A 72089-nucleotide genomic window follows, 5' to 3' on the forward strand; every position below is an offset into this window, starting at 1 on the left:
CTATTTTTCAGACCGTTTAATGCTCCTCATATTTTTGACACATTTTGAAGGTCTTCATATTTTTCACAACTTTTCAGGCTCTTCATGTTTTTCAACACCACATCATGCTCCACCTTTTTTTCAGACCTTTTCATGCTCATCTCATTTTTGACACCATTTTAAGCTCTTCATATTTTTCACACCTTTTGAAGCTCTTCATATTTTTCACACGTTTTCACGCTCTTCATGTTTTTCAACACCGCTTCTTGATCCACCTATTTTTCAGACCGTTTCATTCTCCTCATATTTTTGACACGTTTTGAAGCTCTTCATATTTTTCACACATTTTCAGGCTCTTCATGTTTTTGAACACGGTTTCCTGCTCCTCCTATTTTTCAGACCGTTTCATGCTCCTAATATTTTTGACACTTTTTGAATCTCTTCATATATTTCACACCTTTTCAGGCTCTTCATATATTTGAACAACGCTTCATGCTCCTCCTATTTTTCAGACGGTTTCATCCTCCTCATGTATTTCACTCCTTTTGAAGCTCTTCCTATTTTTCACACGTTTTCAGGCTCTTCATGTTTTTAAACACTGCTTCATGCTCCACCTATTTTTCAGACCGTTTCATTCTCCTCATATTTTTTATAACTTTTGAAGCTCTTCATATTTTTCACATCTTTTCAGGCTGTTCATGTTTTTCAACACAGCTTCATGTTTCTTCTATTTTTCAGACCGTTTCTTACCCCTATGTATTTCACACCTTTTGAAGCTCTTCATATTTTTCACACCTTTTCAGGCCCTTCGTGTTTTTCAAAACCGTTTCATGCTCCTCCTATTTTTCAGACCGTTTCATGCTCCTCATATTTTGACCTCTTTTGAAGCTCCTAATATTTTTCACAACTTTTGAAGCTCTTCATATATTTTACACATTTTCAGGCTCTTCATGTTTTTCAACACCACTTCATGCTCCTCCTATTTTTCAGACCGTTTCATGCTAATCTAATTTTTGACACCTTTTGAAGCTCTTCATGTTTTTCACACCTTTTCAGGCTCTTCATGTTTTTAAACACCGCTTCATGCTCCTCCTATTTTTCAGACCGTTTCATGCTTCTCATGTATTTCACACCTTTTGAAGCTCTTCATATTTTTCACATCTTTTCAGGCTCTTCATATTTTTAAACACCGCTTCATGCTCCTCCTATTTTTCAGACCGTTTCATGCTCATCTCATTTTTTACACCTTTTGAAGCTCTTCATATTTTTCACACCTTTTGATGCTCTTCATATTTTTCACACGTTTTCAGGCTCTTCAAGTTTTTCAACACCGCTTCATGCTCCTCCTATTTTTCAGACCGTTTCATGCTCCTCGTATTTTTGACACCTTTTGAAGCTCTTCATATTTTTCACACCTTCAGGCTCTTCATGTTTTTCAACACCGCTTCATGCTCCTCCTATTTTTCAGACCGTTTCATGCTCCTCATGTATTTCACACCTTTTGAAGCTCTTCATATTTTTCACACCTTTTGAGCCTCTTCATGTTTTTGAACACCGTTTCATGTTCCTCCTATTTTTCAGACCGTTTCATGCTCCTCATATTTGTGACACCATTTTAAGATTTTCATGTTTTTCACACCTTTTGAAGCTCTTCATATTTTTCACACGTTTTCACGCTCTTCATGTTTTTCAAGACCAATTCTTGATCCACCTATTTTTCAGACCGTTTCATGCTCCTCATATTTTTGACACGTTTTGAAGCTCTTCATATTTTACACACATTTTCAGGCTCTTCATGTTTTTGAACACCGCTTCATGATCCTCCAATTTTTCAGACCGTTTCATGCTCCTCATATTTGAGACATCTTTTGAAGCTTTTCATATTTTTCACACCTTTGAGGCTCTTCATGTTTTTCACACCATTTCAGGCTCTTCATGTTTTTGAACACGGCTTCATGCTCTTCCTATTTTTCAGACCGTTTCATGCTCCTCATATTTTTGACACCTTTTGAAGCTCTTCATATTTTTCACACCTTTTCTGGCTCGTCATGTTTGTGAACACCGCTTCATGCTCCTCCTATTTTTCAGATCGTTTCATGCTCCTCATATTTTTGACAACTTTTGAAGCTCTTCATATTTTTAACAACTTTTCAGGCTCTTCATGTTTTTGAACACCGTTTCATGCTGCTCGTATTTTTCAGACCGTTTCATACTCCTCGTAGTTTTGACACCTTTTGAAGCTCTACATATTTTTCACACCTTTTCAGGCTCTACATGTTTTTCAACACCGCTTCATGCTCCTCCTATTTTTCAACGGTTTCATGCTCCTCAAGTATTTCACACATTGAGTCTCTTCACATTTTTCACAGCTTTTCATTCTCTTCATGTTTTTGAACACCGTTTCATGCTCCTCCTATTTTTCAGACCGTTTAATGCTACTCATATTTTTGACACATTTTGAAGGTCTTCATATTTTTCACAACTTTTCAGGCTCTTCATGTTTTTCAACACCACATCATGCTCCACCTTTTTTTCAGACCTTTTCATGCTCATCTCATTTTTGACACCATTTTAAGCTCTTCATATTTTTCACACCTTTTGAAGCTCTTCATATTTTTCACACGTTTTCACGCTCTTCATGTTTTTCAACACCGCTTCTTGATCCACCTATTTTTCAGACCGTTTCATTCTCCTCATATTTTTGACACGTTTTGAAGCTCTTCATATTTTTCACACATTTTCAGGCTCTTCATGTTTTTGAACACGGTTTCCTGCTCCTCCTATTTTTCAGACCGTTTCATGCTCCTAATATTTTTGACACTTTTTGAATCTCTTCATATATTTCACACCTTTTCAGGCTCTTCATATATTTGAACAACGCTTCATGCTCCTCCTATTTTTCAGACGGTTTCATCCTCCTCATGTATTTCACTCCTTTTGAAGCTCTTCCTATTTTTCACACCTTTTCAGGCTCTTCATGTTTTTAAACACTGCTTCATGCTCCACCTATTTTTCAGACCGTTTCATTCTCCTCATATTTTTTATAACTTTTGAAGCTCTTCATATTTTTCACATCTTTTCAGGCTGTTCATGTTTTTCAACACAGCTTCATGTTTCTTCTATTTTTCAGACCGTTTCTTACCCCTATGTATTTCACACCTTTTGAAGCTCTTCATATTTTTCACACCTTTTCAGGCCCTTCGTGTTTTTCAAAACCGTTTCATGCTCCTCCTATTTTTCAGACCGTTTCATGCTCCTCATATTTTTGACCTCTTTTGAAGCTCCTAATATTTTTCACAACTTTTGAAGCTCTTCATATATTTTACACATTTTCAGGCTCTTCATGTTTTTCAACACCACTTCATGCTCCTCCTATTTTTCAGACCGTTTCATGCTAATCTAATTTTTGACACCTTTTGAAGCTCTTCATGTTTTTCACACCTTTTCAGGCTCTTCATGTTTTTAAACACCGCTTCATGCTCCTCCTATTTTTCAGACCGTTTCATGCTTCTCATGTATTTCACACCTTTTGAAGCTCTTCATATTTTTCACATCTTTTCAGGCTCTTCATATTTTTAAACACCGCTTCATGCTCCTCCTATTTTTCAGACCGTTTCATGCTCATCTCATTTTTTACACCTTTTGAAGCTCTTCATATTTTTCACACCTTTTGATGCTCTTCATATTTTTCACACGTTTTCAGGCTCTTCAAGTTTTTCAACACCGCTTCATGCTCCTCCTATTTTTCAGACCGTTTCATGCTCCTCGTATTTTTGACACCTTTTGAAGCTCTTCATATTTTTCACACCTTCAGGCTCTTCATGTTTTTCAACACCGCTTCATGCTCCTCCTATTTTTCAGACCGTTTCATGCTCCTCATGTATTTCACACCTTTTGAAGCTCTTCATATTTTTCACACCTTTTGAGCCTCTTCATGTTTTTGAACACCGTTTCATGTTCCTCCTATTTTTCAGACCGTTTCATGCTCCTCATATTTGTGACACCATTTTAAGATTTTCATGTTTTTCACACCTTTTGAAGCTCTTCATATTTTTCACACGTTTTCACGCTCTTCATGTTTTTCAAGACCAATTCTTGATCCACCTATTTTTCAGACCGTTTCATGCTCCTCATATTTTTGACACGTTTTGAAGCTCTTCATATTTTACACACATTTTCAGGCTCTTCATGTTTTTGAACACCGCTACATGCTCCTGCTATTTTTAACACCTTTTGAAGCTCTTCATATTTTTCACACCTTTTCAGGCTCTTCATGTTTTTGAACACGGTTTCCTGCTCCTCCTTTTTTTCAGACCGTTTCATGCTCCTAATATTTTTGACACCTTTTGAATCTCTTCATATATTTCACACCTTTTCAGGCTCTTCATATATTTGAACAACGCTTCATGCTCCACCTATTTTTCAGACGGTTTCATCCTCCTCATGTATTTCACACCTTTTGAAGCTCTTCATATTTTTCACACCTTCTCAGGCTCTTCATCTTTTTCAACACCACTTCATGCTCCTCCTATTTTTCAGACCGTTTCAGGCTCCTCATATATTTGACAGCTTTAGAATCTCTTCATAATTTTCACACCATTTCAGGCTCTTCATGTTTTTCAACACCGCTTCATGCTCCTCCTTTATTTCAGACAGTTTCATTCTCCTCCCATTTTTCACACCTTTTGAAGCTCTTATTATATTTCACACCTTTCAAGCTCGTCATGTTTTTGAACACTGCTTCATTCTCCTCCTCTTTTTCTGACCGTTTCATGGTCCTCGTATTTTTGACACCTTTTGAAGCTCTTCATATTTTTCACACCTTTTCAGGCTCTTCATGTTTTTGAACATCGTTTCCTACTCCTCTTATTTTTCAGACCGTTTCATGCTCCTCATATTTCTGTCACATTTTGAAGCTCTTTATATTTTTCACACCTTTTCAGGCTCTTCATGTTTTTGAACATCGTTTCCTACTCCTCTTATTTTTCAGACATTTTCATGCTCCTCATATTTTTGACTCCTTTTGAAGCTCTTCATATTTTTCACAGCTTTTCAGGCTCTTCATGTTTTTCAACACCGCTTCATCCTCCACCTATTTTTCAGACCTATTCATGCTCCTCATATTTTTGACTCCTTTGAAGCTCATCATATTATTCACACCTTTTCATGCTCTTCATGTTTTTCAACACTGCTTCAAGATCCTCCTATTTTTCTTACCGTTTCATGCTCCTCATATTTTTGACACCTTTTGAAGATCTTCATATTTTTCACACCTTTTCAGGGTCTTCATGTTTTTCAACACCACTTCATGCTCCTCCTATTTTTCAGACTGTTTCATTCTCATCTCATTTTTGACAGCTTTTGAAGCTCTTCATATTTCTCACAACTTTTGAAGCTCTTCATATTTTTCACACTTTTTCAGGCTCTTCATGTTTTTGAACATCGCTTCATGCTCCTCCTATTTTTCAGACCGTTTCATGGTCCTCATATATTTGACACGTTTTGAAGCTCTTCATATTTTTCACCACTTTTTAGTCTCTTCATGTTTTTGAACACCGTTTCATGCTCTTTCAATTTGTCAAACCGTTTCATGCTCCTCATATTTTTGACACCTTTTGAAGCTCTTCATATTTTTGACATCTTTTCAGGCTCTTCATGTTTTTGAACACCACTTCTTGCTCCTTATTTTTTGCACATCGTTTCATACTCCTCATATTTTTGACACCTTTTGAAGCTCTTCATATTTCTCACACCTTTTCAGGCTCTTCATGTTTTTGAACACCGCTTCATGCTCCTCCTATTTTTCAAACCGTTTCATGCTCATCTCATTTTTGACACCTTTTGAAGCTCTTCATATTTTTCACACCTTTTGAAGCTCTTCATATTTTTCACACCTTTTCAGGCTCTTCATGTTTTTCAACACCGCTTCATGCTCCTGCTATTTTTCAGACCATTTCATACTCCTCATATTTTTGACATTTTTTAAGGCTCTTCATATTTTTCACACCTTTTCAGGCTCTTCATGTTTTTGAACACGGTTTCATGATCCTCCTATTTTTCAGAAAGTTTCATGCTCCTCATATTTTTGACACCTTTTAAACGTCTTCATATTTTTCACACATTTTCAGGCTCTTCATGTTTTTCAAAACCATTTCATGCTCCTCTTATTTTTAAGACCATTTCATGTTGCTCCTGTTTTTCAGACCGTTTCATGATCCTCATATTTTTGAAACCTTTTGAAGCTCTTCATATTTTTCATAACTTTTCAAGCTCTTCCAGATTTTCAACAACGCTTCATGCTCCTGCTTTTTTTCAGACCGTTTCATGCTCATCTCATTTTTGACAGCTTTTGAAGCTCTTCATATTTTTCACACCTTTTCAGGCTCTTCATGTTTTTGAACACCACTTCATGCTCCTCCTTTTTTTCAGACCGTTTCTTTCTCCTCATATATTTGACACTTTTTGAAGCTCTTCATATTTTTCACACCTTTTCAGGCTCTTCATGATTTTCAGCACCAGTTCATGCTCCTCCTATTTTTCAGACCGTTTCATGCTCCTCATATTTTTCACACCTGTTGAAGCTCTTCATATTTTTCACACCTTTTCAGGCTCTTCATGTTTTTCAGCACCAGTTCATGCTCCTCCTATTTTTCAGACCGTTTCATGCTCATCTCGTTTTTGACACCTTTTGAAGCTCTTCATATTTTTCACACCTTTTCAGGCTCTTCATGTTTTTCAGCACCAGTTCATGCTCCTCCTATTTTTCAGACCGTTTCATGCTCATCTCATTTTTGACAGCTTTTGAAGCTCTTCATATATTTCACACCTTTTCAGGCTCTTTATGTTTTTGAACGCCACTTCATGCTCCTCGTATGTTTCAGACCGTTTCATGCTCCTCATATTTTTGACACGTTTTGGGGCTCTCATATTTTTCACACAATTTCCAGGCTCTTCATATTTTTGAACACCGTTTCATGCTCCTCCTATTTTTCAGAACGTTTCATGCTCCTCATATTTTTCACACTTTTTGAAGCTCTTCATATTTTTCGCACCTTCTCAGGCGCTTCATGTATTTGAGCACAGATTCATGCTCCTTCTATATTTCAGACCGTTTCATGCTCCTCCTATTTTTCAGACTGTTTCATGCACTTCTTATTATTGACACCTTTTGAAGCTCTTCATATTTTTTCACACCTTTTCAGGCTCTTCATGTTTTCAGCACCAGTTCATGCTCCTCCTATTTTTCAGACCGTTTCATGCTCATCTCATTTTTTACACCTTTTGAAGCTCTTCATATTTTACACACCTTTTCAGGCTCTTCATGTTTTTCAACACAGCTTCATGCTCCTCCTATTTTTCAGACCGTTTCATTCTCCTCAAGTTTTTGACACCTGTTGAAGCTCTTCACATTTTTCTCACCATTTCAGGCTCTTCACGATTTTCAACACCGCTTCATGATCCTCCTATTTTTCAGACCGTTTCATGCTCTACTTATTTTTCAGACCGTTTCATGCTCCTCCTATTTTTCAGACCGTTTCATTCTCCTCATATATTTGACACATTTTGAAGCTCCTCCTATTTTTCCACATCTTTTCCGGCTCTTCATGTTTCTCCACGCCGTTTAATGCTCCTCCTATTTTTCAGACCGTTTCATGCTCATCTAATTTTTGACACCTTTTGAAGCTCTTCATATTTTTCACACCTTTTCAGGCTCTTCATATTTTTCGCACCTTTTCAGTCTCTTCATGTTGTTGAACACAGCTTCATGCTCTTCCTATTTTTCAGACCGTTTAATGCTCCTCATAATTCTGACACCTTTTGAAGCTCTTCATATTTTTCACACCTTTTCAGGCTCTTCATATTTTTCACACATTTTCAGGCTCTTCATGTTTTTCAACACCGCTTCTTGCTCCTCCTATTTTTCAGACCGTTTCATGCTCCTCATATTTTGACACGTTTTGACGCTCTTCATATTTTTCACACCTTTTTAGGCTCTTCATGTTTTTGAACACCGTTTCATGCTCCGCCTATTTTTCAGACCGTTTCATTCTCCTCATATTTTTGACACCTTTTGAAGCTCTTCATATTTTTCACACCTTTTGACGTTCTTCATATTTTTCACACCTTTTCAGGCTCTTCATGTTTTTCAACACCGCTTCATGCTCCTGCTATTTTTCAGACCGTTTCATACTCCTCATATTTTTGACATTTTTTAAGGCTCTTCATATTTTTCACACCTTTTCAGGCTCTTCATGTTTTTGAACATCGTTTCCTACTCCTCTTATTTTTCAGACATTTTCATGCTCCTCATATTTTTGACTCCTTTTGAAGCTCTTCATATTTTTCACAGCTTTTCAGGCTCTTCATGTTTTTCAACACCGCTTCATCCTCCACCTATTTTTCAGACCTATTCATGCTCCTCATATTTTTGACTCCTTTGAAGCTCATCATATTATTCACACCTTTTCATGCTCTTCATGTTTTTCAACACTGCTTCAAGATCCTCCTATTTTTCTTACCGTTTCATGCTCCTCATATTTTTGACACCTTTTGAAGATCTTCATATTTTTCACACCTTTTCAGGGTCTTCATGTTTTTCAACACCACTTCATGCTCCTCCTATTTTTCAGACTGTTTCATTCTCATCTCATTTTTGACAGCTTTTGAAGCTCTTCATATTTTTCACAACTTTTGAAGCTCTTCATATTTTTCACACTTTTTCAGGCTCTTCATGTTTTTGAACATCGCTTCATGCTCCTCCTATTTTTCAGACCGTTTCATGCTCCTCATATATTTGACACGTTTTGAAGCTCTTCATATTTTTCACCACTTTTCAGTCTCTTCATGTTTTTGAACACCGTTTCATGCTCTTTCAATTTGTCAAACCGTTTCATGCTCCTCATATTTTTGACACCTTTTGAAGCTCTTCATATTTTTGACATCTTTTCAGGCTCTTCATGTTTTTGAACACCACTTCTTGCTCCTTATTTTTTGCACATCGTTTCATACTCCTCATATTTTTGACACCTTTTGAAGCTCTTCATATTTCTCACACCTTTTCAGGCTCTTCATGTTTTTGAACACCGCTTCATGCTCCTCCTATTTTTCAAACCGTTTCATGCTCATCTCATTTTTGACACCTTTTGAAGCTCTTCATATTTTTCACACCTTTTGAAGCTCTTCATATTTTTCACACCTTTTCAGGCTCTTCATGTTTTTCAACACCGCTTCATGCTCCTGCTATTTTTCAGACCATTTCATACTCCTCATATTTTTGACATTTTTTAAGGCTCTTCATATTTTTCACACCTTTTCAGGCTCTTCATGTTTTTGAACACGGTTTCATGATCCTCCTATTTTTCAGAAAGTTTCATGCTCCTCATATTTTTGACACCTTTTAAACGTCTTCATATTTTTCACACATTTTCAGGCTCTTCATGTTTTTCAAAACCATTTCATGCTCCTCTTATTTTTAAGACCATTTCATGTTGCTCCTGTTTTTCAGACCGTTTCATGATCCTCATATTTTTGAAACCTTTTGAAGCTCTTCATATTTTTCATAACTTTTCAAGCTCTTCCAGATTTTCAACAACGCTTCATGCTCCTGCTTTTTTTCAGACCGTTTCATGCTCATCTCATTTTTGACAGCTTTTGAAGCTCTTCATATTTTTCACACCTTTTCAGGCTCTTCATGTTTTTGAACACCACTTCATGCTCCTCCTTTTTTTCAGACCGTTTCTTTCTCCTCATATATTTGACACTTTTTGAAGCTCTTCATATTTTTCACACCTTTTCAGGCTCTTCATGATTTTCAGCACCAGTTCATGCTCCTCCTATTTTTCAGACCGTTTCATGCTCATCTCATTTTTCACACCTGTTGAAGCTCTTCATATTTTTCACACCTTTTCAGGCTCTTCATGTTTTTCAGCACCAGTTCATGCTCCTCCTATTTTTCAGACCGTTTCATGCTCATCTCGTTTTTGACACCTTTTGAAGCTCTTCATATTTTTCACACCTTTTCAGGCTCTTCATGTTTTTCAGCACCAGTTCATGCTCCTCCTATTTTTCAGACCGTTTCATGCTCATCTCATTTTTGACAGCTTTTGAAGCTCTTCATATATTTCACACCTTTTCAGGCTCTTTATGTTTTTGAACGCCACTTCATGCTCCTCGTATGTTTCAGACCGTTTCATGCTCCTCATATTTTTGACACGTTTTGGGGCTCTCATATTTTTCACACAATTTCCAGGCTCTTCATATTTTTGAACACCGTTTCATGCTCCTCCTATTTTTCAGAACGTTTCATGCTCCTCATATTTTTCACACTTTTTGAAGCTCTTCATATTTTTCGCACCTTCTCAGGCGCTTCATGTATTTGAGCACAGATTCATGCTCCTTCTATATTTCAGACCGTTTCATGCTCCTCCTATTTTTCAGACTGTTTCATGCACTTCTTATTATTGACACCTTTTGAAGCTCTTCATATTTTTTCACACCTTTTCAGGCTCTTCATGTTTTCAGCACCAGTTCATGCTCCTCCTATTTTTCAGACCGTTTCATGCTCATCTCATTTTTTACACCTTTTGAAGCTCTTCATATTTTACACACCTTTTCAGGCTCTTCATGTTTTTCAACACAGCTTCATGCTCCTCCTATTTTTCAGACCGTTTCATTCTCCTCAAGTTTTTGACACCTGTTGAAGCTCTTCACATTTTTCTCAGCATTTCAGGCTCTTCACGATTTTCAACACCGCTTCATGATCCTCCTATTTTTCAGACCGTTTCATGCTCTACTTATTTTTCAGACCGTTTCATGCTCCTCCTATTTTTCAGACCGTTTCATTCTCCTCATATATTTGACACATTTTGAAGCTCCTCCTATTTTTCCACATCTTTTCCGGCTCTTCATGTTTCTCCACGCCGTTTAATGCTCCTCCTATTTTTCAGACCGTTTCATGCTCATCTAATTTTTGACACCTTTTGAAGCTCTTCATATTTTTCACACCTTTTCAGGCTCTTCATATTTTTCGCACCTTTTCAGTCTCTTCATGTTGTTGAACACAGCTTCATGCTCTTCCTATTTTTCAGACCGTTTAATGCTCCTCATAATTCTGACACCTTTTGAAGCTCTTCATATTTTTCACACCTTTTCAGGCTCTTCATATTTTTCACACATTTTCAGGCTCTTCATGTTTTTCAACACCGCTTCTTGCTCCTCCTATTTTTCAGACCGTTTCATGCTCCTCATATTTTGACACGTTTTGACGCTCTTCATATTTTTCACACCTTTTTAGGCTCTTCATGTTTTTGAACACCGTTTCATGCTCCGCCTATTTTTCAGACCGTTTCATTCTCCTCATATTTTTGACACCTTTTGAAGCTCTTCATATTTTTCACACCTTTTGACGTTCTTCATATTTTTCACACCTTTTCAGGCTCTTCATGTTTTTCAACACCGCTTCATGCTCCTGCTATTTTTCAGACCGTTTCATACTCCTCATATTTTTGACATTTTTTAAGGCTCTTCATATTTTTCACACCTTTTCAGGCTCTTCATGTTTTTGAACACGGTTTCATGATCCTCCTATTTTTCAGAATGTTTCATGCTCCTCATATTTTTGACACCTTTTAAACCTCTTCATATTTTTCACAACTTTTCAGGCTCTTCATGTTTTTCAACACCGGTTCATGCTCCTCCTCTTTTTTAGAAAGTTTCATGCTCCTCATATTTTTGAAACCTTTTGAAGCTCTTCATATTTTTCTCGCATTTTCAGGCTCTTCCTGTTTTTCAACACCATTTCATGCTCCTCTTATTTTTCAGACCGTTTCATGTTGCTCCTATTTTTCACACATCTTGAAGCTCTTTATATTTGTCACACCTTTTCAGGCTCTTCATGTTTTTTAACACCGCTTCATGCTCCTCCTATTTTTGAGATCATTTCATGGTCCTCATATATTTCACACGTTTTGAAGCTCTTCATATTTTTCGCACCTTCTCAGGCGCTTCATGTATTTGAGCACAGATTCATGTTCCTCCTATTTTTCAGACCGTTTCATGCTCCTCATATTTTTCACACATCTTGAAGCTCTTTATATTTGTCACACCTTTTCAGGCTCTTCATGTTTTTTAACACCGCTTCATGCTCCTCCTATTTTTGAGATCGTTTCATGGTCCTCATATTTTTCACACCTTTTGAAGCTCTGCATATTTTTCGCTCCTTCTCAGGCGCTTCATGTATTTGAGCACAGATTCATGTTCCTCCTATTTTTCAGACCGTTTCATGCTCCTCATATTTTTCACACATCTTGAAGCTCTTTATATTTGTCACACCTTTTCAGGCTCTTCATGTATTTTAACACCGCTTCATGCTCCTCCTATTTTTGAGATCGTTTCATGGTCCTCATATTTTTCTCACCTTTTGAAGCTCTTCATATTTTTCGCACCTTCTCAGGCGCTTCATGTATTTGAGCACAGATTCATGTTCCTCCTATTTTTCAGACCGTTTCATGCTCCTCATATTTTTGACACGTTTTGAAGCTCTTCATATTTTTCTCACCTTTTCAGGCTCTTCATGGTTTTCAACACCGCTTCATTTTCCTCCTATTTTTCAGACCGTTTCATGCTCCTCATATTTTTGACACCTTTTGAAGCTCTTCATATTTTTCACAGCTTTTCATGCTCTTCATGTTTTTCAACACCGCTTCATGATCCTCCAATTTTTCAGACCGTTTCATGCTCCTCATATTTGAGACATCTTTTGAAGCTTTTCATATTTTTCACACCTTTGAGGCTCTTCATGTTTTTCACACCATTTCAGGCTCTTCATGTTTTTGAACACGGCTTCATGCTCTTCCTATTTTTCAGACCGTTTCATGCTCCTCATATTTTTGACACCTTTTGAAGCTCTTCATATTTTTCACACCTTTTCTGGCTCGTCATGTTTGTGAACACCGCTTCATGCTCCTCCTATTTTTCAGATCGTTTCATGCTCCTCATATTTTTGACAACTTTTGAAGCTCTTCATATTTTTAACAACTTTTCAGGCTCTTCATGTTTTTGAACACCGTTTCATGCTGCTCGTATTTTTCAGACCGTTTCATACTCCTCGTAGTTTTGACACCTTTTGAAGCTCTACATATTTTTCACACCTTTTCAGGCTCTACATGTTTTTCAACACCGCTTCATGCTCCTCCTATTTTTCAACGGTTTCATGCTCCTCAAGTATTTCACACATTGAGTCTCTTCACATTTTTCACAGCTTTTCATTCTCTTCATGTTTTTGAACACCGTTTCATGCTCCTCCTATTTTTCAGACCGTTTAATGCTCCTCATATTTTTGACACATTTTGAAGGTCTTCATATTTTTCACAACTTTTCAGGCTCTTCATGTTTTTCAACACCACATCATGCTCCACCTTTTTTTCAGACCTTTTCATGCTCATCTCATTTTTGACACCATTTTAAGCTCTTCATATTTTTCACACCTTTTGAAGCTCTTCATATTTTTCACACGTTTTCACGCTCTTCATGTTTTTCAACACCGCTTCTTGATCCACCTATTTTTCAGACCGTTTCATTCTCCTCATATTTTTGACACGTTTTGAAGCTCTTCATATTTTTCACACATTTTCAGGCTCTTCATGTTTTTGAACACGGTTTCCTGCTCCTCCTATTTTTCAGACCGTTTCATGCTCCTAATATTTTTGACACTTTTTGAATCTCTTCATATATTTCACACCTTTTCAGGCTCTTCATATATTTGAACAACGCTTCATGCTCCTCCTATTTTTCAGACGGTTTCATCCTCCTCATGTATTTCACTCCTTTTGAAGCTCTTCCTATTTTTCACACCTTTTCAGGCTCTTCATGTTTTTAAACACTGCTTCATGCTCCACCTATTTTTCAGACCGTTTCATTCTCCTCATATTTTTTATAACTTTTGAAGCTCTTCATATTTTTCACATCTTTTCAGGCTGTTCATGTTTTTCAACACAGCTTCATGTTTCTTCTATTTTTCAGACCGTTTCTTACCCCTATGTATTTCACACCTTTTGAAGCTCTTCATATTTTTCACACCTTTTCAGGCCCTTCGTGTTTTTCAAAACCGTTTCATGCTCCTCCTATTTTTCAGACCGTTTCATGCTCCTCATATTTTTGACCTCTTTTGAAGCTCCTAATATTTTTCACAACTTTTGAAGCTCTTCATATATTTTACACATTTTCAGGCTCTTCATGTTTTTCAACACCACTTCATGCTCCTCCTATTTTTCAGACCGTTTCATGCTAATCTAATTTTTGAGACCTTTTGAAGCTCTTCATGTTTTTCACACCTTTTCAGGCTCTTCATGTTTTTAAACACCGCTTCATGCTCCTCCTATTTTTCAGACCGTTTCATGCTTCTCATGTATTTCACACCTTTTGAAGCTCTTCATATTTTTCACATCTTTTCAGGCTCTTCATATTTTTAAACACCGCTTCATGCTCCTCCTATTTTTCAGACCGTTTCATGCTCATCTCATTTTTTACACCTTTTGAAGCTCTTCATATTTTTCACACCTTTTGATGCTCTTCATATTTTTCACACGTTTTCAGGCTCTTCAAGTTTTTCAACACCGCTTCATGCTCCTCCTATTTTTCAGACCGTTTCATGCTCCTCGTATTTTTGACACCTTTTGAAGCTCTTCATATTTTTCACACCTTCAGGCTCTTCATGTTTTTCAACACCGCTTCATGCTCCTCCTATTTTTCAGACCGTTTCATGCTCCTCATGTATTTCACACCTTTTGAAGCTCTTCATATTTTTCACACCTTTTGAGCCTCTTCATGTTTTTGAACACCGTTTCATGTTCCTCCTATTTTTCAGACCGTTTCATGCTCCTCATATTTGTGACACCATTTTAAGATTTTCATGTTTTTCACACCTTTTGAAGCTCTTCATATTTTTCACACGTTTTCACGCTCTTCATGTTTTTCAAGACCAATTCTTGATCCACCTATTTTTCAGACCGTTTCATGCTCCTCATATTTTTGACACGTTTTGAAGCTCTTCATATTTTACACACATTTTCAGGCTCTTCATGTTTTTGAACACCGCTACATGCTCCTGCTATTTTTAACACCTTTTGAAGCTCTTCATATTTTTCACACCTTTTCAGGCTCTTCATGTTTTTGAACACGGTTTCCTGCTCCTCCTTTTTTTCAGACCGTTTCATGCTCTTAATATTTTTGACACCTTTTGAATCTCTTCATATATTTCACACCTTTTCAGGCTCTTCATATATTTGAACAACGCTTCATGCTCCACCTATTTTTCAGACGGTTTCATCCTCCTCATGTATTTCACACCTTTTGAAGCTCTTCATATTTTTCACACCTTCTCAGGCTCTTCATCTTTTTCAACACCACTTCATGCTCCTCCTATTTTTCAGACCGTTTCAGGCTCCTCATATATTTGACAGCTTTAGAATCTCTTCATAATTTTCACACCATTTCAGGCTCTTCATGTTTTTCAACACCGCTTCATGCTCCTCCTTTATTTCAGACAGTTTCATTCTCCTCCCATTTTTCACACCTTTTGAAGCTCTTATTATATTTCACACCTTTCAAGCTCGTCATGTTTTTGAACACTGCTTCATTCTCCTCCTCTTTTTCTGACCGTTTCATGGTCCTCGTATTTTTGACACCTTTTGAAGCTCTTCATATTTTTCACACCTTTTCAGGCTCTTCATGTTTTTGAACATCGTTTCCTACTCCTCTTATTTTTCAGACCGTTTCATGCTCCTCATATTTCTGTCACATTTTGAAGCTCTTTATATTTTTCACACCTTTTCAGGCTCTTCATGTTTTTGAACATCGTTTCCTACTCCTCTTATTTTTCAGACATTTTCATGCTCCTCATATTTTTGACTCCTTTTGAAGCTCTTCATATTTTTCACAGCTTTTCAGGCTCTTCATGTTTTTCAACACCGCTTCATCCTCCACCTATTTTTCAGACCTATTCATGCTCCTCATATTTTTGACTCCTTTGAAGCTCATCATATTATTCACACCTTTTCATGCTCTTCATGTTTTTCAACACTGCTTCAAGATCCTCCTATTTTTCTTACCGTTTCATGCTCCTCATATTTTTGACACCTTTTGAAGATCTTCATATTTTTCACACCTTTTCAGGGTCTTCATGTTTTTCAACACCACTTCATGCTCCTCCTATTTTTCAGACTGTTTCATTCTCATCTCATTTTTGACAGCTTTTGAAGCTCTTCATATTTTTCACAACTTTTGAAGCTCTTCATATTTTTCACACATTTTCAGGCTCTTCATGTTTTTGAACACCGTTTCATGCTCCTCTTATTTTTCAGACCGTTTCATGCTCCTCATATTTTTGACACCTTTTGAAGCTCTTCATATTTTTCACACCTTTTGAGGCTCTTCATGTTTTTGAACACCGTTTCATGTTCCTCCTATTTTTCAGACCGTTTCATGCTCCTCATATTTTTGACACCTTTTGAAGCTCTTCATATTTTTCACACCTTTTCAGGCTCTTCATGTTTTTCAACACCGCTTCCTGGTCCTCCTATTTTTCAGACCGTTTCATGCTCACATATTTTGACACCTTTGAAGTTCTTCATATTTTTCACACCTTTTCTGTTTCGTCATGTTTTTCAACACCGCTTCATGCTCCTCATATTTTTCAGGCTGTTTCATGCTCCTCTTGTATTTCACACCTTTGGAAGCTCTTCATATTTTTCACACCATTTCAGGCTCTTCATATTTTTCAACACCGCTTCATGCTCCTCCGTTTTTTAAGAACTTTTCATGCTCCTCATATTTTTGACACATTTTGAAGCTCCTCATATTTTTCACACTTTTTGAAGCTCTTCATATATTTCACACTTTTTCAGTATCTTCATGTTTTCAACACCACTTCATGCTCCTCCTATTTTTCAGACCGTTTCATGCTCCTCATATTTTTGACACCTTTTAAAGCTCTTCATATTTTACACACCTTTTCAGGCTCTTCATATTTTTGAACATCGTTTCATGCACCTCCTATTTTTCAGACCATTTCATGCTCCTCATATTTTTGACACCTTTTGAAGCTCTTCATATTTTACACACCTTTTCAGGCTCTTCATGTTTTTCAACACTGCTTCATTATCCTCCTATTTTTAAGACAGTTTCATGCTCCTCTCACTTCTGAAACCTTTTGAAGCGCTTCATATATTTCAAACATTTTCAGGCTCTTCATGTTTTTCAACACTACTTCATATGAGCTCCTCATATTTTTCAGACCGTTTCATGCTCCTCATATTTTTGACACCTTTTGAAGCTCTTCATATTATTCACACCTTTTCCTGCTCTTCATGTTTTTGAACAACGCTACAATCCTCCTCCTATTCTTCAGACCGTTTCATGCTCCTCATATATTTGACACATTTTGAAGCTCTGAATATTTTTCACACCTTTTCAGGCTCTTCATGTTTATCAACACAGTTTCATGCTCTTCCTAATTTTCAGACCGTTTCATGCTCCTCATATTGTTGACACTTTTTGAAGCTCTTCATATTTTTCCACCTTTTCAGGCTTTTCATGTTTTTCAACACCGCTTCATGCTTCTCCTATTTTCAGACCGTTTCATGCTCCTCATATTTTTGAGAACTTTTGAAGCTCTTCATACATTTCACACCTTTTCAGGCTCTTCATGTTTTTCAACACCGCTTCATGCTCCTCCAATTTTTCAGAAAGTTTCATGCTCTTCATATTTTTAACATGTTTTGAAGCTCTTCATATTTTTCACACCTTTTCATGCTCTTCATCTTTTTCCAAAAAGTTTCATGCTCATCCTATGTTTCATACTGTTTCATGCTCCTAATATTTTTGACACCTTTTGAAGGTCTTTATATTTTTCACACCTTTTCAGGCTCTTCATGTTTTTGACCACCGCATCATGCTCCTCCTATTTTTCAGTCGTTTCATGCCTCTCATATTTTTTACACCTTTTGAAGCTCTTCATGTTTTTCACACCTTTTCATGCTCTTCATCTTTTTCAAAACCGTCTCATTCTCATCCTATTTTAAAGACTGTTTCATGCTCCTCATATTTTTGACACCTTTAGAACCTCTTCATATTTTTCACACCTTTTCATCTCTTCATGTTTTCAACACCGTTTCCTGCTCCTCCTATTTTTCAGACGGTTTCATTCTCCTATATTTTTGACACCTTTTGAAGCTCTTCATATTTTTCACACTTTTTCAGGCTCTTCATTTTTTTCAACACCGCTTCATGGTCCTCCTATTTTTCAGACCGTTTCATGCTCCTCATATTTTGACACCTTTTGAAGCTCTTCATATATTCTCACCTTTTCAAGCTATTCACGTTTTTCAACAACACGTCGTGCTCCTCCTATTTTTCAGACAGTTTCAAGCTCCTCATATTTTTGACAAGTTTTGAAGCTCTTCATATTTTTCACACCTTTTCAGGCTCTTCATGTTTTGAACACCACTTCATGCTCCTCCTATTATTCAGAGAGTTTCATGCTCCTCATGTATTTCACACCTTTTGAAGCTCTTCATATTTTTCACACCTTTTGAAGCTCTTCATATATTTCACACCTTTTCAGGCTCTTCATGTTTTTTATAACAATGTTTCATCCTCCTCCTATTTTTGACACATTTTGAAGCTCTTCATATATTTCACATCTTTTAAGACTCTTCATGTTTTTCAACACCGCTTCATGCTCCTCGTATTTTTCAGACCGTTTCCTGCTCCTCATATTTTGACACCTTTTGAAGCTCTTCGTATATTTCACATCTTTTAAGACTCTTCATGTTTTTCAACACCGCTTCATGCTCCTCGTATTTTTCAGACCGTTTCCTGCTCCTCATATTTTTGACAACTTTTGAAGCTCTTCATATTTTCACAAATTTTCAGGCTCTTCATGTTTTTGAACACCGCTTTATGCTTCTCCTATTTTTCAAACTGTTTCATGCTCCTCTTATTTTTCACACGTTTTGAAGCTCTTCATAGTTTTCAACCTTTTCAGGCTCTTCATGTTTTTTAAAATCTTTTCACACTCTTAATGTTTTTCAACACCGCTTCATGCTCCTCCTATTTTTCAGACCATTTCATGCTCCTCATATATTTGACACCTTTTGAAGCTCTTCATATTTTTCACACCTTTTCAGGCACTTCTTGTTTTTAAACACCGCTTCATGCTCCTCCTTTTTTTTTTGACACATTTTGAAGCTCTTCATATTTTTCACACCTATTCACGCTCTTAATGTATTTGAACACTGTTTCATTATCCTCCTTTTTTTTGACACATTTTGAAGCTCTTCATAATTTTCACACATTTTCAGGCTCTTCATATTTTTCAACACCACTTCATGCTCCTCCTATTTTTCAGATCGTTTCATGCTCCTCATGTATTTGACACCTTTTGTAGCTCTTCATTTTTTTCACACCTTTTCAGGCTCTTCATGTTTCTCAACATCACTTCATGCTTCTTCTATTTTTCACACCGTTTCATGCTCCTCATATTTTTGACACCGTTTCAAGCTCTTCATATATTTCACACCTTTTCAGGCTCTGAATGTTTTCAACACCGCTTCATGCTCATCCTATTTTTCGGACTGCTTCATGCTCCTCATAATTTTGACATCTTTGGAGCACTTCATATTTTTCACACTTTTTCAACCTCTTCATGTTTTTCAACACTGCATCATGCTCTTCCTATTTTTCAGATCGTTTCATGCTCCTCAATGTTTGACATGTTTTGAAGCTCTTTATATTTTTCACACCTTTTCAGGCTCTTCATGTTTTGAACAACGTTTCATGCTCCTCCTATTTTTCAGACCGTTTCATGCTCCTCATATTTTTGACACCGTGTGAAGCTCTTCATATTTTTCAAACCTTTTCAGGCTCTTCATGTTTTTCAGCACCGCTTCATGCTCCTCCTATTTTTCAGACCGTTTCATGCCCCTCATATTTTTGACACCTTTTCAAGCTCTTCATATTTTTCACACCTATTCACGCTCTTAATGTATTTGAACACTGTTTCATTATCCTCCTTTTTTTTGACACATTTTGAAGCTCTTCATAATTTTCACACATTTTCAGGATCTTCATGTTTTTCAACACCACTTCATGCTCCTCCTATTATTCAGAGAGTTTCATGCTCCTCATGTATTTCACACCTTTTGAAGCTCTTCATATTTTTCACACCTTTTGAAGCTCTTCATATATTTCACACCTTTTCAGGCTCTTAATGTTTTTAACACCGCTTCATGCTCATCCTATTTTTCGGACTGCTTCATGCTCCTCATAATTTTGACATCTTTGGAGCACTTCATATTTTTCACACTTTTTCAGCCTCTTCATGTTTTTCAACACTGCATCATGCTCTTCCTATTTTTCAGATCGTTTCATGCTCCTCAATGTTTGACATGTTTTGAAGCTCTTTATATTTTTCACACCTTTTCAGGCTCTTCATGTTTTGAACAACGTTTCATGCTCCTCCTATTTTTCAGAAAATTTCATGCTCCTCATATATTTGAGACCTTTTAAAGCTCTTCATATTTTTCACAGCTTTTCAGCTCTTCATGTTTGTCAACACCACTTCATGCTCCTCCTATTTTTCAGACCGTTTCTTTCTCCTCATATTTTTCACACCTTTTGAAGCTCTTCATATATTTCACACATTTTCAGGCTCTTCATCTTTTTGCACACCGCTTCATGCTCCTCCTATTTTTCACACCGTTTCATGCTGCTCTCATTATTGACACATTTCGAAGCTATTCATAATTTTCAGACCTTTTGAAGCTCTTCATATTTTTCACACCTTTTCAGGCTCTTCATGTTTTCAACACCGTTTCATGCTCCTCCTATTTTTCAGACCGTTTCATGCTCCTCATATTTTTAACACCTTTTGAAGCTCTTCATATTTTTCACACCTTTTCAGGCTCTTCATGTTTTTGCACACCGCTTCATGCTCCTCCTTTTTTTCAGACCGTTTCATTCTCCTCATATTTTTGACACCTTTTAATGCTCTTTATATTTTTCACACTTGTCATGCTCTTCATGTTTTCAACTCTGTTTCATGCTTCTCCTATTTTTCAAACTGTTTCATGCTCCTCATATTTTTCACAGCTTTTGAAGCTGTTCATATTTTTCACATCTTTTCAGGCTCTTCATGTTTTGGAACACCGTTTCAAGCCCCTCCTATTTTTCAGACCGTTTCATGCTCCTCATATTTTTGACACCTTTTGAACCTCCTCATTTTTTCACAACTTTTGAAGCTCTTCATATTTTTCCACACCATTCCATGCTGCCTCTATTTTTCAGACCGTTTCCTGCTTCTCCTATTTTTCAGACCGTTTCATGCTCCTCATATTTTTGACACTTTTGAAGCTCTTCATGTCTTTCAACACTGTTTCATGCTGCTCCTATTTTTCAGACCGTTTCATGTTCCTCATATTTTTCACGCCTTTGGAAGCTCTTCATATTTTACAAAACTTTTCAGGTTCTTCATGTTATTGACGACTGCTTCATGCTCCTCCTATTTTTCAGACCGTTTCATGCTCCTCATATATTTGACACCTTGTGAAGCTCTTCCTATTTTTCACACCTTTTCAGGCTCTTCATGTTTTTCAACACCGTTTCATACTTCTCCTATTTTCAGACCGCTTCAGGCTCCTCATGTATTTCAAACCTTTTCAAGCTCTTCATATTTTTCACACCTTTTCAGGCTCTTCATGTTTTTGAACACCGTTTCATGCTCCTCCTATTTTTCAGACCGTTTCATGCTCCTCATATTTTTGATACCTTTTGAACCTCCTCAATTTTTAACAACTTTTGAAGTTTTCCATATTTTTCACAACTTTTCGGGCTCTTCATGTTTTTCAACACCGTTTCATGCTGCTCCTATTTTTGAGACCGTTTCATTCTGCTCATATTTTTGACACCTTTTGATGCTCTTCATATTTTTCAAACCTTTTCAGTCTCTTCTTTTTTTTCAACACCACTTCATGCTCCTCCTATTTTTCAGACCGTTTCATGCTCATCTCATTTTTGACACATTTGAAGCTCTTCATATTTTTTACACCTTTTGAAGCTCTTCATATTTTTCACACGTTTTCAGGCTCTTCATGTTTTTCAACACCGCTTCATGCGCCTCCTATTTTTCAGACCGTTTCATGCTCCTCATATTTTTGACAGATTTTGAAGCTTTTCATATTTTTCACACCTTTTCAGGCTCTTCTTTTTTTTAAACTCCACTTCATGCTCCTCTTATTTTTCAGACCGTTTCATGCTCATCTCATTTTTGACACATTTGAAGCTCTTCATATTTTTCACAACTTTTGAAGCTCTTCATATTTTTCACACGTTTTCAGGCTCTTCATGTTTTTCAACAGCACTTCATGCTCCTCCTATTATTCAGAACGTTTCATTCTCCTCATATTTTTGACACCTTTTGAAGGTCTTCATATATTTCACACCTTTTCAGCCTCTTCTTTTTTTTCAACATCACTTCATGCTCCTCTTATTTTTCAGACCGTTTCATGCTCATCTCATTTTTGACACATTTGAAGCTCTTCATATTTTTCACACCTTTTGAAGCTCTTCATATTTTTCACAACTTTTCAGGCTCTTCATGTTTTTCAACAACGCTTCATGCTCCTCCTATTTTTCAGACCGTTTCATGCTCCTCATATTTTGACACATTTTTAAGCTCTTCATATTTTTCACACTTTTTCAGGCTCTTCATGTTTTTGAACACCGCTTCATGCTCCTCCTATTTTTCAGACCGTTTCATGCTCCGCATATTTTTACCACCTTTTGAAGCTTTTCATATTTTTCACGCATTTTCTGGCTGTTCAAGTTTTTCAACACCACTTCATGCTCCTCCTTTTTTGCAGACCGTTTCATGCTCCCCATATTTTTTACACCTTTTGAAGTTTTTCATATTTTTCACAACTTTTCGGGCTCTTCATGTTTTTCAACACCGTTTCATGCTCCTCCTATTTTTGAGACCGTTTCATTCTGCTCATATTTTTGACACCTTTTGATGCTCTTCATATTTTTCAAACCTTTTCAGTCTCTTCTTTTTTTTCAACACCACTTCATGCTCCTCCTATTTTTCAGACCGTTTCATGCTCCTCATATTTTTGACACCTTTTGAAGCTCTTCATATATTTCACACCTTTTCAGGCTCTTCATGTTTTTAACACTACTTCATGCTCCTGCTATTTTTCAGACCATTTCCTGCTCATCGATTTTTGACACCTTTTGAAGCTCTTCATATTTTTCACACCTTTTGAAGCTTTTTATATTTTTCACACATTTTCAGGCTCTTCATGTTTTTGAACAACGCTTCATGCTCCTCTTATTTTTCAGACCGTTTCATGCTCCTCATATTTTTCACACATTTTGAAGCTCTTCATATTTTTAACACCTTTTCAGGCTCTTCATGTTTTTCAACACCAGTTCATGCTCCTCATATTTTTCAGACCGTTTCATGCTCCTCATATTTTTGACACCTTTAGAAACTCTTCACAATTTTCACACCTTTTGAAGCTCTTCATATTTGTCACACCTTTTGATGCTCTTCATATTTTTCATATTTTTGAATCTCTTCATATTTTCACACCTTTTCAGGCTCTTCATGTTTTTCAACACCGCTTCATGCTCCTCCTATTTTTCAGACCGTATCACGCTCCTCATAGTTTTCACACCTTTTGAAGCTCTTCATACTTTTCATATTTTTGAAGATCTTCATATTTTTCACACGATTTCAGACTCTTCCTGTTTTTCAACACCGCTTCATGCTTCTGCTATTTATCATACCGTTTCATACTTCTCATATTTTTGACACGTTTTGAGGCTCTTCATATTTTTCAACCCTTTTCAGTCTCTGCATGTTTTGAACACCGTTTCATGTTCCTCATGTATTTCACACCTTTTGAAGCTCTTCATATTTTGCACACCTTTTCAGGCTCTTCATGTTGTTGAACACCGCTTCATCCTCCTCCTATTTTTAAGAGGGTTTCATACTCGTCATATTTTTGACACATTTTGAAGCTCTTCATATTTTTCAAACCTTTTGAAGCTGTTCATATATTTCACACCTTTTCAGGCTCTTCATGTTTTTCAACACCGCTTCATGCTCGTCCTATTTTTCAGACCATTTCATGCTCCTCATATTTTTGACACCTTTTGAAGCTCTTCATATTTTTCACACCTTTTCAGGCTCTTCATTTTTTTGAACACCGCTTCATGCTCCTCCTATTTTCCAGACCGTTTCATACACCTCATATATTTGTCACCTTTTGAAGCTCTTCACATTTTTCACAATTTTTCATGCTCTTCATGTTTTTCAACACCACTTCATGCTCCTCCTATTTTTCAGACCGTTTCATGCTCCTCATATTTTTGACACCTTTTGAAGCTTTTCATATTTCTCACTCATTTTCAGGCTCTTAATGTTTTTGAACATCACTTCATGCTCCTCCTATTTTTCAGACCGTTTCATGCTTCTCATGAATTTCACACCTTTTGAAGCTCTTCATATTTTTCACACCTTTTCATGCTCTTCATGTTTTTCCACACCACTTCATGCTTCTCCTATTTTTCAGACCGTTTCATGCTCCTCATGAATTTCACACCTTTTGAAGCTCTTCATATTTTTCACAACTTTTCAGGCTCTTCATGTTTCTGATCACCGTTTCATGCTCCTCCTATCTTTCAGACCGTTTCATGCTTCTCATATTTTTGACACCTTTTGAAGCTCTTCATATTTTTCACAACTTTTCAGGCTCTTCATGTTTCTGATCACCGTTTCATGCTCTTCCTATCTTTCAGACCGTTTCATGCTTCTCATATTTTTGACAGCATTTGAAGTTCTTCATATTTATCACACATTTTCAGGCTCTTCATGTTTTTGAACACCATTTCATGCTCCTCTTATTTTTTTTTATTGTTATTTTTTTTAATTTTTTTTTTATTTTTATTTTTCTTTCCCAGTCGGTTTTGTCATACATTGATATGAATCAGCCATGGATTTACATGTATTCCCAATCCCAATCCCCCCTCCCACCTCCCTCTCCACCCGATTCCTCTCGGTCTTCCCAGTGCACCAAGCTGGAGCACTTGTCTCGTGCATCCTACCTGGGCTGGTGATCTGTTTCACCATAGATAGCATGCATGCTGTTCTTTTGAAATATCCCAACCTCGCATTCTCCCACAAAGTTCAAAAGTCTGTTCTGTATTTCTGTGTCTCTTTTTCTGTTCTGCATATAGGGTTATCGTTATCACTTTTCTAAATTCCATATACATGTGTCAGCATGCTCTAATGTTCTTTATCTTTCTGGCTTACTTCACTCTGTATAATGGGCTCCAGCTTCATCCATCGCATTAGGACTGATTCAAATGAATTCTTTTTAATTGCTGAGTAATATTCCATGGTGTATATGTACCACAGCTTTCTTATCCATTCATCTGCTGACGGGCATCTAGGTTGCTTCCATGTCCTGGCTATTATAAACAGTGCTGCGATGAACATTGGGGTGCAAGTGTCTCTTTCAGACGAACCTATGGACACCTTATCTTTGACAAAGGAGGCAAGGATATACAATGGAAAAAAGACAACCTCTTTAACAAGTGGTGCTGGGAAAACTGGTCAACCACTTGTAAAAGAATGAAAATAGAACACTTTCTAACACCATACACAAAAATAAACTCAAAATGGATTAAAGATCTAAATGTAAGACCAGAAACTATAAAACTCCTAGAGGAGAACATAGGCAAAACACTCTCCGACATAAATCAAAGCAAGGTCCTCTATGACCCACCTCCCAGAATATTGGAAATAAAAGCAAAACTAAACAAATGGGACCTAATGAAACTTAAAAGCTTTTGCACTACAAAGGAAACTATAAGTAAGGTGAAAAGACAGCCCTCAGATTGGGAGAAAATAATAGCAAATGAAGAAACAGACAAAGGATTAATCTCAAAAATATACAAGCAAATCCTGCAGCTCAATTCCAGAAAAATAAATGACCCAATAAAAAATGAGCCAAAGAACTAAACAGACATTTCTCCAAAGAAGACATACAGATGGATAACAAACACATGAAAAGATGCTCAACATCACTCATTATTAGAGAAATGCAAATCAAAACCACAATGAGGTACCATTACATGCCAGTCAGGATGGCTGCTATCCAAAAGTCTACAAGCAATAAATGCCGGAGATGGTGTGGAGAAAAGGGAACCCTCTTACACTGTTGGTGGGAATGCACACTAGTACAGCCCCTAAGGAAAACAGTGTGGAGATTTCTTAAAAAACTGGAAATAGAACTGCCATATGACCCAGCAATCCCACTTCTGGGCATACACACTGAGGAAACCAGATCCTCTTATTTTTCAGACCGTTTCAAGCTCCTCATATTTTTTACACCTTTTGAAGCTCTTCATATATTTCACACCTTTTCAGGCTCTTCATGCTTTTCAAATCCGCTTCATGCTCCTCCTATTTTTCAGACTGTTTCATGCTCCTCATATTTTTGACACCTTTTGAAGCTCTTCATATTTTTCACACGTATTCAAGCTCTTCATCTTTTTCAACACCGCTTCATGCTCCTCCTATTTTTCAGACCGTTTCAAGCTTCTCATATTTTTGACACCTTTTGAATCTCTTCATATTTTTCACACCTTTTCAGGTTCTTCATGTTTTTGAACACCGCTTCATGCTCCTCCCATTTTTCAGACCGTTTCATACTCCTCATATATTTGACACCTTTTGAAGCTCTTCATATTTTTCACAACTTTTCAGGTTCTTCATGTTTTCAACACCACTTCATGCTCCTCCTATATTTCTGACCGTGTCATGCTCCTCATATTTTTGACATCTTTTGAAGCTCTTCATATTTTTCACGCCTTTTCAGACTCTTCATGTTTTTCTACACCGCTTCATGCTCCTCCTATTTTTGACATCTTTTGAAGCTCTTCATATATTTCACACCTTTTCAGGGTTTTCAAGTTTTTGAACACCGTTTCATGCTCCTCCTATTTTTCAGACCGTTTCTTGCTCCTCATATTTTGACACCTTTTGAAGCTCTTCATATTTTTCACACCTTTTCAGGCTCTTCATATTTTTCAACAAGGTTTCATGCTCCTCCTATTTTTCAGACAGTTTCATGCCCCTCACATTTTTGACACCTTTTCAAGCTCTTCACATTTTTCAAACCTTTTCAGGCTGTTCATGTTTTTGAACACCGTTTCTTGCACCTCCTATGTTTCAGACCGTTTCATGCTCCTCATATTTTGACTCCTTTTGAAGCTCTTCATATTTTTCACACCTTTTCAGGCTCTTCATGTTTTCAACACCACTTCATGCTCCTCCTATATTTCTGACCGTGTCATTCTCCTCATATTTTTGACAAGTTTTGAAGCTCTTCATATTTTTCACACCTTTTCATGCTCTTCATATTTTTCTACACCGCTTCATGCTCCTCCTATTTTTGACATCTTTTGAACCTCTTCATATATTTCACACCTTTTCAGGGTTTTCATGTTTTTGAACACCGTTTCATGCTCCTCATATTTTTCAGACCGTTTCATGCTCCTCATACTTTTGACACCTTTTGAAGCTCTTCATATATTTCACACCATTTCAGGGTTTTCATGTTTTTGAACACCGTTTCATTCTCCTCATATTTTTCAGACTGTTTCATGCTCCTCATATTTTTGACACCTTTTGAAACTCTTCATATTTTTCACAATTTTTCAGGGTCCTCATGTTTTTGAACACCGTTTCATGCTCCTCCTATTTTTCAGACCGTTTCATGCTCCTCATATTTTGACACCTTTTGAAGCTCTTCATATTTTTCACACCTTTTCAGGCTCTTCATGTTTTTCAAATCTGCTTCTGCTCCTCCTATTTTTCAGACTGTTTCATGCTCCTCATATTTTTGACACCTTTTGAAGCTCTTCATATTTTTCACACCTTTTCAGACTCTTCATGTTTTTCAACACCGCTTTATTCTCCTCCTATTTTTCAGACCGTTTCATGCTCCTCATATTTTTGACACCTTTTGAAGCTCTTCATATTTTTCACACTTTTTCAGCCTCTTCATGTTTTTCAACACCGTTTCATGCTCCTCCTATTTTTTAGACCATTTCATGCTCCACATATATTGACACCTCTTGATGCTCTTCATATTTTTCACAGCTTTTCAGGCTCTTCATGTATTTGAACACTGATTCATGCTCCTCATATTTTTCAGACCGTTTCATGCTCCTCATATTTGTGACATCTTTTGAAGCTCTTCATATTTTTCACACCTTTTCAGGCTCTTCATGTTTTTGAACACCACCTCATGCTCCTCATAATATTCAGACCGTTACATGCTCCTCATATATTTGATATCTTTTGAAGCTCTTCATATTTTTCCACATTTTTATGCACTTCATGTTTTCAACACCACATCATGCTCCTTCTATTTTTCAAACCGATTCATGCTCCTCATATTTTGGATATCTTTTGAAGCTCGTCATATTTCTCACACCTTTTCCGGCTCTTCATGTTTTCAACACAGTTTCATGCTCCTCCTATTTTTCAGACCGTTTCATGCTCCTCATATGTTGACTCCTTTTGAAGCTCTTCATATTTTTCACACCTTTTCAGGCTCTTCATGTTTTTCAACACCGCTTCTTGCTCATCCTCTTTTTCAGACCGTTTCATTCCCCTCATATTTTTGACACCTTTTCAAGCTCTTCACATTTTTCAAACCTTTTCAGGCTCTTCATGTTTTTGAACAACGTTTCATGCTCCTCCTATTTTTCAGACAGTTTCATGCCCCTCATATTTTTGACACCTTTTCAAGCTCTTCACATTTTTCAAGCCTTTTCAGGCTCTTCATCTTTCTGAACACCTTTTCTTGCACCTCCTATTTTTTCAGAACGTTTCATGCTCCTCATATATTTGACACCTTTTGAAGCTCTTCATTATTTCCCAACTTTTCAGGTTCTTCATGTTTTCAACACCACTTCATGCTCCTCCTATATTTCTGACTGTGTCATGCTCCTCATATTTTAGACACCTTTTGAAGATCTTCATATTTTTCACACCTTTTCAGGCTCTTCATGTTTTTCAACACCCCTTCTTGCTCATCCTATTTTTCAGACCGTTTCATGCTTCTCTCATTTCTGACACATTTTGAAGCTCTTCATATATTTCACACATTTTCAGGATCTTCATGTTTTTCAACACCACTTCATGCTCCTCCTATTATTCAGACCGTTTCATACTCATCTCAATTTTGACACATTTTGAAGCTCTTCATATTTTCCACACCTTTTGAAGCTCTTCATATTTTTCAAACGTTTTCAGGCTCTTAATCTTTTTCAACACCTCTTCTTGCTCCTCCTATTTTTCAGACCGTTTCATGTTCCTCATATTTTTGACACGTTTTGAAGCTCTTCATATTTTTCACACCTTTTCAGGCTCTTCATGTTTTTGAACACCGTTCCATGCTCCTCCTATTTTTCAGACCGTTTCATGCTCCTCATATTTTTGACACCTTTTGAAGCTCTTCATATTTTTCACATCTTTTCAGGCTCTTCATGTTTTTCAAAGCCAATTCATGCTTCTCCTATTTTTCATACCGTTTCATGCTCCTCTCATTTCTGACACCTTTTGAAGCTCTTCATATATTTCACACATTTTCAGGCTCTTCATGTTTTTCAACACCACTTCATGCTCCTCCTATTTTTCAGACCGTTTCATGCTCCTCATGTATTTCTCACCTTTTGAAGCTCTTTATATTTTTCACACCTTTTTAGGCTCTTCATGTTTTTGAACACCGTTTCATGCTCTTCCTATTTTTCAAACCGTTTCATGGTCCTCATATTTGTTACACCTTTTGAAGCTATTCATATATTTCACACCTTTTCAGGCTCTTCATGTTTTTCAACACAACTTCATGCCTCTCCTATTTTTCAGAGCTTTTCATGCTCATCTCATTTTTGACACCTTTTGAAGCTCTTCATATTTTTCACACCTTTTGAAGCTCTTCATATTTTTCATAGTTTTCAGGCTCTTCATGTTTTTGAACACCGCTTCATGCCCCTCCTATTTTTCAGACCGTTTCATGCTCCTCATGTATTTCACACCTTTGGAAGCTCTTTATATTTTTCACACGTTTTCAGGCTCTTCATGTTTTTCAACACCGCTTCATGCTCCTTCTCTTTTTCAGACCTTTTCATGCTCCTTTTATTTTTGACACCTCTTGAAGCTCTTCATATTTTTCACACCTTTTCAGGTTCTTCATGTTTTTCAACACCGCTTCATGCTCCTCCTATTTTTCACACCATTTCATGCTCATCTCATTTTTCCAGATTTTGAAGCTCTTCATATTTTTCACACCTTTTGAAGCTCTTCATAATTTCCACACCTTTTCAAGCTCTTCATGTATTTGAACACCGTTTCATGCTCCTCCAATTTTTCAGACCGTTTCATGCTCCTCATATATTTGACACATTTTGAAGGTCTTCATATTTTTCACACCTTTTCAGGCTCTTCATGTTTTTCAACACCGCTTCAACCTCCTCCTATTTTTTTTTATTGTTATTTTTTTTAATTTTTTTTTTTATTTTTATTTTTCTTTCCCAGTCGGTTTTGTCATACATTGATATGAATCAGCCATGGATTTACATGTATTCCCAATCCCAATCCCCCCTCCCACCTCCCTCTCCACCCGATTCCTCTCGGTCTTCCCAGTGCACCAAGCTGGATCACTTGTCTCGTGCATCCTACCTGGGCTGGTGATCTGTTTCACCATAGATAGCATGCATGCTGTTCTTTTGAAATATCCCAACCTCGCATTCTCCCACAAAGTTCAAAAGTCTGTTCTGTATTTCTGTGTCTCTTTTTCTGTTCTGCATATAGGGTTATCGTTATCACTTTTCTAAATTCCATATACATGTGTCAGCATGCTCTAATGTTCTTTATCTTTCTGGCTTACTTCACTCTGTATAATGGGCTCCAGCTTCATCCATCGCATTAGGACTGATTCAAATGAATTCTTTTTAATTGCTGAGTAATATTCCATGGTGTATATGTACCACAGCTTTCTTATCCATTCATCTGCTGACGGGCATCTAGGTTGCTTCCATGTCCTGGCTATTATAAACAGTGCTGCGATGAACATTGGGGTGCAAGTGTCTCTTTCAGACGAACCTATGGACACCTTATCTTTGACAAAGGAGGCAAGGATATACAATGGAAAAAAGACAACCTCTTTAACAAGTGGTGCTGGGAAAACTGGTCAACCACTTGTAAAAGAATGAAAATAGAACACTTTCTAACACCATACACAAAAATAAACTCAAAATGGATTAAAGATCTAAATGTAAGACCAGAAACTATAAAACTCCTAGAGGAGAACATAGGCAAAACACTCTCCGACATAAATCAAAGCAAGGTCCTCTATGACCCACCTCCCAGAATATTGGAAATAAAAGCAAAACTAAACAAATGGGACCTAATGAAACTTAAAAGCTTTTGCACTACAAAGGAAACTATAAGTAAGGTGAAAAGACAGCCCTCAGATTGGGAGAAAATAATAGCAAATGAAGAAACAGACAAAGGATTAATCTCAAAAATATACAAGCAAATCCTGCAGCTCAATTCCAGAAAAATAAATGACCCAATAAAAAATGAGCCAAAGAACTAAACAGACATTTCTCCAAAGAAGACATACAGATGGATAACAAACACATGAAAAGATGCTCAACATCACTCATTATTAGAGAAATGCAAATCAAAACCACAATGAGGTACCATTACATGCCAGTCAGGATGGCTGCTATCCAAAAGTCTACAAGCAATAAATGCCGGAGATGGTGTGGAGAAAAGGGAACCCTCTTACACTGTTGGTGGGAATGCACACTAGTACAGCCCCTAAGGAAAACAGTGTGGAGATTTCTTAAAAAACTGGAAATAGAACTGCCATATGACCCAGCAATCCCACTTCTGGGCATACACACTGAGGAAACCAGATCCTCTTATTTTTCAGACCGTTTCAAGCTCCTCATATTTTTTACACCTTTTGAAGCTCTTCATATATTTCACACCTTTTCAGGCTCTTCATGCTTTTCAAATCCGCTTCATGCTCCTCCTATTTTTCAGACTGTTTCATGCTCCTCATATTTTTGACACCTTTTGAAGCTCTTCATATTTTTCACACGTATTCAAGCTCTTCATCTTTTTCAACACCGCTTCATGCTCCTCCTATTTTTCAGACCGTTTCAAGCTTCTCATATTTTTGACACCTTTTGAATCTCTTCATATTTTTCACACCTTTTCAGGTTCTTCATGTTTTTGAACACCGCTTCATGCTCCTCCCATTTTTCAGACCGTTTCATACTCCTCATATATTTGACACCTTTTGAAGCTCTTCATATTTTTCACAACTTTTCAGGTTCTTCATGTTTTCAACACCACTTCATGCTCCTCCTATATTTCTGACCGTGTCATGCTCCTCATATTTTTGACATCTTTTGAAGCTCTTCATATTTTTCACGCCTTTTCAGACTCTTCATGTTTTTCTACACCGCTTCATGCTCCTCCTATTTTTGACATCTTTTGAAGCTCTTCATATATTTCACACCTTTTCAGGGTTTTCAAGTTTTTGAACACCGTTTCATGCTCCTCATATTTTTCAGACCGTTTCATGCTCCTCATATTTTTGACACCTTTTGAAGCTCTTCATATTTTTCACACCTTTTCAGGCTCTTCATGCTTTCAACACCGTTTCATGCTCCTCCTATTTTTCAGACCGTTTCTTGCTCCTCATATTTTGACACCTTTTGAAGCTCTTCATATTTTTCACACCTTTTCAGGCTCTTCATATTTTTCAACAAGGTTTCATGCTCCTCCTATTTTTCAGACAGTTTCATGCCCCTCACATTTTTGACACCTTTTCAAGCTCTTCACATTTTTCAAACCTTTTCAGGCTGTTCATGTTTTTGAACACCGTTTCTTGCACCTCCTATGTTTCAGACCGTTTCATGCTCCTCATATTTTGACTCCTTTTGAAGCTCTTCATATTTTTCACACCTTTTCAGGCTCTTCATGTTTTCAACACCACTTCATGCTCCTCCTATATTTCTGACCGTGTCATTCTCCTCATATTTTTGACAAGTTTTGAAGCTCTTCATATTTTTCACACCTTTTCATGCTCTTCATGTTTTTCTACACCGCTTCATGCTCCTCCTATTTTTGACATCTTTTGAACCTCCTCATATATTTCACACCTTTTCAGGGTTTTCATGTTTTTGAACACCGTTTCATGCTCCTCATATTTTTCAGACCGTTTCATGCTCCTCATACTTTTGACACCTTTTGAAGCTCTTCATATATTTCACACCATTTCAGGGTTTTCATGTTTTTGAACACCGTTTCATTCTCCTCATATTTTTCAGACTGTTTCATGCTCCTCATATTTTTGACACCTTTTGAAACTCTTCATATTTTTCACAATTTTTCAGGGTCCTCATGTTTTTGAACACCGTTTCATGCTCCTCCTATTTTTCAGACCGTTTCATGCTCCTCATATTTTGACACCTTTTGAAGCTCTTCATATTTTTCACACCTTTTCAGGCTCTTCATGTTTTTCAAATCTGCTTCTGCTCCTCCTATTTTTCAGACTGTTTCATGCTCCTCATATTTTTGACACCTTTTGAAGCTCTTCATATTTTTCACACCTTTTCAGACTCTTCATGTTTTTCAACACCGCTTTATTCTCCTCCTATTTTTCAGACCGTTTCATGCTCCTCATATTTTTGACACCTTTTGAAGCTCTTCATATTTTTCACACTTTTTCAGCCTCTTCATGTTTTTCAACACCGTTTCATGCTCCTCCTATTTTTTAGACCATTTCATGCTCCACATATATTGACACCTCTTGATGCTCTTCATATTTTTCACAGCTTTTCAGGCTCTTCATGTATTTTTACACTGATTCATGCTCCTCATATTTTTCAGACCGTTTCATGCTCCTCATATTTGTGACATCTTTTGAAGCTCTTCATATTTTTCACACCTTTTCAGGCTCTTCATGTTTTTGAACACCACCTCATGCTCCTCATAATATTCAGACCGTTACATGCTCCTCATATATTTGATATCTTTTGAAGCTCTTCATATTTTTCCACATTTTTATGCACTTCATGTTTTCAACACCACATCATGCTCCTTCTATTTTTCAAACCGATTCATGCTCCTCATATTTTGGATATCTTTTGAAGCTCGTCATATTTCTCACACCTTTTCCGGCTCTTCATGTTTTCAACACAGTTTCATGCTCCTCCTATTTTTCAGACCGTTTCATGCTCCTCATATGTTGACTCCTTTTGAAGCTCTTCATATTTTTCACACCTTTTCAGGCTCTTCATGTTTTTCAACACCGCTTCTTGCTCATCCTCTTTTTCAGACCGTTTCATTCCCCTCATATTTTTGACACCTTTTCAAGCTCTTCACATTTTTCAAACCTTTTCAGGCTCTTCATGTTTTTGAACAACGTTTCATGCTCCTCCTATTTTTCAGACAGTTTCATGCCCCTCATATTTTTGACACCTTTTCAAGCTCTTCACATTTTTCAAGCCTTTTCAGGCTCTTCATCTTTCTGAACACCTTTTCTTGCACCTCCTATTTTTTCAGAACGTTTCATGCTCCTCATATATTTGACACCTTTTGAAGCTCTTCATTATTTCCCAACTTTTCAGGTTCTTCATGTTTTCAACACCACTTCATGCTCCTCCTATATTTCTGACTGTGTCATGCTCCTCATATTTTAGACACCTTTTGAAGATCTTCATATTTTTCACACCTTTTCAGGCTCTTCATGTTTTTCAACACCCCTTCTTGCTCATCCTATTTTTCAGACCGTTTCATGCTTCTCTCATTTCTGACACATTTTGAAGCTCTTCATATATTTCACACATTTTCAGGATCTTCATGTTTTTCAACACCACTTCATGCTCCTCCTATTATTCAGACCGTTTCATACTCATCTCAATTTTGACACATTTTGAAGCTCTTCATATTTTCCACACCTTTTGAAGCTCTTCATATTTTTCAAACGTTTTCAGGCTCTTAATCTTTTTCAACACCTCTTCTTGCTCCTCCTATTTTTCAGACCGTTTCATGTTCCTCATATTTTTGACACGTTTTGAAGCTCTTCATATTTTTCACACCTTTTCAGGCTCTTCATGTTTTTGAACACCGTTCCATGCTCCTCCTATTTTTCAGACCGTTTCATGCTCCTCATATTTTTGACACCTTTTGAAGCTCTTCATATTTTTCACATCTTTTCAGGCTCTTCATGTTTTTCAAAGCCAATTCATGCTTCTCCTATTTTTCATACCGTTTCATGCTCCTCTCATTTCTGACACCTTTTGAAGCTCTTCATATATTTCACACATTTTCAGGCTCTTCATGTTTTTCAACACCACTTCATGCTCCTCCTATTTTTCAGACCGTTTCATGCTCCTCATGTATTTCTCACCTTTTGAAGCTCTTTATATTTTTCACACCTTTTTAGGCTCTTCATGTTTTTGAACACCGTTTCATGCTCTTCCTATTTTTCAAACCGTTTCATGGTCCTCATATTTGTTACACCTTTTGAAGCTATTCATATATTTCACACCTTTTCAGGCTCTTCATGTTTTTCAACACAACTTCATGCCTCTCCTATTTTTCAGAGCTTTTCATGCTCATCTCATTTTTGACACCTTTTGAAGCTCTTCATATTTTTCACACCTTTTGAAGCTCTTCATATTTTTCATAGTTTTCAGGCTCTTCATGTGTTTGAACACCGCTTCATGCCCCTCCTATTTTTCAGACCGTTTCATGCTCCTCATGTATTTCACACCTTTGGAAGCTCTTTATATTTTTCACACGTTTTCAGGCTCTTCATGTTTTTCAACACCGCTTCATGCTCCTTCTCTTTTTCAGACCTTTTCATGCTCCTTTTATTTTTGACACCTCTTGAAGCTCTTCATATTTTTCACACCTTTTCAGGTTCTTCATGTTTTTCAACACCGCTTCATGCTCCTCCTATTTTTCACACCATTTCATGCTCATCTCATTTTTCCAGATTTTGAAGCTCTTCATATTTTTCACACCTTTTGAAGCTCTTCATAATTTCCACACCTTTTCAAGCTCTTCATGTATTTGAACACCGTTTCATGCTCCTCCAATTTTTCAGACCGTTTCATGCTCCTCATATATTTGACACATTTTGAAGGTCTTCATATTTTTCACACCTTTTCAGGCTCTTCATGTTTTTCAACACCGCTTCAACCTCCTCCTATTTTTCAATAAGTTTCGTGTTCCTCATGTATTTCACACCTTTGGAAGCTCTTCATATATTTCACACCTTTTCAAGCTCTTCATGTTTTGAATGCTGTTTCATGCTCCTCCTATTTTTCAGACCGTTTCATGCTCCTCATATATTGACACCTTTTGAAGCTCCCCATATTTTTCACACCTTTTGAAACTCTTCATATATTTCACACTTTTTCAGACTCTTCATGTTTTTCAACACCGCATCATGCGTCTCCTATATTTCAGACCGTTTCATGCTCCTCATTTTTTTGACACCTTTTGAAGCTCTTCATATTTTTCACACCTTTTCATGCTCTTCATGTTTTTCAACACCGTTTCAGGCTCCTCCTATTTTTGACATCTTTTGAATCTCTTCGTATTTTTCACACATTTTAAGGCTCTTCACGTTTTTGAACACCGTTTCTCTCTCCTGATATTTTTGACACCTTTTGAAGCTCTTCATATATTTCACAACTTTTCAGGCTCTTCATGTTCTTCAACACTGCTTCATGCTCCTCCTACTTTTCAGACCATTTCATGCTCCTCATTCTTTTGACAGGTTTTGAAGCTCTTCATATTTTTCACACTTTTCAGGCTCTTCATGTTTTTCAACACCACTTCATGCTCCTCGAATTTTTCAGACCGTTTCATGCTCCTCATATTTTTGACACCTTTTGAAGCTCTTCATATTTCTCACAGCTTTTCAGGCTCTTTATGTTTTTCAGAACCGCTTCATGCTCCTCCTATTTTTCCAACCGTTTCTTTCTCCTCATATTTTTGACACGTTTTGAGGCTCTTCATATTTTTCACACCTTTTCAGGCTCTTCATGTTTTTGAACACCGTTTCATAATCCTCCTATTTTTCAGATCGTTTCATGCTCCTCATATATTTGACACCTTTTAAAGCTCTTCATATTTTTCACACCTTTTCAGGCTCTTCATGTTTTTGAACACTGCTTCATGCTAATCTTATTTTTCAGACGGTTTCATGATCCTCATGTATTTAACACCTTTTGAAGCTACACATATTTTCCACACCTTTTCAGGCTGTTCATGTTATTGAACACCGCTTCATGCTCCTCCTATTTTTCACACCTTTTGAAGCTCTTCATATTTTTCACACCTTTTCAGGCTCTTCATATTTTTGAACACGATTTCATGCCCCTCTTATTTTTCAGACTGTTTCATGCTCATCTCATTTTTGACATCTTTTGAAGCTTTGCATATTATTCACATCTTTTGAAGCTCTTCATATTTTTCCCATTTTTGAAGCTCTTAATATTTTTCACACGATTTCAGACTCTTCATGTTTTTCAACACCGGTTCATGCTCCTGCTATTTATCATACCGTTTACTACTCCTCATATTTTTGACACGTTTTGAGGCTCTTAATATTTTTCACACCTTTTAAGGCTCTTCATGTTTTTGAACAACGTTTCATAATCCTCCTATTTTTCAGACAGTTTCATGCTCCTCATATTTTTAACACCTTTTAAAGCTCTTCATATTTTTCACACCTTTTCATCCTCTTCAAGTTTTTGAACACCGCTTCATCCTCCTCCTATTTTTAAGACCGTTTCATGCTCCTCATATTTTTGACACCTTTTGAAGCTCTTCATATTTTTCACACCTTTTCATCCTCTTCAAGTTTTTGAACACCGCTTCATCCTCCTCCTATTTTTAAGACCGTTTCATGCTCCTCATATTTTTGACACCTTTTGAAGCTCTTCATATTTTTCACACGTTTTCAGGCTCTTCATGTTTTTCAACACCGCTTCATGCTCCTCCTATTTTTCAGACCATTACATGCACCTCATATTTTTCACACCTTTTGAAGCTCTTCATATTTTTCATACCTTTTCAGGCTCTTCATGTTTTTGAACGCCACTTCATGCTCTTCCTATTTTTCAGACCGTTACATACTCCTCAGATTTTTGACACATTTTGAAGCTCTTCGTATTTTTCACACCTTTTCAGGCTCTTCATGTTTTTCCAAACCACTTCATGCTCCTCCTATTTTTCAGACCGTTTCATGCTACTCATGTATTTCACACCTTTTGAAGCTCTTCATATTTTTCACACTTTTCAGGCTCTTGATGTTTTTCAACACCGCTTCATGCTTCGCCTATTTTTCAGGCCGTTTCATGCTCCTCATATTTTTGACACCTTTAGAAGCTCTTCATATTATTCACACCTTTTCAGGCTCTTCATGTTTTTGATCACCGCTTCATGCTCCGACTATTTTTCAGACCGTTTCATTATCCTCATATATTTGACACATTTTGAAGCTCTTCAGATATTTCACACCTTTTCAGGCTCTTCATTTTTTTCAACACCAATTCATGATCCTCCTATTTTTCAAATCGTTTCATGCTCATCTCACTTTGACACCTTTTGAAGCTCTTCATATATTTCACACCTTATGAAGCTCTTCATATTTTTCATACCTTTTCAGGCTCTTCATGATTTTCAACACCGCTTCATGCTCCTTGTATTTTTCAGACCTTTTCATGCTCATCTCATTTTTGACACCTTTTGAAGCTCTTCATATTTTTCACACCTTTTGAAGCTCTTCATACTTTTCACACTTTTTCAGACTCTTCATGTTTTTCAACACCGCTTCATGCTCCTGCTATTTTTCTGACCGTTTCATACTCGTCATGCATTTCACACATTTTGAAGCTCTTCCTATTTTTCAGACCGTTTCATGCTCCTCATATTTTTGACACCTTTTGAATCTCTTCATATATTTCACACATTTTCAGGCTCTTCATATTTTTGAACACCGCTTCATGCTTCTCCTATTTTTCAGACCGTTTCAGGCTCCTCATAATTTTCACACCTTTTGAAACTCTTCATATTTCTCACACCTTTTCAGGCTCTTCATGTTTTTCATCACCACTTCATGCTTCTCCTATTTTTCAGACCGTTTCATGCTCATCTAATATTTGACACTTTTGAAGCTCTTCATATTTTTGACACCTTTTGAAGCTCTTCACATTTTTCACACCTTTTCAGGCTCTTCATGTTTTTGAACACCGTTTCATTCTCCTCCTATTTTTCAGACAGTTTCTTACTCCTCATATTTTTGACACGTTTTGAGGCTCTTCATATTTTTCACACCTTTTCAGGCTCTTCATGATTTTGAACAACGTTTCATGATCCTCCTATTTTTCAGAACGTTTCATGTTCCTCATAATTTTGACACCTTTTAAAGCTATTCATATTTTTCACACCTTTTCAGGCTCTTCATGTTTTTGAACACCGCTTCATGCTCCTCCTATTTTTCAGACCGTTTCATGCTCATCTATTTTTTGACACCTTTTGAAGCACTTCATATTTTTCACACCTTTTGAAGCTCTTCACATTTTTCACACCTTTTCAGGCTCTTCATGTTTTTGAACACCGTTTCATTCTCCTCCTATTTTTCAGACCCGTTCATGCTCCTCATATTTTTGACACCTTTTGAAGCTCTTCATATTTTTCACAATTTTGAACCTCTTCATATATTTCACACCTTTTCAGGCTCTTCATGTTTTTCATCACTACTTCAAGCTTCTCCTATTTTTCAGACCGTTTCATGCTCATCTAATATTTGACACTTTTGAAGCTCTTCATATTTTTGACACCTTTTGAAGCTCTTCACATTTTTCACACCTTTTCAGGCTCTTCATGTTTTTGAACACCGTTTTATTCTCCTCCTATTTTTCAGACAGTTTCTTACTCCTCATATTTTTGACACGTTTTGAGGCTCTTCATATTTTTCACTCCTTTTCAGGCTCTTCATGATTTTGAACAACGTTTCATGATCCTCCTATTTTTCACAACGTTTCATGTTCCTCATAATTTTGACACCTTTTAAAGCTTTTCATATTTTTCACACCTTTTCAGGCTCTTCATGTTTTTGAACACCACTTCATCCTCTTCCTATTTTTCAGACCGTTTCATGCTCCTCGTATTTTTGACACCTTTTGAAGCTCTTCATATTTTTCACAACTTTTCAGGCTCTTCATGTTTTTGAACACCACTTCATGCTCCTCCTATTTTTCAGACAATTTCATTCTCGTCATATTTTTCACACCTTTTCAGGCTCTTCATGTTTTTGAACACAGCTTCATGCTCCTCCCATTTTTCAGACCGTTTCATGCTCCTCGTATTTTTGACACCTTTTGAAGCTGTTTATATTTTTCACACATTTTCAGGCTCTTCATGTTTTTCAAAACCACTTCATGTTCCTCCTATTTTTCAGACCGTTTCATGCTCACCTAATTTTTAACACCTTTTGAAACTCTTCATATATTTCACACCTTTTGAAGCTCTTCATATTTTTCACATTTTTGAAGCTCTTCATATTTTTCACACGTTTTCAGGCTCTTCATGTTTTTCAACACCATTTCATGCTGCTTCTATTTTTCACACCGTTTCATGCTCCTCATATTTTTCACACCTTTTGAAGCTCTTCATATTTTTCACACTTTTCAGGCTCTTGATGTTTTTCAACACCGCTTCATGCTTCGCCTATTTTTCAGGCCGTTTCATGCTCCTCATATTTTTGACACCTTTAGAAGCTCTTCATATTATTCACACCTTTTCAGGCTCTTCATGTTTTTGATCACCGCTTCATGCTCCGCCTATTTTTCAGACCGTTTCATTATCCTCATATATTTGACACATTTTGAAGGTCTTCAGATATTTCACACCTTTTCAGGCTCTTCATGTTTTTGAACACAGCTTCAAGCTTCTCCAATTTTTAGACCGTTTCATGCTCCTCATATTTTTGACACATTTTGAAGCTCTTCATATTTTTCACACCTTTTCAGGCTCTTCATGTTTTTCAACACCGCTTCATGCTCCTCCATTTTTTCAGACCGTTTCATGCTCCTCATATTTTTGACACCTTTTGATGCTCTTCATATTTTTCACACCTTTTCAGACTCTTCATGATTTTCAAAACGGCTTCATGCTCCTCATATTTTCACACCATTTCATGCTCTTCTCATTTTTGACACCCTTTGAAGCTCCTCTACTTTTGACCCCTTTAGAAGCTCTTCATATTTTTGACAACTTTTCAGGCTCTTCATGTTTTTCAACACCGCTTCATGCTCCCCCTAATTTTCAGACCGTTTCATGACACTCATATTTTTGACACCTTTTGAAGCTCCTCATATATTTCATACCTTTTCAGACTCTTCATGATTTCCAACACCGCTTCATGCTCCTCATTTTTTTCACACCGTTTAATGCTCATCTCATTTTTGACACCTTTTGAAGCTCTTCATATTTTTGACACCTTTAGAAGCTCTTCATATGTTTTACACATTTTCAGGCTCTTCATATTTTTCAACACCGCTTATTGCTCCTCCTATTTTTCAGACCGTTTCATGCTTATCTCTTTTTTGACATCTTTTGAAGCTCTTCATATTTTTCACATATTTTGAAGCTCTTCATATTTTACACACCTTTTCAGGCTCTTCATGTTTTTCAACACCGCTTCATGCTCCTCCTATTTTTCAAACCGTTTCATGCTCCTCATATTTTTGACACCTTTGAAGCTCTTCATATTTTTACACCTTTTCAGACTCTTCATGTTTTTCAACACTGCTTCATGCTCCTCCTATTTGTCAGACCGTTTCATGCTCCTCCTATTTTTCAGACCGTTTCATGCTTCTCATATTTTGACACCTTTTGAAGCTCTTCATATTTTTCACAACTTTTCAGGCTCTTCATGTTTTTCAATACCGCTTCATGCTCCTCCACTTTGTCAGACCGTTTCATGCTCCTCATATTTTTGGCACCTTTTGAAGCTCTTCATATTTTTCACACCTTTTCAGGTCTTCATGTTTTTGAACACCATTTCATGCTCCTCCTATTTTTCAGACCGTTTCATGCTCTTCATATTTTTGGCACCTTTTGAAGCTCTTCATATTTTTCACACCTTTTCAGGCTCTTCGTGTTTTTCAACACCGCTTCATGCTCCTCCTATGTTTCAGACCGTTTTATGCTCCTCATATTTGACAACTTTTGAAGCTCTTCATAATTTCCACACCTTTTCAGGCTCTTCATGTTTTCGAACACCATTTCATGCTCCTCTTATTTTTTTTTATTGTTATTTTTTTTTAAATTTTTTTTATTATTTTTATTTTTTTTTCCCTGTCGGTTTTGTCATACATTGATATGAATCAGCCATGGATTTACATGTATTCCCAATCCCAATCCCCCCTCCCACCTCCCTCTCCACCCGATTCCTCTCGGTCTTCCCAGTGCACCAAGCCGGAGCACTTGTCTCTTGCTTCCTACCTGGGCTGGTGATCTGTTTCACCATAGATAGCATACATGCTGTTCTTTTGAAATATCCCAACCTCGCATTCTCCCACAAAGTTCAAAAGTCTGTTCTGTATTTCTGTGTCTCTTTTTCTGTTCTGCATATAGGGTTATCGTTATCACTTTTCTAAATTCCATATACATGTGTCAGCATGCTCTAATGTTCTTTATCTTTCTGGCTTACTTCACTCTGTATAATGGGCTCCAGCTTCATCCATCGCATTAGGACTGATTCAAATGAATTCTTTTTAATTGCTGAGTAATATTCCATGGTGTATATGTACCACAGCTTTCTTATCCATTCATCTGCTGACGGGCATCTAGGTTGCTTCCATGTCCTGGCTATTATAAACAGTGCTGCGATGAACATTGGGGTGCACGTGTCTCTTTCAGACGAACCTATGGACACCTTATCTTTGACAAAGGAGGCAAGGATATACAATGGAAAAATGACAACCTCTTTAACAAGTGGTGCTGGGAAAACTGGTCAACCACTTGTAAAAGAATGAAAATAGAACACTTTCTAACACCATACACAAAAATAAACTCAAAATGGATTAAAGATCTAAATGTAAGACCAGAAACTATAAAACTCCTAGAGGAGAACATAGGCAAAACACTCTCCGACATAAATCAAAGCAAGGTCCTCTATGACCCACCTCCCAGAATATTGGAAATAAAAGCAAAACTAAACAAATGGGACCTAATGAAACTTAAAAGCTTTTGCACTACAAAGGAAACTATAAGTAAGGTGAAAAGACAGCCCTCAGATTGGGAGAAAATAATAGCAAATGAAGAAACAGACAAAGGATTAATCTCAAAAATATACAAGCAAATCCTGCAGCTCAATTCCAGAAAAATAAATGACCCAATAAAAAATGAGCCAAAGAACTAAACAGACATTTCTCCAAAGAAGACATACAGATGGATAACAAACACATGAAAAGATGCTCAACATCACTCATTATTAGAGAAATGCAAATCAAAACCACAATGAGGTACCATTACATGCCAGTCAGGATGGCTGCTATCCAAAAGTCTACAAGCAATAAATGCCGGAGATGGTGTGGAGAAAAGGGAACCCTCTTACACTGTTGGTGGGAATGCACACTAGTACAGCCCCTAAGGAAAACAGTGTGGAGATTTCTTAAAAAACTGGAAATAGAACTGCCATATGACCCAGCAATCCCACTTCTGGGCATACACACTGAGGAAACCAGATCCTCTTATTTTTCAGACCGTTTCAAGCTCCTCATATTTTTTACACCTTTTGAAGCTCTTCATATATTTCACACCTTTTCAGGCTCTTCATGCTTTTCAAATCCGCTTCATGCTCCTCCTATTTTTCAGACTGTTTCATGCTCCTCATATTTTTGACACCTTTTGAAGCTCTTCATATTTTTCACACGTATTCAAGCTCTTCATCTTTTTCAACACCGCTTCATGCTCCTCCTATTTTTCAGACCGTTACATGCTTCTCATATTTTTGACACCTTTTGAATCTCTTCATATTTTTCACACCTTTTCAGGTTCTTCATGTTTTTGAACACCGCTTCATGCTCCTCCCATTTTTCAGACCGTTTCATACTCCTCATATATTTGACACCTTTTGAAGCTCTTCATATTTTTCACAACTTTTCAGGTTCTTCATGTTTTCAACACCACTACATGCTCCTCCTATATTTCTGACCGTGTCATGCTCCTCATATTTTTGACATCTTTTGAAGCTCTTCATATTTTTCACGCCTTTTCAGACTCTTCATGTTTTTCTACACCGCTTCATGCTCCTCCTATTTTTGACATCTTTTGAAGCTCTTCATATATTTCACACCTTTTCAGGGTTTTCAAGTTTTTGAACACCGTTTCATGCTCCTCATATTTTTCAGACCGTTTCATGCTCCTCATATTTTTGACACCTTTTGAAGCTCTTCATATTTTTCACACCTTTTCAGGCTCTTCATGCTTTCAACACCGTTTCATGCTCCTCCTATTTTTCAGACCGTTTCTTGCTCCTCATATTTTGACACCTTTTGAAGCTCTTCATATTTTTCACACCTTTTCAGGCTCTTCATATTTTTCAACAAGGTTTCATGCTCCTCCTATTTTTCAGACAGTTTCATGCCCCTCACATTTTTGACACCTTTTCAAGCTCTTCACATTTTTCAAACCTTTTCAGGCTGTTCATGTTTTTGAACACCGTTTCTTGCACCTCCTATGTTTCAGACCGTTTCATGCTCCTCATATTTTGACTCCTTTTGAAGCTCTTCATATTTCTCACAACTTTTAAGCTCTTCATGTTTTTCACACGTTTTCAGGCTCTTCATGTTTTCAACACCGCTTCATGCTCCTCCTATTTTCAGACCGTTTCATGCTCCTCTCATTTTTGACACCTTTTGAAGCTCTTCATATTTTTCACACATTTTGAAGCTCTTTATATTTTTTACACTTTTTTAAGCTCTTCATATTTTTCAAAACTTTTCAGCCTCTTCATATTTTTGAACATCTTTTCAGGCTCTTCATTTTTTTCAACACCGCTTGATGCTCCTGCTATTTTTCAGACCATTTCATGCTCCTCATAATTTGGACACCATTTGAAGCTCCTCATATTTTTCACACCTTTTGAAGCTCTTCATATTTTTCACACGTTTTCGGGCTCTTCATATTTTTCAACACTGCATCATGCTCCTCCTATTTTACAGACCGTTTCATGCTGCTCATATTTTTGACACCTTTTGAAGCTCCTCATATTTTTCACACCTTTTGAAGCTCTTCATATTTTTCACACGTTCTCAGGCTCTTCATGTTTTTCAATCCCGATTCATGCTCCTCCTATTTTTCACACCGTTTCATGCTCCTCATAATTTGGACACCTTTTGAAGCTCTTCATATATTTGACACCTTTGAAGCTCTTCATATTTTTCACATGTTCTCAGGCTCTTCATGTTTTTCAACCCCGCTTCATGCTCCTCCTATTTTTCAGACCGTATCATGCTCCTCATAATTTGGACACCATTTGAAGCTCTTCATATATTTGACACCTTTGAAGCTCTTCATATTTTTCACATTTTTGAACCTCTTCATATTTTTCACAAGTTTTCAGGCTGTTCATGTTTTCGAACACCGTTTCATGCTCCTCCTATTTTTGAGACCGTTTCATGCTCCTCATATCTTTGACACCTTTTGAAGCTCTATATTTTTCACACCTTTTCAGGATCTTCATGTTTTTGAACACCGCTTCATGCTACTCCTATTTTTCAGACCGATTCATGCTCCTCATAATTTTGACACCTTTTGAAGGTCTTCATATTTTCAACAGCTTTTCAGGCTCTTCTTATTTTTGAAAACCGTTTGATTCTCCTCCTATTTTTCAGACCGTTTCATGCTCCTCATGTATTTCAGACCGTTTGAAGCTCTTCATATTTTTCAAACCTTTTCAGGCTCTTCATGTTTTTGAACATCGCTTCATGCTCCTCCTATTTTTCACACTTTTTGAAGCTCTTCATATTTTTCACACCTTTTCAGGCTCTTCATGTTTTTCAACACCGCTTCATGCTCCTCCTATTTTTCAGAACGTTTAATGTTCCTCATGTATTTCACACCTTTTGAAGCTCTTCATATTTTTCACACATTTTCAGGCTCTTCTTTTTTTTCAACACCACTTCATGCTCCTTCTATTTTTCATACCATTTCATGCTCCTTTCATTTTTCACACCTTTTGAAGCTCTTCATATTTTTCACACGTTCTCAGGCTCTTCATGTTTTTCAACCCCGCTTCATGCTCCTCCTATTTTTCAGACCGTTTCATGCTCCTCATAATTTTGACACCTTTGAAGCTCTTCATATTTTTCAAACCTTTTCAGGCTCTTCATGTTTTTCAACACCACTTCATGCACCTCCTATTTTTCAGACCGTTTCATGCTCCTCATATTTTTGACACCTTTTCAAGCTCCTCATATATTTCACACCTTTTCAGGCTCTTCATGTTTATCAACACCACTTCATGCTCCTCCTATTTTTCAGACCGTTTCATGTTCATCTCATTTTTGACACCTTTTGAAGATTTTCATATTTTTACATCTTTTGAAGCTCCTCATATTTTTCACACCTTTTCAGTCTCTTCATGTTTTTGAACACCGGTTCATGCTCCTCCTATTTTTCAGACCGTGTCATGCTTCTCATATTTTTGACAGGTTTTGAAGCTCTTCATATTTTGCACACCTTTTCAGGCTCTTCATATTTTTCAACACTGTTTCATGCTTCTCGTATTTTTCAGACCGTTTCATGCTCCTCATAATTTTGACACCCTTTGAAGCTCTTCATATATTTCTCAGCTTTTCAGGCTCTTCATGATTTTGAACACCGCTTCATGTCCCTCCTATTTTATCTACCGTTTCTTGCTCCTTATATTTTTGACACCTTTTGAAGCTCCTCTTATTTTTCACACCTTTTGAAGCTCTTCATATTTTTCACACCTTTTCATGCTCTTCGTGTTTTTGAACACCGCTTCATGCTCCTCCTATTTTTCAGACCGTTTCATGCTCCTCATATTTTTGACATGTTTTGAGGCTGTTCATATTTTTCACACCTTTTCAGGCTCTTCATATTTTTGAACACCGCTTTATGCTCCTCCTATTTTTCAGATCGTTTCATGATACTCATATTTTTGACACCTTTTGAAGCTCTTCATATTTTTCACATTTTTTCAGGCTGTTTATAGTTTTCAACACCGCTGCATGATTCTCCTATTTTTCAGACCGTTTCTTGCTCCTCATATTTTTGACACTTTTTGAAGCTCTTCATATTTTTCACACCTTTTCAGTCTCTTCATATTTTTCAACACCACTTCATGCTCCTCCTATTTTCTAGACCGTTTCATGCTCTTCTAATTTTTGACACCTTTTGAAGTGCTTCATATTTTTCACACCTTTGAAGCTCTTCATATTTTTGACACGTTTTCAGGCTCTTCATGTTTTTCAACACCGCTTCATGCTCCTCCTATTTTTCAGACCGTTTCATGCTCCTCATATATTTGACACTTTTTGAAGCTCTTGATATTTTTCACAACTTTTCAGGATCTTCATGTTTTTGAACACCGCTTCATGCTACTCCTATTTTTCAGACCGATTCATGCTCCTCATAATTTTGACACCTTTTGAAGGTCTTCATATTTTCCACAGCTTTTCAGGCTCTTCTTATTTTTGAACACCGTTTGATTCTCCTCCTATTTTTCAGACCGTTTCATGCTCCTCATGTACTTCAGACCGTTTGAAGCTCTTCATATTTTTCAAACCTTTTCAGGCTCTTCATGTTTTTGAACACCGCTTCATGCTCCTCCAATATTTCACACCTTTTGAAGCTCTTCATATTTTTCACACTTTTTCAGGCTCTTCTTTTTTTTCAACACCACTTCATGCTCCTTCTATTTTTCATACCGTTTCATGCTCCTTTCATTTTTCACACCTTTTGAAGCTCTTCATATTTTTCACACCTTTTCAGGCTCTTCATGTTTTTCAACACCGCTTCATGCTCCTCCTATTTTTCAGACCGTTTCATGCTCCTCATATTTTTGACACCTTTTGAAGCTCCTCCTATTTTTCACACGTTTTCAGGCTCTTCACGTTTTTCAACATCACTTCATGCTCCTCCTATTTTTCAGACTTTTTCATGCTCCTCATATTTTGACACCTTCTGAAATCTTCATATACTAGACACCTTTTCAGGCTCTTCATTTTTTTGAACACAATTTCATGCTCCTCCTATTTTTCAGACCGGTTCATGCTCATCTCTTTTTTGACAACTTTTGAAGCTCTTCATATTTTTCATACCTTTTTAAGATCTTCATATTTTTCACACGTTTTCGGGCTCTTCGTATTTTTCAACACTGCATCATGCTCCTCCTATTTTTCAGACCGTTTCATGCTCCTCATATTTTTGACACATTTTGAAGCTCCTCATATTTTTCACACATTTTGAAGCTCTTCATATTTTTCACACTTTCTCAGGCTCTTCATGTTTTTCAACCCCGCTTCATGCTCCTCCTATTTTTTAGACCTTTTCATGCTCCTCATAATTTGGACACCGTTTGAAGCTCTTCATATATTTGACACCTTTGAAGCTCTTCATATTTTTCACATTTTTGAACCTCTTCATATTTTTCACACCTTTTCAAGCTCTTCATGGTTTTGAACACCGCTTCATGCTACTCCTATTTTTCAGACCGATTCATGCTCCTCATAATTTTGACACCTTTTGAAAGTCTTCATATTTTTCACACTTTTTCAGGCTCTTCATGTTTTTCAACATCGCTTCATGCTTCTCCAATTTTTCAGACCGTTTCAAGGTCATGTCATTTTTGACACCTTTTGAAGCTCTTCATATTTTTCACACCTTTTCAGGCTCTTCATGTTTTTCAACACCTCTTCATGCACCTCCTATTTTTCAGATCGTTTCATGCTCCTCATATTTTTGACACATTTTCAAGCTCCTCATATATTTCACACCTTTTCAGGCTCTTCATCATATTCAACACCACTTCATGCTCCTCCTATTTTCCAGACCGTTTCATTTTCCTCTTATTTTTGACACCTTTAGAAGCTCTTCATATTTTTCACACCTTTTCAGGCTCTTCATGTTTTTCAACACGGCTTCATGCTCCTCCTATTTTTCAGATAGTTTCATTTCTCTCATGTATTTCACACCTTTTGAAGCTCTTCATATTTTTCACACGTTCTCAGGCTCTTCGTGTTTTTGAACACCATTTCACGCTCCTCCTATTTTTCAGACCGTTTCATGCTCCTGATATTTTTGACACCTTTTGAAGCTCTTCATATTTTTCACAACTTTTCAGGCTGTTCGTGTTTTCCAACACCGTTTCATGCTCCTCCTATTTTTCAGACTGTTTCATGCTCCTCATATCTTTGACACCTTTTGAAACTCTATATTTTTCACACCTTTTCAGGCTCTTCATGTTTTTGAACACCGCTTCATGCTCCTCCTATTTTTCAGACCGTTTCATGATCCTCTTATTTTTCACACCTTTTGAAGCTCTTCATATTTTTCACACCTTTTCAGCTCTTCATGTTTTTGAACACCGCTTCATGCTACTCCTATTTTTCAGACCGTTACATGCTCCTCATATTTTGATATTTTTTGAAGCTCTTCATATTTTTCACACATTTTTATGCACTTCATCTTTTCAACACCACATCATGCTCCTTGCATTTTTCAAACCGTTTCATGCTCCTCATATTTTTTATATCTTTTGAAGCTCGTCATATTTTTCACACCTTTTCTGGCTCTTCAGGTTTTCAACACAGTTTCATACTCATTCTCTTTTTCAGACCGTTTCATGCCCCTCATATTTTTGACACCTTTTCAAGCTCTTCACATTTTTCAAACCTTTTCAGGCTCTTCATGTTTTTGAACAACGTTTCATGCTCCTCCTATTTTTCAGACAGTTTCATGCTCCTCATATTTTTGACAACTTTTGAAGTTTTTCATATTTTTCACACCTTTTCAGGCTCTTCACGATTTGAACACCGTTTCATGCTCCTCCTATTTTTCAGACCGTTTCATGCCCCTCATATTTTTGACACCTTTTCAAGCTCTTCACATTTTTCAAACCTTTTCAGGCTCTTTAGATTTTTGAACACCGCTTCATGCTCCTCCAAATTTAAGAAGGTTTCATGCTCATCATATTTTTGAAACGTTTAGAAGCACTTCATATTTTTCACACCTTTTCAGGCTCTTCATGTTTTTGAACACCGCTTCATGCTCCTTCTATTTTCAGACCGTTTCATGCTCCTCATGTTTTTGAGACATTTTGACGCTCTTCATATTTTTCACACCTTTTCTGGATATTCATGTTTTTGAACACAGTTTATGCTCCTCATATTTTTCACACATTTTCATGCTCTTCATATTTTTCACACCTTTTCACGCTCTTCATGTTTTTCAACACCGCTTCATGCTCCTCCTAAATTTCAGACCGTTTCATGCCCATCTCATTTTTGACACCTTTAGAAGCTTTTCATATTTTTCACACCTTTTGAAGCTCTTCATATATTTCACAACTTTTCAGGCTCTTCATGTTTTTCAAAGCCACTTCATGCTCCTCCTATTTTTCAGAACGTTTCATGCTCATCTCATATTTGAACAACTTTGAAAGCTCTTCATTTTTTTCACACATTTTGAAGCTCTTCATATTTTTCACACCTTTTCATGCTCTTCATTTTTTTCAACACCGCTTCATGCTCCTCATATTTTTTACATCTTTTGAAGCTCTTCATATTTTTCACACCTTTTCAAGCTCTTCATGTTTTTGAACACAGCTTCATGCTCCTCCTATTGTTCAGACCGTTTCATGATCCTCATGTATTTCACACCTTTTGAAGCTCTTCATATATTTCACACATTTTCAGGCCTTCATGTTTTTGAACACAGCTTCTTGCTCCTCCTATTTTTCAGACCGTTTCATGCTCCTCATATTTTTCACACCTTTTGAAGCTCATCATATTTTTCACACCTTTTCAGTCTCTTCATGTTTTTGAACACCATTTCATGCTCCTCCTATATTTCAGAGCGTTTCATGCTCCTCATATTTTTGAAACCTTTGGAAGCTCTTCATATTTTTCACACCTTTCAAGGCTCTTCAAGTTTTTGAACACCGCTTCATGCTCCTCCTATTTTCAGACCGTTTCATGCTCCTCATAATTTTGACACCTTCTGAAGCTCTTCATATATTTCACACCTTTTCAGGCTCTTCATGTATTTCAACACCACCTCATGCCCCTCCTAATTTTCAGACCGTTTCCTACTCATCTCATTTTTTACACCCTTTGAAGCTCTTCATATTTTTCTCACCTTTTCAGGCTCTACATGTTATTGATCACCGCTTCATGTTCCTCCAATTTTTCAGACCGTTTCATGCTCCTCATATTTTTGACACCTTTTGAAGCTCTTCATATTTTTCACACATTTTCAGGCTCTACATGTTTTTGAACACCGCTTCTTGTTCCTCCTATATTTCAGACAGTTACATGCTCCTCATATTTTTGACACCTTTTGAAGCTCTTCATATTTTTCACACCTTTTCAGGCTCTTCATGTTTTTGAACACCGTTTCAAGCTCCTCCTATTTTTCAGACCTTTTCATGCTCCTCATATTTGTGACACCTTTTGAAGCTCTTCATAATTTTCACACCTTTTCAGGATCTTCATGATTTTGAGAACCGCTTCATGTTCCTCGTATTTTCAGACGTTCCATGCTCCTCATGTATTTCAGTATTTTTGAAGCTCTTCATATTTTTTACACATCTTCAGGCTCTATATGTTTTTGAACACCGTTTCATGCTCGTCCTATTTTTCAGACCGTTTCAGACTCCTCATGTTTTTGACCCCTTTTGAAGCTCCTCATAATTTTCACAACTTTTCAGGCTCTTCATGTTTTTCATACTTTTTCAGGCTCTTCATGATTTTGAACACCGTTTCATGCTCCTCCTATTTTTCAGACCGTTTCATGCTCCTCATATTTTTGACACATTTTGAAGCTCTTCATATTTTTCACACCTTTTCCGGCTCTTCATGTTTTTAAGCCCAGCTTCATGCTCCTCCTATTTTCAGACCGTTTCATGCTCCTAATGTATTTCACACCCTTTGAAGCTCTTCATATTTTTCACACCTTTTCAGGCTCTTCATGTTTTTTAACACAAGTTTATGCTGCTCTTAATTTTCAGACTGTTTCCTGCTCCTCATATTTTTGACACCTTTTGAAGCTCTTCATATTTGTCACACCTTTTCAGGCTCTTCATGTTTTTCAACACTGCTTCATGCTCCTCCTATTTTTCAGTCGTTTCTTGGTTCTCATATTTTGACACCTTTTGAAGCTCTTCATATATTTCACACCTTTTCAGGCTCTTCATGTTTTTCAACACCGCTTCATGCTCCTCCTATTTTTCAGACCATTTCATGCTCCTCATATTTTTGACACCTTTTGAAGCTCCACATATTTTTCACACCTTTTCAGGCTCTTCATGTTTTTGAACACCGCTTCATGCTCCTCCTATTTTTCAGACCGTTTCATGCTTCTGATGTATTTCACACCCTTTGAAGCTCTTCATATTTTTCACACCTTTGGAAACTCTTCATATTTTTCACACATTTTCAGGCTCCTCATGTTTTTCAACACTACTTCATGCTCCTCCTTTTTTTCAGTCCGTTTCATGCTCCTCACATTTTTGACACGTTTTGAAGCTCTTCATATTTTTCACACGTTTTCAGTCTCTTCATGTTTTTGAACACCGTTTCATGCTTCTCCTATTTTTCAGTCCGTTTCATGCTCCTCATATTTTTGACACGTTTTGAAGCTTTTCATATTTTTCACACGTTTTCACGCTCTTTATGTTTTTGAACACCGCTTCATGCTCCTCCTATTTTTCAGACCGTTTCATGATCCTCATATATTTGTAACCTTTTGAAGCTCTTCATATTTTTCACACCTTTTCAGGCTCTTCATGTTTTTCAAAACCGCTTCATGCTCCTCGTATTCTTCAGAAATTTTCATGATCCTCATATATTTGACGTCTTTTGAAGCTCTGCATATTTTTCACACCTTCTCAGACTCTTCATGTTTTTCAACACCGCTTCATACTCCTCCTATTTTTCAGACTGTTTCATCCTTTTCATATTTTTCACAACTTTTGAAGCTCTTCATATTTTTCACACCTTTTCAGGATCTTCATCTTTTTCAACAGCGCTTCATGCTCCTGCTATTTTCCAGACCGTTTCATACTCCTCATATTTTTGACACGTTTTGAGGCTCTTCATATTTTTCACACCTTTTCAAGCTCTTCATGTTTTTGAATAACGTTTCATGATCCTCCTATTTTTCAGAACGTTTCATGCTCCTCATATTTTTGACACCTTTTAAAGCTCTTCATATTTTTCACACCTTTCAAGCTCTTCGTGTTTTGGAACACCGCTTCATGCTCCTCCTATTTTTCAACTGTTTCATGCTCCTCATGTATTTCACACCTTTTGAAGCGCTTCATATATTTCGCATGTTTTCAAGCTCTTCATGTTTTTCAAAACCAACTCATGCTCCTCCTATTTTTCAGATTGTTTCATGCTCCTCAAATTTTTGACACCTTTTGAAGCTCTTCATATATTTTCCACCTTTTAAGGCTCTTCATTTTTGTGAACTCCGCTTCATGCTCCTCCTTTTCTTCAGACCGTTTCATGCTCATCTCATTTTTGACATCTTTTGAAGCTCTTCATATTTTTCACACCTTTTGAATCTCTTCATATTTTTCATATTTTTGAAACTCTTCATATTTTTCACACGTTTTCAGGCTCCTCATGTTTTTCGACACCGCTTCATGCTTCTCCTGTTTTTCAGACCGTTTCATGCTCCTCATATTTTTGACACATTTTGAAGCTCTTCATATTTTTCACATCTTTTCAGGCTCTTCATGTTTTTCAACACCACTTCATGCTCCTCCTATTTTTCAGACCTTTTCATGCTCCTCATATTTTTGACACCTTTTGAAGCTCTTCATATTTTTCACACCTTTTGAAGTTCTTCGTATTTTTCACACCTTTTCAGGCTCTTCATGTTTTTCAACACCGCTTCATGCTCCTCCTATTTTTCACAACTTTTGAAGCTCTTCATATTTTTCACACCTTTTCAGGCTCTTCATGTTTTTCAACACCACTTCATGCTGCTCATATTTTTCAGACCGTTTCATGCTCCTCATATTTTTCACACCTTTTGAAGCTCTTCATATTTTTCACACCTTTTAAGGCTCTTCACGTTTTTCAACACCGTCTCATGCTCCTCCTATTTTTCAGACAGTTTCATGCTCCTAATGTATTTCACATCTTTTGAAGCTCTTCATATTTTTCACACCTTTTCAGGCTCTTCATGTTTTTGAACACCGCTTCATGCTCCTCCTATTTTTCAGACAGTTTCATGCTCCTCATGTATTTCACATCTTTTGAAGCTCTTCGTATTTTTCACACCTTTTCAGGATCTTCATGTTTTTGAACACCGCTTCATGCTCCTCCTATTTTTCAAACCGTTACATGCTCCACATATTTTTGACACCTTTTGAAGCTCTTTATTTTTCACACCTTTTCAGGCTCTTCATGTTTTTCAACACGGCTTCATGCTCCTCCTATTTTTCAGACCGTTTCATGCTCCTCCTATTTTTCAGACCGTTTCATGCTCCTCATATTTTTGACACCTTTTGAAGCTCTTCATATTTTTCACACCATTTCAGGCTCTTCAAGTTTTTGAACAATGCTACAATGCTCCTCCTATTTTTCAGACCGTTTCATGCTCCTCATATTTTTGACACCTTTTGAAGCTCTTCATATTTTTCACACCTTTTGAAGCTCTTCATATATTTCACACTTTTTCAGGCTCTTCATGATTTTCAACACCACTTCATGCTTCTCCTATTTCTCAGACCGTTTCATGCTCATCTCATTTTTGACAGCATTTGAAGCTCTTCATATTTTTCACAACTTTTGAAGCTCTTCATATGTTTCACACCTTTTCAGGCTCCTCATGTTTTTCAACACCGCTTCATGCTCCTCCTATTTTTCAGACCGTTTCATGCTCCTCTCATTTCTGAAATCTTTTGAAGCTCTTCATATATTTCACACATTTTCAGGCTCTTAATTTTTTCAACACCACTTCATGCTCCTCCTATTTTTCAGACCGTTTCATGCTCATCTAATTTTTGACACCTTCTGAAGCTCTTCATAGTTTTCACAAATTTTCAGGCTCTTCATATTATTGAACACCGCTTCATGCTCCTCCTATTTTTCAGACCGTTTCATGCTCCTCATGTATTTCACACATTTTGAAGCTCTTCATATTTTACGCACCTTTTAAGGCTCGTCATGATTTTCAACACAACTTCATGCTCCTCCTATTATCAGACCGTTTTTGCTCCTCATATATTTGACACCTTTTGAAACTCTTCATATATTTCACACCATTTCAGGCTCTTCAAATTTTTGAACACCACTTCATGCTCCTCCTATTTTTCACACCGTTTCATGCTCATCTAATTTTTGACACCTTTTGAAGATCTTCATATATTTCACACCTTTTGAAGCTCTTCATATTTTTCACATTTTTGAAGATCTTCAAATTTTTCACACGTTTTCAGGCTCTTTATGTTTTTGAACACCGCTTCATGCTCCTCATATATTTCAGACCGTTTCATGCTCCTCATATTTGTGACACCTTTTGAAGCTCTTCGTATTTTTCTCACATTTTCAGGCTCTTCATGTTTTTCAACATGACTTCATGCTCCTCCTATTTTTCAGACCGTTTCATGCTCCTCATATTTTTGACACCTTTTGAAATCTTCATATACTTCACACCTTTTCAGGTTCTTCATTTTTTTGAAAAGAAGTTCATGTTCCTTCTATTTCTCAGACCGTTTCATGGTCATCTCATTTTTGACAGCTTTTGAAGCTCTTCATATTTTTCAACACCGTATCATACTCCTCCTATTTTTCAGAGAGTTTCATGCTCCTCTTATTTTTGACACGTTTGAAGCTCTTCATATTTTCCACACCTTTTCAGGCTCTTCATGTTTTTCAACACTGTTTCATGATCCTCCTATTTTTCAGACCGTTTCATGCTCCTCATAATTTTGACACCTTTTGAAGCTCTTCTTATATTTCACACCTTTTCAGACTCTTCATGTTTTCGAAAACCACTTCAAGTTCCTCCTATTTGTGCGACCGTTTCATGCTCTTCATATTTTTGACACCTTTTGAAGCTCTTCATAATTTTCACACCTTTTGAAGCTCTTCATATACTTCACACATTTTCAGGCTCTTCATGTTTTTCAACACCACTTCATGCTCCTCCTATTTTTCAGACCGTTTCATGCTCTTCATATTTTTGACACCTTTTGAAGCTGTTCATATTTTTCACACCTTTTGAACCTCTTCATATATTTCACACCTTTTGAAGCTCTTCATATTTTTCACATTTTTGAAGCTCTTCAAATTTTTCAAACCTTTTCATGCTCTTCATGATTTTGAACACCGCTTCATGCTCCTCCGGTTTTTCAGACCGTTTCATACTCCTCATATATTTGACACCTTTTGAAGCTCTTCATATTTTTCACACCTTTTCAGGCTCTTCATGTTTTTCAACACCGCTTCATGCTCCTGCTATTTTCCAGACCGTTTCATACTCCTCATATTTTTGACACGTTTTGAGGCTCTTCATATTTTTCACACCTTTTCAAGCTCTTCATGTTTTTGAATAACGTTTCATGATCCTCCTATTTTTCAGAACGTTTCATGCTCCTCATATTTTTGACACCTTTTAAAGCTCTTCATATTTTTCACACCTTTCAAGCTCTTCGTGTTTTGGAACACCGCTTCATGCTCCTCCTATTTTTCAACTGTTTCATGCTCCTCATGTATTTCACACCTTTTGAAGCGCTTCATATATTTCGCATGTTTTCAAGCTCTTCATGTTTTTCAAAACCAACTCATGCTCCTCCTATTTTTCAGATTGTTTCATGCTCCTCAAATTTTTGACACCTTTTGAAGCTCTTCATATATTTTCCACCTTTTAAGGCTCTTCATTTTTGTGAACTCCGCTTCATGCTCCTCCTTTTCTTCAGACCGTTTCATGCTCATCTCATTTTTGACATCTTTTGAAGCTCTTCATATTTTTCACACCTTTTGAATCTCTTCATATTTTTCATATTTTTGAAACTCTTCATATTTTTCACACGTTTTCAGGCTCCTCATGTTTTTCAACACCGCTTCATGCTTCTCCTGTTTTTCAGACCGTTTCATGCTCCTCATATTTTTGACACATTTTGAAGCTCTTCATATTTTTCACACCTTTCCAGGCTCTTCATGTTTTTGACACGGTTTCATGCTCCTCCTAATTTTCAGACCGTTTCATGCTCCTCACATTTTTGACACCTTTTGAAGCTCTTCATATTTTTCACAACTTTTCAGACTCTTCATGTTTTTCAACAACGCTTCATGATCCTCCAGTTTTTCAGAACGTTTCATGCTCCTCATATTTGTGACATCTTTTGAAGCTTTTCTTATTTTTCACAGCTTTTAGGCTCTTCATGTTTTTAAGCACCACTTCATGCTCCTCCTATTTCTCAGACAGTTTCATGCTCCTCATATTGTGGACACCTTTTGAAGCTCTTCATATTTTTCACATGTTTTCAGGCTCTTCATGTTTTTCAACACCACTTCATGCTCGTCCTATTTTCCAAACCGTTACATGCTCCTCATATTTTTGACACCTTTTGTATCTCTTCATATATTTCACACCTTTTCAGGCTCTTCATGTTTTTGACACGGTTTCATGCTCCTCCTATTTTTCAGACAGTTTCATGCTCCTCACATTTTTGACACCTTTTGAAGCTCTTCATATTTTTAACACCTTTTCATGTTCTTCATGTTTTTCAACACCGCTTCATGCTCCTCCTATTTTTCTGACAGTTTCATGCTCCTCATGTACTTCACACCTTTTGAAGCTCTTCATATTTTTCACACCTTTTGAAGCTCTTCATATTTTTCACACCTTTTGTAGCTCTTCATATTTTTCACACCTTTTCAGGCTCTTCATGATTTTCAACCCCACTTCATGCTCCTCCGATTTTTCAGACCGTTTCATGCTCCTCCCATTTTTGACACCTTTGAAGCTGTTCATAATTTTCACAACTTTTCAGGCTCTTCATGTTTTTCAACACAAATTCATTCCTCTCCTATTTTTCAGACCGTTTCATGCTCCTCATATTTTTGACACCTTTTGAACCTCTTCATATTTTTCACACCTTTTGAAGCTCTTCATATTTTTCACACCTTTTCAGGCTCCTCATGTTTTTGAACACGATTTCATGCTCCTCCTATTATTCAGACCGTTTCATGCTCCTCACATTTTTGACACCTTTGAAGCTCTTCATATTTTTCACAACTTTTCAGGCTCTTCATGTTTTTCAACACCGCTTCATGATCCTCCAATTTTTCAGACCGTTTCAAGCTCCTCATATTTTTGACACCTTTTGAATCTCTTCATATATTTTACACCTTTCAGGCTCTTCATGTTTTTCAACACCACTTCATGCTCCTCCTTTTTCACACCATTTCATGCTCATCTCATTTGTCACACTTTTTGAAGCTCTTCATATTTTTGACACCTTTTGAGCTCTTCATATGTTTCACACCTTTTGAGGCTCTTCATGTTTTTCCACACCGTTTCATGCTCCTCCTATAATTCAGACGGTTTCATGCTCCTCAAGTCTTTCACTCCTTTTGAAGCTCTTCATATTTTACACACCTTTTCAGGCTCTTCATGATTTTCAACCCCACTTCATGCTCCTCCGATTTTTCAGACCGTTTTTTGCTCATCTCATTTTTGACACCTTTTGAAGCTCTTCATATTTTTCACACCTTTTGAAGCTGTTCATATTTTTCACACCTTTTCAGGCTCTTCATGTTTTTGAACACGGTTTCATGCTCCTCCTCTTTTTCAGACCCTTTCATGCTCCTCATATTTTTGACACCTTTAAAAGCTCTTCATATTTTTCACACCTTTTCAGGTTCTTTATGTTTTGAAGACCGTTTCATGGTCCTCCTATTTTTCAGACCGTTTCATGCTCCTCATATTTTAGACACATTTTGAACCTTTTCATAATTTTCACACGTTTTCAGGCTCTTCATGTTTTTGAACACCGCTTCATGCTCCTCCTAATTTTCAGACCGTTTCATGCTCCTCATGTATTTAACACCTTTTGAAGCTCTTCATATTTTTCTCACCTTTTCAGGCTTTCATGTTTTTGAACACTTTTTCATGCTCCTCCTATTTTTCAGACCGTTTCATGCTCCACATGTATTTCACAGCTTTTCAAGCTCTTTATATTTTTCACACCTTTTCAGGCTCTTCATGTTTTTCAACACCGCTTCTTTTTTTTTTTTTTTTTTATTATTATTTTTTTTTCCCAGTGGGTTTTGTCATACATTGATATGAATCAGCCATGGATTTACATGTATTCCCAATCCTGATCCCCCCTCCCACCTCCCTCTCCACCCGATTCCTCTGGGTCTTCCCAGTGCACCAGGCCCGAGCACTTGTCTCGTGCATCCCACCTGGGCTGGTGATCTGTTTCACCATAGATAGTATACATGCTGTTCTTTTGAAATATCCCACCCTCACATTCTCCCACAAAGTTCAAAAGTCTGTTCTGTGTTTCTGTGTCTCTTTTTCTGTTCTGCATATAGGGTTATCGTTATCACCTTTCTAAATTCCATATACATGTGTCAGTATGCTGTAATGTTCTTTATCTTTCTGGCTTACTTCACTCTGTATAATGGGCTCCAGCTTCATCCATCTCATTAGGACTGGTTCAAATGAATTCTTTTTAATGGCTTAGTAATATTCCATGGTGTATATGTACCACAGCTTCCTTATCCATTCATCTGCTGATGGGCATCTAGGTTGCTTCCATGTCCTGGCTATTATAAACAGTGCTGCGATGAACATTGGGGTGCACGTGTCTCTTTCAGATCTGGTTTCCTCAGTGTGTATGCCCAGAAGTGGGATTGCTGGGTCATATGGCAGTTCTATTTCCAGTTTTTTAAGAAATCTCCACACTGTTTTCCATAGCGGCTGTACTAGTTTGCATTCCCACCAACAGTGTAAGAGGGTTCCCTTTTCTCCACACCCTCTCCAGCATTTATTGCTTGTAGACTTTTGGATAGCAGCCATCCTTACTGGCGTGTAATGGTACCTCATTGTGGTTTTGATTTGCATTTCTCTAATAATGAGTGATGTTGAGCCTCTTTTCATGTGTTTGTTAGCCATCTGTATGTCTTCTTTGGAGAAATGTCTGTTTAGTTCTTTGGCCCATTTTTTGATTGGGTCATTTATTTTTCTGGAATTGAGCTGCAGGAGTTGCTTGTATATTTTTGAGATTAATCCTTTGTCTGTTTCTTCATTTGCTATTATTTTCTCCCAATCTGAGGGCTGTCTTTTCACCTTACTTATAGTTTCCTTTGTAGTGCAAAAGCTTTTAAGTTTCATTAGGTCCCATTTGTTTAGTTTTGCTTTTATTTCCAATATTCTGGGAGGTGGGTCATAGAGGATCTTGCTTTGATTTATGTCGGAGAGTGTTTTGCGTATGTTCTCCTCTAGGAGTTTTATAGTTTCTGGTCTTACATTTAGATCTTTAATCCATTTTGAGTTTATTTTTGTGTATGGTGTTAGAAAGTGTTCTAGTTTCATTCTTTTACAAGTGGTTGACCAGTTTTCCCAGCACCACTTGTTAAAGAGGTTGTCTTTTTTCCATTGTATATCCTTGCCTCCTTTGTCAAAAATAAGGTGTCCATAGGTTCGTGGATTTATCTCTGGGATTTCTATTCTGTTCCATTGATCTATATTTCTGTCTTTGTGCCAGTACCATACTGTCTTGATGACTGCGGCTTTGTAGTAGAGTCTGAAGTCAGGCAGGTTGATTCCTCCAGTTCCATTCTTCTTTCTCAAGATTACTTTGGCTATTCGAGGTTTTTTGTATTTCCATACAAATTGTGAAATTCTTTGGTCTAGTTCTGTGAAAAATACCGTTGGTAGCTTGATAGGGATTGCATTGAATCTATAGACTGCTTTGGGTAGAATAGCCATTTTGACAATATTAATTCTTCCAATCCATGAACACGGTATGTTTCTCCATCTGTTTGTCAACACCGCTTCTTGATCCACCTATTTTTCAGACCGTTTCATGCTCCTCATATTTTTGACACGTTTTGAAGCTCTTCATATTTTACACACATTTTCAGGTTCTTCATGTTTTTGAACACCGCTTCATGCTCCTCCTTTTTCACACCATTTCATGCTCATCTCATTTGTCACACTTTTTGAAGCTCTTCATTTTTTGACACCTTTTGAGCTCTTCACATTTTTCACACCTTTTGAGGCTCTTCATGTTTTTCAACACCGTTTCATGCTCCTCCTATAATTCAGACGGTTTCATGCTCCTCAAGTCTTTCACTCCTTTTGAAGCTCTTCATATTTTACACACCTTTTCAGGCTCTTCATGATTTTCAACCCCACTTCATGCTCCTCCGATTTTTCAGACCGTTTCATGCTCATCTCACTTTTGACAGCTTTTGAAGCTCTTCATATTTTTCACACCTTTTGAAGCTGTTCATATGTTTCACACCATTTCAGGCTCTTCATGTTTTTGAACACGGTTTCATGCTCCTCCTCTTTTTCAGACCGTTTCATGCTCCTCATATTTTTGACACCTTTAAAAGCTCTTCATATTTTTCACAACTTTTCAGGTTCTTTATGTTTTGAAGACCGTTTCATGATCCTCCTATTTTTCAGACCGTTTCATGCTCCTCATATTTTTGACACATTTTGAACCTTTTCATATTTTTCACACTTTTTCAGTCTCTTCATGTTTTTGAACACCGCTTCATGCTCCTCCTATTTTTCAGACCGTTTCATGCTCATCTCATTTTTGACACCTTTTGAAGCTCTTCATATTTTTCACACCTTTTGAAGCTCTTCATATTTTTCACACGTTTTCAGATCTTCATGTTTTTCAACACCGCTTCTTGATCCTCCTATTTTTTCAGACCGTTTCATGCTCCTCATATTTTTGACACGTTTTGAAGCTCTTCATATTTTACACACATTTTCAGGCTCTTCATGTTTTGGAACACCGCTTCATGACCCTCCTAATTTTCACACCTTTTGAAGCACTTCAAATTTTTCACACCTTTTCAGGCTCTTCATACTTTTGAACACGGTTTCCTGCTCCTCATTTTTTTCAGACCGTTTCATGCTCCTCATATTTTTGACACCTTTTGAATCTCTTCATATATTTCACACGTTTTCAGGATCTTCATGTATTGGAACACCGCTTCATGCGCCTCCTATTTTTCAGACGGTTTCATTCTCCTCATGTACCTCACACCTTTTGAAGCTCTTCATATATTTCACACTTTTTCAGGCTCTTCATGTTTTTGAACACCGCTTCATGCTCCTCCTAATTTTCAGACCGTTTCATGCTCCTCATGTATTTCACACCTTTTGAAGCTCTTCATATTTTTCTCACCTTTTAGGCTTTCATGTTTTTGAACACCTTTTCATGCTCCTCCTATTTTTCAGACCGTTTCATGCTCCGCATGTTTTTCACAGCTTTTGAAGCTCTTTATATTTTTCACACCTTTTCAGCCTCTTCATGTTTTTGAACACCGTTTCATGCTGCTCTTATTTTTCAGACCGTTTCATGCTCATCTCATTTTTGACACCATTTTAAGCTCTTCATATTTTTCACACCTTTTGAGCCTCTTCATATTTTTCACACGTTTTCACGCTCTTCATGTTTTTCAACACCGCTTCTTGATCCACCTATATTTCAGACCGTTTCATGCTCCTCATATTTTTGACACGTTTTGAAGCTCTTCATAGTTTACACACATTTTCAGGCTCTTCATGTTTTGAACACCGCTTCATGCTCCTCTATTTTTAACACCTTTTGAAGCTCTTCATATATTTTACACTTTTTCAGGCTCTTCATGTTTTTCAACACCACTTCATGCTCCTCCTATTTTTCAGACCGTTTCATGCTAATCTAATTTTTGACACCTTTTGAAGCTCTTCATATTTTACACACATTTTCAGGCTCTTCATGTTTTTAAACACCGCTTCATGCTCCTCCTATTTTTCAGACCGTTTCATGCTCCTCATGTATTTCACACCTTTTGAAGCTCTTCATTCTTCACACCTTTCCAGGCTCTTCATGTTTTTGAAACGGTTTCATGCTCCTCCTATTTTTCAGACCTTTTCATGCTCCTCACATTTTTGACACCTTTTGAAGCTCTTCATATTGTCTCAACTTTTCAGACTCTTCATGTTTTTCAACACCGCTTCATGATCCTCCAATTTTTCAGACCGTTTCATGCTCCTCATATTTGTGACATCTTTTGAAGCTTTTCTTATTTTTCACACCTTTTAGGCTCTTCATGTTTTTAAGCACCACTTCATGCTCCTCCTATTTCTGAGAGAGTTTCATGCTCCTCATATAGTGGACACCTTTTGATGCTCTTCATATTTTTCACATCTTTTCAGGCTCTTCATGTTTTTCAACACCACTTCATGCTCGTCCTATTTTCCAAACCGTTACATGCTCCTCATATTTTTGACACCTTTTGAATCTCTTCATATATTTCACACCTTTTCAGGCTCTTCATGTTTTTGACACGGTTTCATGCTCCTCCTATTTTTCAGAGCGTTTCATGCTCCTCACATTTTTGACGCTCTTCATATTTTTAACACCTTTTCAGGTTCTTCATGTTTTTCAACACCGCTTCATGCTCTTCCTATTTTTCTGACCGTTTCATGCTCCTCATGTATTTCACACCTTTTGAAGCTCTTCATATTTTTCACACATTTTCAGGCTATTCATGTTTTTTAACACCGTTTCATGCTCCTCCTATAATTCAGACGGTTTCATGCTCCTCATGTATTTCACTCCTTTTGAAGCTCTTCATAATTTACACACCTTCTCAGGCTCTTCATGATTTTCAACCCCACTTCATGCTCCTCTGATTTTTCAGACCGTTTCATGCTCATCTCATTTTTGACACCTTTTGAATCTCTTCATATATTTTACACCTTTTCAGGCTCTTCATGTTTTTCAACACCACTTCATGCTCCTCCTATTTTTCAGACCATTTCATGCTCCGCATGTATTTCATAGCTTTTGAAGCTCTTTATATTTTTCACATCTGTTCAGGCTCTTCATGTTCTTGCACACCTTTTCATGCTCCTCCTATTTTTCAGACCGTTTCATGCTCCTCATATTTTTGACACATTTAGAAGCTCTTCATATTTTTCACAACTTTTGAAGCTCTTCATTTATTTCACACCTTTTCAGGCTCTTCATGTTTTTCAACACCACTTCATGCTCCTCTTATTTTTCAGACCATTTAATGCTCCGCATGTATTTCACACCTTTTGATGCTCTTTATATTTTTCACACCTTTTCAGGCTCTTCAAGTTCTTGAAAACCTTTTCATGCTCCTCTTATTTTTCAGACAGTTTCATGCTCCTCATGTATTTCACACCTTTTGAAGCTCTTCATATTTTCACACCTTTTCAGGCTCTTCATGTTTTGAACACCGCTTCATGCTCCTCCTATTTTTCACACCGTATCATGCTCCTCATATTTTTCACACCTTTTGAACCTCTTCATATTATTCACACCTTTTTAGGCTCTTCATGTTTTTGAACACGATTTCATGCTCCTCCTATTTTTCACACCGTTTCATGCTCCTCCCATTTTTGACACCTTTGAAGCTCTTCATATTTTTCACAACTTTTCAGGCTCTTCATGTTTTTCAACACAAATTCATGCCTCTCCTATTTTTCAGACCGTTTCATGCTCCTCATATTTTTGACACCTTTTGAACCTCTTCATATTTTTCACACCTTTGAAGCTCTTCATATTTTTCACAACTTTTCAGGCTCTTCAAGTTTTTCAACACCGCTTCATGATCCTCCAATTTTTCAGACCGTTTCAAGCTCCTCATATTTTTGACACCTTTTGAATCTCTTCATATATTTTACACCTTTTCAGGCTCTTCATGTTTTTCAACACCACTTCATGCTCCTCCTTTTTCAGACCATTTCATGCTCATCTCATTTGTCATACTTTTTGAAGCTCTTCATATTTTTGACACCTTTTGAGCTCTTCATATCTTTCACACCTTTTGGGCTCTTCATGTTTTTCAACACCGTTTCATGCTCCTCCTATAATTCAGACGGTTTCATGCTCCTCAAGTCTTTCACTCCTTTTGAAGCTCTTCATATTTTACACACCTTTTCAGGCTCTTCATGATTTTCAACCCCACTTCATGCTCCTCCGATTTTTCAGTCCGTTTCATGCTCATCTCATTTTTGACACCTTTTGAAGCTCTTCATATTTTTCACAGCTTTTCAGGTTTTTTTTGTTTTTCAACACCGCTTCATGCTCCTCCTATTTTTCAGACAGTTTCATGCTCCTCATATTTTTGACACCTTTTGAAGCTCTTCATATTTTTCACACCTTTTGAAGCTCTTCATATATTTCACACGTTTTCAATCTCTTCAGGTTTTTCAACACCGCTTCATTTCCTCCTATATTTCAGACCGTTTCATGCTCCTCATATTTTTGACACCTTTTGAAGCTCTTCATATTTTTCACACATTTTCAGGCTCTTCATTTTTTTCAACATGGCTTCATGATCCTCCTATATTTCAGATCGTTTCATGCTCCTCATATTTTTGACACATTTTGAAGCTCTTCATATTTTTCACACCTTTTCAGGCTCTTCATGTCTTTCAACACCACTTCATGCCTCTCCTATTTTTCAGACCGTTTCATGTTCCTCCTATTTTTCAGATCATTTCATGCTCCTGATATTTTTGACACCTTTTGAAACTCTTCATATTTTTCTCACATTTTAAGGCTCTTCATGTTTTCAACACCATGTCATGCTCCTCCTATTTTTCAGACGGTTTCATGCTCCTCATATTTTTGACTCCTTTTGAAGCTTTTCATATTTTTCACACCTTTTCAGGCTCTTCATCCATTTCAACCCCACTTCATGCTCCTTCTATTTTGCAGACCGTTTCAGGCTCCTCATATTTTGACAGCTTTTGAATCTCTTCATATTTTTCACACCTTTTCATGCTCTTCATGTTTTTCAACACCGTGTCATGCTCCTCCTATTTTTCAGACTGTTTCATGCTCCTCATATTTTTCACACCTTTAAAGTTCTTCATATGTTTCACACCTTTTCAGGCTCTTCAAGTTTTTGAACACCGCTTCATTCTCCTCCATTTTTTCAGACCGTTTCATGCTCCTCATGTATTTCACACATTTTGAAGCTCTTCAAATTTTTCACATCTTTACAGGCTCTTCATGTTTTTGAACACCGCTTCATGCTCCTCCTATTTTTCAGACCGTTTCATGGTCCTCATATTTTTGACAGCTTTTGAAGCTCTTCATATATTTCATACCTTTTCAGACTCTTCATGTTTTTGAACACCGCTTCATGCTCCTCCTATTTTTCAGACCGTTTCATGTTCCTCCTATTTTTCAGATCATTTCATGCTCCTCATATTTTTGACACCTTTTGAAGCTCTTCATATTTTTCACACCTTTTCAGGCTCTTCATGTTTTTCAACACCGCTTCATGCTCCTCCTATTTTCAGACCTTTTCATGCTCCTCATATTTTTGACTCCTTTTGAAGCTCTTCATATTTTTCACACCTTTCCATGCTCTTCATATTTTTCAACACCGTGTCATGCTCCTCCTATTATTCACACGGTTTCATGCTCCTCATATTTTTCACACCTTTAAAGCTCTTCATATTTTTCTCACATTTTAAGGCTCTTCATGTTTTTCAACACCGTGTCATGCTCCTCCTATTTTTCAGACTGTTTCATGCTCCTCATATTTTTCACACCTTTAAAGCTCTTCATATATTTGACACCTTTTCATGCTCTTCATGTTTTCAACACCGATTCATGCTTCTCCTAATTTTCAGACGGTTTCTTGCTCCTCATATTTTTTACACATTTTGAAGCTCTTCATATTTTTGACACCTTTTCAAGCTCTTCATATTTTCAACACCGATTCATGCTCCCCCTATTTTTCAGAGCGTTTCATGCTCCTCATATTTTTGACAGCTTTTGAATCTCTTCATATTTCTCACACCTTTTGAAGCTCTTCATGTTTTTCACACGTTTTCAGACTCTTCATGTTTTTCGACACCGCTTCGTGCTCCTCCTATTTTCCAGACCGTTTCATTCTCCTCATATTTTTGACACATTTTGAAGCTCTTCATATTTTTCACACCTTTTCAGGCTCTTCATGTTTTTGAACACCGTTTCATGCTCCTCCTATTTTTCAGACCGTTTCATGCTCCTCATATATTTGACACCTTTTGAATCTCTTCATATTTTTAAAACTTTTCAGGCTCTTCATGTTTTCAACACCGCTTCAGGATCCTCCTATTTTTCTGACCGTTTCATGCTCCTCATATTTTTGAAACCATTTCAAGCTGTTCATATTTTTCACACCTTTTCAGCCTCTTGATTTTTTTCAAAACCGCTTCATGCTCCTCCTATTTTTCAACCCGTTTCATGCTCATCTCATTTTTGACACCTTTTGAAGCTCTTCATATATTTCACACCTTTTCAAGCTCTTCATATTTTCCACACCTTTTCAGGCTCTTCATATTTTTCCACACCACTTCATGCTTCTCCTATTTTTCAGCCCGTTTCAAACTCCTCATGTATTTCACACCTTTTGAAGCTCTTCATATTTTTCACACCTTTTCCGACTCTTCATGTTTTTGATCACCGTTTCATGCTCCTCCTATTTTTCAGACCGATTCATGCTACTCATATTTTTGACACCTTTTGAAGCTCTTCATATTTTTCACACCTTTCAGGCTCTTCATATTTTTGAACACCGCTTCATGCTCCTCCAATTTTTCAGGCCGTTTCATGCTCCTCATAATTTTGACACCTTTTGAAGCTCTTCATATGTTTCACACATTTTCAGGCTCTTCATTTTTTTCAACACAACTTCATGCTCCTCCTATTTTTCAGACCGTTTCATGCTCATCTCATTTTTTACACCTTTTGAAGCTCGTCATATTTTTCACACGTTTTAATGCTCTTCAAATTTTTCACACGTTTTCAGGCTCTTCAAGTTTTTCAAAACCGCTTCATGCTCCTTCTATTTTTCAGACCGTTACAAGCTGCTCATATTTTTGACACCTTTTGAAGCTTTTCATATTTTTCACACCTTTTCAGGCTCTTAATTTTTTTCAACACTACTTCTTGCTCCTCCAATTTTTCGACCGTTTCATGCTCATCTAATTTTTGACACCTGTTGAAGCTCTTCATATTTTTCACACCTTCTGAAGCTCTTTATATTTTTCACACTTTTTCAGTCTCTTCATGTTTTTCAACACCACTTCAAGCTTCTCCTATTTTTCAGCCCGTTTCATGCTCCTCATGTTTTTCACACCTTTTGAAGCTCGTCATATTTTTCACACCTTTTCAGGCTCTTCAGGTTTTTGATCACCGTTTCTTGCTCCTCCTATTTTTCAGATCGTTTCATGCTCCTCATATTTTTGACATCTTTAGAAACTCTTCATATCTTTCACACCTTTTCAGACTCTTCATGTTTTTCAACACCGCTTCATGATCCTCCTATTTTTCAGACCGTTTCATTCTCCTCATATTTTTGACACCTTTTGAAGCTCTTCATATATTTCACACCTTTTCAGGCTCTTCATGTTTTTGAACACCGATTCATGCTCCTCCTATTTTTTCACACCGTTTCATGCTCCTCATATTTTTGACACCTTTTGAAGCTCTTCATATTTTTCACACCTTTTCAGACTCTTCATTTTTCTCAACACCACTTCATGCTCCTCCTATTTTTCAGACCGTTTCATGCTCCTCATATTTTTGACACCTATAGAAACTCTTCATATTTTTCACACTTTTTCAGGCTCTTCATGGTTTTCAACACCGTTTCATGCTTTTCCTATTTTTCAGACCGTTTCAGGCTCCTCTCATTTCTGACACCTTTTGAAGCTCTTCATATTTTTCACACCTTTTGAAGCTCTTCATATTTTTAACACGTTTTCAGGCTCTTCATGTTTTTCAACACCGCTTCATGCTCCTCCTATTTTTCAAACCGTATCATGCTCCTCATATTTTTGACACCTTTTGAAGCTCTTCATATTTTTCACACATTTTCAGGCTCTTCATGTTTTTCAACACTGCTTCATGCTCCTCCTGTTTTTCAGACAGTTTCATGCTCCTCTCATTTCTGAAATGTTTTCAAGCTCTTCATATATTTCACACATTTTCAGGCTCTTAATGTTTTTCAACACCACTTCATGCTCCTCCTATTTTTCAGACGTTTCATGCTCATCTCATTTTTGACACCTTCTGAAGCTCTTCATAGTTTTCACAAATATTCAGGCTCTTCATATTTTTGAACACCGCTTCATGCTCCTCCTATTTTTCAGACCGTTTCATGCTCCTCATGTATTTCACACCGTTTGAAGCTCTTAATATTTTTCACACCTTTTCAGGCTCTTCATGTTTTTGATCACCGTTTCATGCTCCTCCTATTTTTCAGACCGATTCATGCTACTCATATTTTTGACACCTTTTGAAGCTCTTCATATTTTTCACACCTTTCAGGCTCTTCATATTTTTGAACACCGCTTCATGCTCCTCCAATTTTTCAGGCCGTTTCATGCTCCTCATAATTTTGACACCTTTTGAAGCTCTTCATATGTTTCACACATTTTCAGGCTCTTCATTTTTTTCAACACAACTTCATGCTCCTCCTATTTTTCAGACCGTTTCATGCTCATCTCATTTTTTACACCTTTTGAAGCTCGTCATATTTTTCACACCTTTTAATGCTCTTCAAATTTTTCACACGTTTTCAGGCTCTTCATGTTTTTCAACACCGCTTCATGCTCCTCCTATTTTTCAAACCGTATCATGCTCCTCATATTTTTGACACCTTTTGAAGCTCTTCATATTTTTCACACATTTTCAGGCTCTTCATGTTTTTCAACACTGCTTCATGCTCCTCCTGTTTTTCAGACAGTTTCATGCTCCTCTCATTTCTGAAATGTTTTCAAGCTCTTCATATATTTCACACATTTTCAGGCTCTTAATGTTTTTCAACACCACTTCATGCTCCTCCTATTTTTCAGACGTTTCATGCTCATCTCATTTTTGACACCTTCTGAAGCTCTTCATAGTTTTCACAAATATTCAGGCTCTTCATATTTTTGAACACCGCTTCATGCTCCTCCTATTTTTCAGACCGTTTCATGCTCCTCAAGTATTTCACACCGTTTGAAGCTCTTCATATTTTTCACACATTTTCAGTCTCTTCATGTTTTTGAACAGCGTTTCATGCTGCTCCTATTTTTCAGACCGTTTCATACTCCTCAAATTTTTGACACCTTTTGAAGCTCTTCATATTTTTCACATCTTTTCAGGCTCGTAAAGTTTTTCAACACAGCTTCATGCTCCTTCTATTTTTCAGACAGTTTCATGCTCCTCATGTATTTCACACCTTTTGAAGCTCTTCATATTTTTCACAGCTTATGAAGCTCTTCATATTTTTCACGACTTTTCAGGCTCTTCATGTTTATCAACACCGCTTCATGCTCCTCCTATAATTCAGACGGTTTCATGCTCCTCATGTATTTCACTCCTTTTGAAGCTCTTCATATTTTACACACCTTTTCAGGCTCTTCATGATTTTCAACACCACTTCTGCTCCTCGTATTTTTCAGACCGTTTCATGCTCCTCATATTTTTCACACCTCTTGAAGCTCTTCATATTTTTCACATCTGTTCAGGCTCTTCATGTTTTTTTACACCGCTTCATGATCCTCCTATTTTGCAGACCGTTTCATGCTCCTCATATTTTTGACACCTTTTGTACCTCTTCATATTTTTCACAACATTTCAGGCTCTTCATGTTTTTCTACACCGCTTCATGCTCCTCCTATTTTTCAGACCGTTTCATGCTCCTCATATTTTTGACTGCTTTTGAAGCTCTTCATATTTTTGACACCATTTCAGGCTCTTCAAGTTTTTGAACAACGCTACAATTCTTCTCCTATTTTTCAGACCGTTTCATGCTCCTCATATTTTTAAAACCTCTTGAAGCTCTTCATATTTTTCACATCTGTTTAGGCTCTTCATGTTTTTTTACACCGCTTCATGATCCTCCTATTTTTCAGACCGTTTCATGCTCCTCATATTTTTGACACCTTTTGAAGCTCCTCATATATTTCCTACATTTTCAGGCTCTTCATGTTTTTCAACAAAGCTTCATGCTCCTCCTATGTTTCAGACCGTTTCATGCTCCTCATATTTCTCACACCTTTTGAAGCTCTTCATATTTTTCACACCTTTTCAGGCTCTTCATGTTTTTCAACACCGCTTCATGCTTCTCCTATATTTCAGACCGTTTCATGCTCCTCATATTTTTGACAACTTGTGAAGCTCCTCATATTTTTCACACCTTTTGAAGCTCTTCATATTTTTCACACCTTTTCAAGTTATTCTTGATTTTCAACACCGCTTCATGATCCTCCTATGTTTCAGACCGTTTCATGCTCCTCATATTTTTGACACCTTTTGAAGCTCCACATATTTTTCACACCTTTTTAGGCACTTCATGTTTTTCTAAACCACTTCATGCTCCTCCTATTTTTCAGACCGTTTCATGCTCCTCATATTTTTGACACCTTTTGAAGCTCTTCATATTTTTCATAA

The sequence above is a fragment of the Dama dama genome, unplaced genomic scaffold, assembly GCF_033118175.1.
Source record: "Dama dama isolate Ldn47 unplaced genomic scaffold, ASM3311817v1 ptg000109l, whole genome shotgun sequence".
Classification (NCBI taxonomy): Eukaryota; Metazoa; Chordata; class Mammalia; order Artiodactyla; family Cervidae; genus Dama; species Dama dama.